Source organism: Aotus nancymaae, unplaced genomic scaffold (assembly GCF_030222135.1).
Source record: "Aotus nancymaae isolate 86718 unplaced genomic scaffold, 86718_ANA_hifiasm-v0.15.2.pri h1tg000004l, whole genome shotgun sequence".
Lineage (NCBI taxonomy): Eukaryota > Metazoa > Chordata > Mammalia > Primates > Aotidae > Aotus > Aotus nancymaae.
Genome location: NW_026988415.1, coordinates 43,097,701 through 43,169,789, shown reverse-complemented (window position 1 = coordinate 43,169,789; position 72,089 = coordinate 43,097,701).

Here is a 72,089-nt window from a genome sequence, read left to right as displayed (position 1 = left end):
CCCTCAAGTGGTCCTCGGGAGGGCCCGATGAAATGGTATTTAAAAGCATTTGGTTCAGACAGGGCATTGGTTCAGACAGCTCATGCCTGCAATCACAGCATTTTGGGAAATTTGGGAGGCTGAGGCAGGTGGATTACTTGAGGCCAGGCATTCGAGGCCAGCCTGGGCAACATGGTGCAACCCCATCTCTACCAAAAATACAAAAATTAGCTGGGTGTGGTGGCGTACACCTGTAGTCCCAGCTTCTCAGGAGACTGAGGTAGGAAAATCACTTGAACCCGGAAGGTGGAGGTTGCAGTGAGCCGAGATCATGCCACTGCACTCCGGCCTTGGTGACAGAGCAAGACTCTGTCTCAAAAAAAAAAAAAAAAAAAAAAAGCACTTGATCCAAAGTGCAGTGCTAGATGGGGGCTTGCTATTGCTATTGGTGTTATACCAGCAACAGTCCAATCCTGAGCCAGTCACCTACATGGCTGGAAGGGCAGGTATAGGAGGGTGGCATGGTGAAAACTGTTAAAATCACACTTACAGAATCTCATGCAGAATGTGGAATTTTGTCTGTCACACTCTGGCTAATCTAGCATTGCACACTTCCAGTTTGTCTGGGAAGGTAATAACGATCATACCAAGCACATACATAGTTCTGATTATATAACAGGCACGGTTCTAAGTGCTTTACAAATATTAACTCATTTAATTTTATTATTTATTTTTTATATTTTAATTTTTTAGAGATGATGTCTCACTATGTTGATCATGCTGGAGTGCAGTGGTGCTCTAAGTGTTCACTGCAGTCTCAAACTCCGAGGCTTAAGCAATCCTCCTGCCTCAGCCTTTAGAGTGGCTGGGACTACGGATGCTGAAGGATTGTGTCAGCATTGCACTCCTAGATTCCTCACCTTAGTGCCCCCTTCCCCATCAGTAACTAAGTCCCATTGATTCTACTTCCTGAATGTCTTTTCTTTTTTTTTTTTTTGAGATGGAATCTCACTCTGTTGCCTAGGCTGGAGTGCAATGGTGCAATCTCAGCTCACTGCAACCTCTGCCTCTCGGGTTCAAGCAATTCTCCTGCCTCAGCCTCCCAAATAGCTGGGATTACAGGCACCCACCACCATGCCCAGCTAATTTTTGTATTTTTAGTAGAGACGGGGTTTCATCATGTTGGCCAGGATGGTCTCGAACTCCTGACCTCAGGTGATCTGCCTGCCTTGGCCTCCTAAAGTACTGGGATTACAGGCATGAGCCACTGCACCTGGCCCCTAGATGTCTTTTCTATTTATTCTCTCCTCTCCCTCTGCCCTGCCTTCACTACTGCTTTTGTTCAGATTCACACCATCTCCCACCTGGAGGGTTGTAGCAGCATCCATCCTAGGCTTTGCTGGTACTATTCTTACCCCTTCACATCCCCGAGGCAATAAACGGCTTCTTTTTGTTGTTATTCTTGCTGTTTTGGTTCTTAGTCTCTCTGTTATTCTATTGCACTTAATAGAGCCATTACTCATTAAAAGAAAAAAAAAAACTTCTAGTCCAGTTTAATCTTTAAGACTTGGCTCTCTGTTGTTACTGATCAGATGGAAAGGTTTATTACTACTGTCTAGGAGGTAAGAATTTAGGTTGGAACTCCCAGTATGCCATGAATTATTTTCCCTGTGGTTACTCAGCAGTGATTCCTGGACTCTCCTCCCAAATAAGGCTCAGGCCTGCATTTAAGCACCCACAGGTGGGGGCCAGGACAGTTGCGGTGCTTGTCTGCACATTAGCTGGTTCCATCTGCTCTACAAAGGGGAGACGGGGCATGAGGAAATGATGCCTGCTTTGGATGAGGCTCAACTTTTTCTTCAGAAGAGCCCAGTGCGTAATGAATCAGGCCCTGAACATCCTGGAATGCTAAACCCGATGCCACTGTCAGCTCTCTCCAAATCACAGCCATTTCCATGTAATGGCACAGCCTAGGGCTGGTTCTCCAAATCATCCAAATAGAGTGGAGGAAACCATCCTCAACACCCAGAGTGCAATTTTACTGAGGAGATTTATTTTCATGTTGATCTGGAACATAAATACTGTAAATATCCTCCACCCTCTTGACTTTTCTTTTTTTTTTTCAGAGCTCTAGTTAATGGGGTAACTTTCTGGCTTGCCACTTTATCAAGTTGATAGAACTGTTTAATGAAACCCACGGAGATTGGACAATTTAGTCTAACGGTCAGTTGCAACCCTTGAAGTAAGTAATTTCCAGCAAGACTGTATGCATCAAATGTCCAACCTGCCAGTGGTTATCAATATCCATTATGCTTTTGGTTGGCTTGAACCATTAATAATCTGTCAGATTAAGCAATTAGGCTGTCTCTACTTGCCAGGGGAAATTGTTTTCCCCTAACTGATGATATTGGTTTTGTGGTTGTGCAGATAAGTGCTTGGTCAAAATGCTTGGTGCATTCCTAGCTGGGGAGTGAGTCTTTTTGATAGAAAAGGAGCAAGAACTAAAATTCAAGGGGCTGAGAGGAACCTGCAGACAATCTCTGAGAAAAAGCACCTCAGTCATTCCAGCACACTTTATAAAAGTAGCTTAATTATTACTGGTGCTCTCTAATGAGGGACTTCATTTGATGTGTCACCCAGATGGGACCACATTTCTCCACAGAGCTCCAGCTAAGTCCGAGCATTGAAGTTTCAATTTGGAATGTGAACTATCTCAGACTCTTTAGAAAGCATATCAAGGACACTCTTGGGGCTTTGCCATTTTACACACTTTGAAAAGCAAGACGAAGAAGGGAAGAGAGAGGGAAAAAGTTCAATGGAAGTCCATTATATAATCCTCACGTATGCTGTTTGTTTCTGGTCTTACCTGAATTTTTTTGGTTTTATGATTTTCCACTTTTATTTTCACGTAACAGTACAAGAGTACATGTTACTTTCTGCCTTCATGTCTTTGCACATCCTAAGGTGCACCTAGTGCACCCCTCCTGCTATGCTCTTCTTTTTCCCTTTACCAGTTTACACACAACCATCAGTTTCAAGACCTGGTCTGAAAACCACTTCCAAGGAGACCTTGCAGAGTAACTCCATGCATTCCAAGTTTTCTTATTCCGTTGTCGTCATTTCGTGTTTATTAATACATTGCTTTTATCCTATTTTAAAGATTTGCTGGTTGGGCATGGTGGCTTATGCCTATAATCCCAGCACTATGGGAGGCTGAGGTGGGTGGATCACTTGAGACCAGGAGTTCAAGACCACACTGGCAACCTAAGGAGTCCCCATCCTAAAAATAATAATAATAAAATTTAGCCAGGCATGGTAGCATGCACCTGTAGTCCCAGTACAGCCAAAAGGAGGCTGAGATGGGAGGATCGCTTGAACCCTGGAGCTTGATGCTGTAGTGAGCTGTGATTTTGTCACTTTACTCTAGCCTAGGCAACAGAGCAGGACCCTGTCTCAACAATCGGGGGGAAAAAAGGCACATTGTGCCATGAGAGTGCATGAGTGGGGGACCGATCCTGGTTTAGACCTTAAGAAGGTTTTTTGGAGGATGTGCAATTTGAGTTGAAATATGAGAGAGAGAAGATCCTTTCAAGCAGGGGTGATAACATGTGAGAAAGCAAAATGCCAGCAGTGCCTGCAAGTAATATGAAATGTTCTAGGACACGAGTGGGCACACTACTAGCATTTCTAAAAAGCGAATTAAATAATAGCAATAATAGTAAAAACATAACCTTATAATTTGTAGTTGCTATATAATAAATTTTGCTGTGTTGTGTGCTGTTTAATATAAAATCTAACCCCCAGCTCTGCTTAAAATTAACTCACTCCTATAAAACCTACCTTATCTATTCTTCCCACATACTCAGCAAAGTTCCCAGGCATCTCAAGATTCCTGTTTTTCTTGTTGACCAGCTTCAAGGTCACAGGGCAAAATAACAGCTAAAAAATGTACAATGCATTTCTCAAAATGCTATTTTTCAAATGTAAAGTACATCACAAAACATGTTACAAATTAATTAACTGTTCTCTGTTCTGGTTTCTGTAAACCTGTTAACTGCTACCTCATCCTAAATGTATGTGCAATACCCCATTTTCTTTCTCCTTTACTCAGCCTTGGGATGCTAATCCGCTGAGCCGGTGGCCACCTTAATAAAATCCTTCTGTTTCACCCATTGGTCTCTCTGGTCTCCTAAATATTCTGCAACACTTCCAGTTTTGTACGTTAAGTTTTATCTGAAGACAGTCATGCTCATTTATTTACCTATTTGTCTGTGGTTGGATATGTGCTACAAAGGCAGAGAGTTGAATAGTTTCCAGAGACCATGTGGCTCCTTTGCAATGCCTAAAGTATTTGCTATCTGTCCCTTCACAGAAGAAAATCTGCATACAAAAATTAGCTGAGTGTGGTGGTGGGTGTCTGTAACCCCAGCTACTCAGGAGGCTGAGGCAGGAGAATCACTTGAGTTCGAGAGGCAAAGGTTGCAATGAGATGAGCTCACGCCACTGCACTCCAGCCTGGGCGACAGAGCAAGATTCTGTCTCCAAAAAAAAAAAAAGTAAAGAAAGAAAGAAAGAAAGAAGGAAATAATGAAAGAAAGAAAAAGAAAGAAAATTTGCTAACTTCTGCTTTGGGATGTAAAAGAAAGCTAAGATGACAGGAAAAGAGGAATGTGGGGGATGATGAGGCTGAAGCTGAGACAGGGACCAGACAGATCATGCAGGTTAAAGGTTTTAAACTTCATTCTAAAAGGATGAAAAATAACTGAATGATTTTAAGCAGGGGCTTCAAAAGGGCTGTCCTTCTGGTATAATATATACTGGTTTTTAATCTTTTGTTTTTAATTTGGCAGTTCATCTTGTAACTAGTCTCATTCTTCAACCATATAACATTTAATTTTGTGACTACTCTTCCATCATAGGGTTGCATTATAATTCAGAAAGTTGCTCATCTTTTGAATTTAGATGTACTCAGTAGTGAACATCTTTGTGCATGTTGTTAATTCCATTACAGTTTCTTAGAAGTGGAATTGTTGGGTCAACAGGTATATGCATTTTGAAGACTTTGGTATCTCTTGCGTTTTCAGTCCTAAAGACGTGATGTTCACTACCACCATCAAGGGATGAGTGTATCTGATTCTCACACTCTTAGGAAAAAATTTTAAATGTATTTGCCAATTTTATGCAAGGAAATTATGTTTTCTTGTTGCTTTAATTTGCACTTCTGTAATTATTGGTAACATACTTACAGGTAACATTACTTTCCCATATGCATTTGTTCTTTTGTGAAATTCTTGCTCATATTCTTTGCTTATTTTTGGGCTATTTATCTTACATTGTTAATTTTTTATGAGTTTATTATAATATTGAGGATATTAACTCTTTGATATGCGATTTTTTTAATAAGTTTGATTTTTAGCTTTACATTTTACTTATGGCATGTTTTAACAGAATTTAAAAATACTTATTTAATAAATAGATCACTTTTTCCTTTTCTACCCTTGGGGTTATGCTTGGGAAGACTTTTACCACACAGAGATTATGTAACATGCACATATATTTTCTACTAGTTTTAAACCAGTTTTTCTTTATATTTTAATCTTTAATCCATCTGGTATTTATTTTGGTAGTGGCACGAGATAGAGATCTAACAGATTTTTTTCAAAGGGGAAAACTCTTTTTAGGGGAGAGGAAGAAATATCTCTTGGAAAAAGTGGGAACTCTTTGATCAGAAACCCCAAACACTGTGTCTGGAAGAAGAATGGCTCTTTGGGTGATGTGATATTGTGAAATATATATTTGGTCTTTGACCCAGTTTACTGATACAACTCTTAAAATACTTAGAATCTCCAAAGTGAAGTCTTTTTGTATGCTAATGATTGGCTTGATGGCTGGTAGCCTCTAGGCAGCCTTAGGATGGGGGATGGTCACTGGGATGACCAAAGCAGTATTAGAGGGCTGGGACTTTCAAGGGCTGAAGGTTAAATTGATCACCAGTGGCCAGTGGTTCAATCAATCATACCTACTAATGAAGCCTCCATTAAAAACCCCAAAGGCCTGTTCAGAAGCTTGGAGGTTCGTGGGGACGGTGTGCTCCCACAGAATGTAAGGTCTGTTTTCGCCAAGGATAAAACGAAGAAACTGAGGCCAGCACGAAAATAATCCAATGTGAAGGGTTTTATTCGGGCTCCCGGGTGAGGTTCTGCGGTCCGACAGGAAGGGCCGGATAAGTCGCGTGGAATCCTCTCAGACGTGGGGTTTTATAGGGAGTGGAGGCACTTGATTGGTTGTGCCCAAGGTGAGTGGGACAAAATGGCGGGGAGTGGGGCCCAGATGGAACAAAATGGCAGGGAGTGGGGCCTAGATAGGACAAAATGGTAGGCAGGAAGACAAAATGGCAGGCAGGGAGTGGGGCCTGGATTGGACAAAATGGTATCAGGTAGGTCCTGGCGGGGCTTTTTTTCCTGGGCTCCTGGGGGGGTGGGGTGTGTCCAAGCTCCCGGCGAGGGGAGGGGGTATGTCCGAGCTCCCCACAATGCTACCAGCCTTACACAGAGAACATGGAAACCCCATACCCCTTCTTGCGTGCCTTGCCTTACGCATCTCTTCATCTGATCCTTTGTAGTGTCCTTTATCATAAACTGTTAAGTGTTTCCTTGACTTCTGTGAGCTGCTCTAGCAAATTAATAGAACCCAAAGAAAAGATCTTAGTAACCCCAGCTGGAAGCCAATCGGTCAGAAGTTCTGCAGGCTTGGATTTGTGACTGGTGTCTGAAGGGAGGACAGTCTGGTGGGACTGAGCCCCTCAAGCTGTGGGATCTGACACTATCTCCAGGTAGACAGTGTCAGAATTGAATTGGAGGACACCCAACTGGCGTCCAATGCAGAATTGCCTGCTTGGTGTATGGGGAACCCCCTCCCCCGACACATTTGGTCTCTTCTGTGTTGATCCTTGTTGAATGAGAGAACAGAAAAAGCACATTGAATTTGTTTTTTCCACACGACTTCATGTCAGAGGAGTAAAATTTGCTAGACCGGCCCAGGCTCAGGGAAGCATGTGGTTTGGGGAAAGAAAGAATAAAAACAGATGAGAGATGAGGAGCTTTTGATTCCTGGGTGGCAATGTGGTCACCCACGATACAGAGCTGCAGTTGTGCTGTGCTCAGTTATTTTATTTATTTATTTATTTATTTGGAGATGAAGTCTCACTCTGTCGCCAGGCTTGAGTGCAGTGGTGCAATCTCAGCTCACTGCAGCCTCCATCTCCCGGGTTCAAGTGATTCTCCTGCCTCAGCCTCCTGAGTAGCTGAGACTACAGGCACCTGCCACCATGCCCAGCTAATTTTTGTATTTTTAGTACAGACGAGGTTTCACTATGTTGGCCAGTATGGTCTTGAACTCCTGACCTCATGATCCGCCTGCCTTGACCTCCCAAAGTGCTGGGATTACAGGTCTGAGCCACTGCACCTGGCTGCTGTGCTTGGTTATTAAATGTAAAGTTACCAGTGGAATCTAGAGATGTTTCTACCTCCTGGGGCGTTGGTTCACTGGATGCATAAGACAATGCAAACTAAGAAAAGAGTGAAACATTAATATTCTGTTCTTTGGTTATTGTTATCCATAATATGAAATTAAAAGACAGTGCTGTGTTGGACCAGGATGCTAGACCAAGCTCAGATTTTAGTGAGTCTGAACTTCCACCACTAGTCTCAAAGGGAAAAACTGCAGGGACAACAGAAAAGTACCTCTAATACCAAGAAGGTAGCCAGTGTGGGGGAAGGGCCAAACAAAGTAACTATTGAAACCAGGGGTCTAGTGTGAAGGAATTGTTTTTTTTTGTAGATCAATATCTCCCGTCTCCTGGGGAGCTTTCATTAAAACACATTATAAGAGTAATGAGTTAATTTAGAAAATAGCTTTTCTTTTGAATGTTTCAGAGGGGAAGGGCATGTTCTGGTTGGTGCAGGATCCACTGCTTGTTATGGTCACAGATGAATACATAATCCTGACACACAGGAGACTATTTCTGAGAGAACAACAAGCCTGGTGGACTGGATAAAAGCCACTGTAAAATGTTGCCCTGAGAAGGGAGACTGTCCAGCTACCCCTGACTGTCTGCTGCTTCCAACCACAGAGGAAGCAGCAGATAGGCCTCCTATGCAAGCTGTAAGGCTGGTTGCATCACCCAGAGCTCGGACACAGCCCCTCCCCTCGCGGGGAGCTCAGACACACTCCCTCCCCTCGCGGGGAGCTCGGACACGCCCCCCTCCCTCGCGGGGAGCTCGGACACGCCCCCTTCCCTCGCCGGGAGCTTGGACACGCCTCCTTCCCTTGCCGGGAGCTCGGACATACCTCCTCCCCACCCTCCCCGGGAGCCCAGGAAAAAAAAAGCCCCGTCAGGACCTACCTGATAGCATTTTGTCCCATCCAGGCCCCACTCCCTACCTACCATTTTGTCCTATCCAGGCCCCACTCCATGCCTGCCATTTTGTCCTATCCAAGCCCCACTCCATGCCTGCCATTTTGTCCTATCCAGGCCCCACTCCGTACCTGCCATTTTGTCTTCCTGCTTACCATTTTGTCCTATCTGGGCCCCACTCCCTGCCTACCATTTTGTCCTATCTGGGCCCCACTCCCTGCCATTTTGTTTCACCCAGGCCCCACTCACCACCATTTTGTCTCACTCATGGGCACAGCCAATCAAACACCTCCACTCCCTATAAAACCCGGTGCCTGGCCGGGCGCGGTGGCTCAAGCCTGTAATCCCAGCACTTTGGGAGGCCGAGGCGGGTGGATCACGAGGTCAAGAGATCGAGACCATCCTGGTCAACATGGTGAAACCCCGTCTCTACTAATACAAAAAATTAGCTGGGCACGGTGGTGCGTGCCTGTAATCCCAGCTACTCAGGAGGCTGAGGCAGGAGAATTGCCTGAACCCAGGAGGCGGAGATTGCGGTGAGCCGAGATCGCGCCATTGCGCTCCAGCCTGGGTATCAAGAGTGAAACTCCGTCTCAAAAAAAAAAAAAAACCCGGTGCCTGACAGGAGTCCGCGCGACTTCTCCAGCACCTCCTGTCGGACTGCAGAACCTCACCCGGGAGCCTGAATAAATTCCCTTGCATTGGATTATTTTCGTGCTGGCCTCAGTTTCTTCATTTTATCCTCGGCGAGAACAGGCATTACACAAGCCATGTGAATTTATGATGACTGGGATATTCACCAGGTCATTGTAAATGCTGTGTTTAAGGAGGTCCTTTTTGCATGGTCCCCTCTTGTAACTTTACTGCTACAAAATTGGAAAAGCCTTATTGAATTTGCTCTCTGATTCCTTTCACCAGTCTTATGGATACTAATAAAAACATTTAAGTTAATTAACAAGAGAATATGGAAACAGAGGGGAGAATCAAAAGCCTCATCTAAGGAAGGTGAAAAATTCTTTTTTTTTTTTTTTTGAGACGGAGTTTCACTCTTGTTACCCAGGCTGGAGTGCAATGGCGCGATCTCGGCTCACCGCAACCTCGGCCTCCTGGGTTCAGGCAATTCTCCTGCCTCAGCCTCCTGAGTAGCTGGGATTACAGGCATGCACCACCGTGCCCAGCTAATTTTTTTTTTGTATTTTTAGTAGAGACGGGATTTCACCGTGTTGACCAGGATGGTCTCGATCTCTTGACCTCGTGATCCACCCGCCTTGGCCTCCCAAAGTGCTGGGATTACAGGCTTGAGCCACCGTGCCCGGCCGGAAAATTCTTTTTCTTTTTCTTTTTTTTTTTTTGAGATGGAATCTCTCTTTGTCACCCAGGCTGGAGTGCAATGGTGCGAGCTCAGCTCACTGCAACCTCTACCTCCCCAGTTCAAGTGATTCTCCTGTCTCAGCCTCCAGAGTAGCTGGGACTACAGGCGCCCACCACCATGCCCAGGTAATTTTTTTGTATTTTTAGTAGACTCAGGGTTTCACCATGTTGGCCAAGCTGGTCTTGAACTCCTGACCTCAAGTGATCCGCCCGTCTTGGCCTTCCAAAGCGCTGAGATTACAGGCATGAGCCACCACACGTGGTCTGGAAGGTGGAAATTTTGAAACAGTTATTAAGCAATAAGGAGAATGAAGAAAACAATAATAAAGGTGAAACTGAGGAGAAAAAGAGAAGGGAGATTCATGGGACTTGTCCCAGCAGGATGGAAATCTTCAGACGGTTATTGAGAAATTTGGGGCTGGGTGCCCTGGCTCACGCCCGTAATCCCAACACTTTGGGAGACTGAGGCAGGAAGATCCCTTGAGCCCAGGAGGTTGAGACCAGCCCAGGCAATGTAGAGAAACCCTGTCTCTAAAAATAATACAGAAATTAGCCGGGCATGATGGTGCCAGCCCGTGGTCCCAGCTACTCAGGAGACTGAGGTGGGAGAGTCACCTGAGCCCGGGGAAGTTGAGGCTGCAGTGAGCAGAGACTGTGCCACTGCACTCCAGCCTGGACAACAGAATGAGACTCTGTCTCAAAAAAAAAAAAAAAAAAAAAGGATGGAAGTGCTCAGTGCTCATAAGAGTTCCATAATAAAGTGGAAATGGTTTATACAGGATCATGCTACCTGGGGAATGCAAGGAAGAGATACTCATGAGCAGTAATCCTCTTTTTCCTTGGGAGTGACTCTGGAACTGTCCGTGTTTGAAGAGCTGCTGGATTCTACAGTACCCTATAAGCAGCTCCCAATTGACTGTCAAAGAGCTGCTTGGTTTGTGGATGACAGCTCCACCGTGAATGGACAACATCCTATTTGTAAGGATGCCACTCTGATCAAAAAAGGTAAAAGCAAATCAGCCCACTGGGCTGAATTACTTGTTTTTTCCCTAGTAGTGATGGAAGAATTGAACAGTGGTGAAAGTCCTTGTGTTTAGATTTTTACTGACTTGTGGGCAGTGGCCAATGGCCTGGCTGTATGGTCAGACAGAGGGCAATGGAACCTGACCTTTTAAAGGGATGCTTATGTGGGAACAGCCCTATGGAAATTGGTCAGGCTGGTCTTGAACTCCTGATCTCAAGTGATCCAAAGTGCTGAGATTATAGGCGTGAGCCACTGCACGGAAATTGGGGTGCATTAAAGGGTGCATGTTGATTTGGAAGGGGACTGGAATTGACAAACAAGTATCCCCGTGTGCTTCTTTGAGGTGGCCACCTGGGTTCATGAAATGAGTGGATATGGGGAAGCTGCAGCAGTATAGACATGGGTTGAGTCTAGACATGTTCCTTTTGCACCCTCTCAGGAACATCATGCCAGTAAGAACTGTTCTGTCTGTCAGCAAGAGAGACAGACACTGCTGATGGCTATGGGGCCGATTCCCTGGTGGGAAGCCCCTGAAAACAGCTGGCAAGTGAGACTGATGCTGGTAGCCCTGGAGGGCCACAGATGAGTCTTGACAGGAATAGACACTGATTCTGGACTGGGCTTTGTTTACCAGATGGAAAATGAAAATGCTCAGAATGGCTGTGTGTGGTGGCTCACGCCTATAATCTCAGCACTTTGGATCACTTGAGGTTAGGAGTTCAAGACCAGCCTGACCAACATGCTGGAACCCATCTCTATTAAAAAAAAAAAAAGAGAAAAGAAAATTAGTCGAGCGTGGTGGTACATTCCTATAATCCCAGCTACTTGGGAGGCTGAGGCAGGAGAATCTCTCGAACACAGTAGGTGGAGGTTGCATTGAGCTGAGATCGAACCATTGCACTCCAGCCTGGGCAACGAGAGTGGAACTCCGTCTCAAAAAAAAAAAAAAAAAAATTCTCATAATGCCATTAAAAACGAAACAACCCAAAGATATTATATGGATTTGGCCATCCAAACCACCATTTCTTCAGACCAAGGTACCCACTGTATAGCCCCATAATGTCCAGCAATGGGTAAAGAGATATCCTCAGATTGACGGTTTGATAGAGAAATGGAATGGGCAATTAAAACATTGGTTGTCTAAAGCAGGGGGACATAAAAGCATGAAAGGCTGGTTTACATGCCTTTATGAGTGTGTGCTCACACTCAAGATGAGCGAGCCTAAAGTAGTGTCCCCACTAGATTTTCCTCCATTTTGCTGGTTGATCTGGTGAAGAGAGGATGGGGAAGGATGTTGGTATGACTATGCGATTCCTGCCAAGGGAAGAGTATGCTGACATAGTGACTATACTTTTTCCCTTTCTTCTTCACATCGCCTTAATTGTTTTTTTCTTTACCTAATGCAGGGGTCACAGGACTACAAGTGCTAAAAGTAGGAACGATTTCTAAGAAAGCTTCTGCCAGAATTCTTAAGGATCTGGTGGAGGTGGGGTGTGCAAAATTGGGACTAACAGTGAATGTCACTATATTCCCTGGTGGTAAAAATAGGCCACTAGTACTGCACTTATGTCACCTCACCCTATCTAAATGAGAGTGGTCCAAGGGAAGGTACTTCTTGTTAAAGACTAGTAATAGTGCCTGCAATCTAGACTATCACAGTGGTGATTTTAATGTCCCTTCCAAAGGTAAAAACAAGTTTGGACATTAATAGAGAGTAGGAAAAATAGTAGCAGAGGATAAATTAATGAAGAAATGGAGTACAAATTAAGGGAAATCTAATAAGAGATGACATTGTCTTAGCTGAATAATACCAGATACCTGAAAAGGTGATGACGTATGTTTGCTGAGACCACTCGTGCAAATGGAAGCCTGCCAACCTGAGTGACCTCACCCTGAGAGACATTCCTACAATATGATGGGCTGGACTCATTATTAATGATTGAATGAGATTCTAGTCATATGGTAGTATCTTTTGAGTCGTGTGTTCTTTTTTGACATAAATGACTGGGTTCAAAAACCAGGTGGACTGTTATATTGTGAAGTACATATTTGATCTTTGACCCAGTTTCCTGGCATACAACTCCTAAAATCCTTGGAATCGCCAAAGCTGTGTCTTTTTGAATGCTAACGACTGACTGATGGCTGGCAGCCCCTAGACAGCATCAGGATGTGGGCAGTTTACCAGAAAGAGCAGAGGAAAAACAGCTTGTGTTTATTTCCCCTCAGGTGAGGCACAAGCGTTTGAGACATTCAAGAAATTTCAAAACCAAATGTTTGCTTACTTTAGAACAAACTTTATATATATATAAACATATATTTATATATATAAAGTTTGTTCTAATATATATATAAATATATATATATTTAAATATATATATATATTTAAATCAGTCCTTCACCCCAAAGTTGATATCCCCGAAACACTTCTACCTCCAAACAGCCACTACTCCAAAGCCTCAAGCCTCATTATTCCACCCAGAAGGACACTTTAAAATTACTTTGCTCTCTTGTGTCCATATGAGGCAAACATTTCCAAATATAACTGTGTTTGTGACTTTAAATGTGTTTCCTTCACTTCTCTTTATTCTTTGTGTTGTCTTTGTAGAGGAGTCACTGTTTTCTTTATTTCACGAACATGTGTATAGTGTTTACTATGTAGTAGGAACTATTTTATTTTATTTTATTTTATTTTTTGAGATGGAGTTTCGCTCTTTTGCCCAGGCTGGTGTGAAGTGGCATGATCTTGGCTCACTGCAGCCTCCACCCCTCAGGTTCAAGCGATTCTGCCGTCTCAGCCTCCCAAGTAGCTGGGATTACAGGCATGTGTCACCATGCCTGGTTAATTTTTGTATTTTTAGTAGATACGGGGGTTCATCATGTTGGCCAGGCTGGTTTCAAACTCCTGACCTCAAGTGATCCACCCACCTCGGCTTCTCAAAGTGCTAGGATTACAGGGGTGAGAGGCCAGGAACTGTTCTTACTATTTTTATTCATTTCTTTTAATTTTCATAACAGCCCTATATTATAGGTAAAGCTATTATCCTCATTTTACAGCTGAGGACACTGAGAAACACCAAAGTTCAGTGACCTGTTTGAGGTCACACATGTAGCAGGCCATGACCACATTCTGTTCCCTTAAATGACAGAGTAGGGAAGGATTTTTCTTGCGGGGGGCGGATAGGGAGGTATGGAAAATTCCCTCTGTGGGCAGAAACAAATAGCACCACAGGAAGAAACTAAAGTCTGAACTCATAGACTCACAGAATTATTTCTTCTCGAAACATGAATCATGTGGTCTAGAGGCCACTGCCCTCACATAAACATTTTTGGTTCTGTTTTTATTTCTACTTTAATTGTCCTATCAGTGTTCGTGCCTAATATTGCCTTGTAATGTATATATACTCTTATTGTAAGCCATCTAGAATCTCTTTAGATATAGGCAGGTATAAACTATACTAGAAAGCCCGAAGTTTGCTCAAAACATTTAAATGGAAATAATCTGAAGACAAAAGAAATTGTTTTGTAACTTTAAAGGAAAGTAATTTGCACAAATGTTAATGAAGATTCCATCATAACCATTAAAAGCTGGAAGCAATGAAATATTCAGGAACAGGTGAGTGGTTAAACAAAACTACCACATCAGTGAAGTGGAATGTCCCACGGCCATTTTTTTCTTTTCTTTTTCCTTTTTTTTTTTTTTCCAAGACGGAGTCTCGTTCTGTCACCCAGGCTGGAGTGCAATGGCATGGTCTCAGCTTACTGCAACCTCTGCCTCCCGGGTTCAAGCGATTCTCCTGCCTCAGACTAACAAGAAGCTGGGACTACAGGCATGTGCCACCACACCTGGCTAATTTTTGTATTTTTAATAGAGATGGGGTTTCACTATGCCCAGGCTGGCCCATGGGCATTAAAAATCACAAATGTGGAGACTATATTGTTAGGGAAATTAATATTTGAGTTGATAGTAAATAAAAAAGGCAAAATAAAAATAATAGGTATACACTTATAAATATGTGACAAAATATGGCCGGGGCGATGGCTCATGCCTATAATCCTAGCAGTTTGGGAGGCAGAGGCGGGTGAATCAGCAGAGGTCAGGAGTTAGAGACCACTCTGGCCAACATGGCAAAACCCCATCTCTACCAAAAATACAAAAATTAGCCAGGCTTGGTGGTGCATGCCTGTAATCCCAGCTACTTGGGAGGCTGAGGCAGGAGAATCACTTGGACCTGGAAGGCAGAGGTTGCAGTGAGCCGAGATCGCGCCACTGCACTCCAGCTTGGGCGACAGAGCAAGACTCTGTCTCAAAAAAAAAGTGACAAAATATGAATATATATGCCACTAATGGGAATATATTTGGGACTGATATCAGTAGCTAAATTGAGTGCTATGGCTTTTGGTATAGAGAATTTAACATGATAATTAAAAATAATAAATTTAAGAGACCTTTTTTCAGGCATAAAGGAGTTGCCTCCCTGATAGTCCCTGTTACTCTTTCAGGCCTAGGAGGGGGTCTCAAGGCTATTTCTGGGTGGACAGGAAGGGGATCTATGCTTTGGCCTTTTTCCCTGGGGGCTTGCAATTTTTCTCTGTGTTCAGGAAGTGCAGATTGGGCTTTCATTAGGAAAGGATCTAGTTCAGCATTCTTGTCATCACCAGCTGGAGATGAAGAGGCCAAGTTAATAGGAATCTTGGCAAGAATGCTGGGGAAAGGCAGGGACAGCAGAAGTGGCTCCTAGGGGAGCTGTGCAGCTAAAATGAAGTCAAACTGAGGTGGGCCAACCCCATTCAGTTCCGGCAGGTGCACAGAATCTGCTCTGGTAGTGTCATAGTGTTCCTATTATAGAAGTGCAGGTAGAGCAACACCTCAGATGTGGATCAGGTAAATCCAGGGAACTCTCAGACCAAGGAGGCATAGGCAGAGCCAAGGCCTGGCCTATAGGAAATGGTACGGACGGCAAGGAAGGCAGGTAGCTGGAATCCACAAATTGGCTGGAATATAATTAAAGACCTTTCCCACAACTGGGCACCAAAGCTTGGAGGAGAATGGAGATGCCTTGAGTGTCTGACAGATGATGCGGGCAGAAGGGGGCCAAGAAATGCTTGTCTTCCCTTCTGGACGTGTTTGGTGTTTGTGGTAGTTTTAATGATATGTGTCCAAATTCTTTGCTACTCCTCCCTTTAAGAGATGAAGCCTCATTCCCTTCCCCTTGAATGTGGCCTGGTCTTAGTGATTTGTTTCTTTTTTCTTTTTTGAGACAGAGTCTTGCTTGGTCGCCCAGACTGGAGTGCAATGGGACGATCTCAGCTCACTGCAACCTCCACTTCCCGAGTTCAAGCGATTCTCCTGCCTCAGACTCCTGAGTAGCTGGGACTACAGGTGCCTGCCACCATGCCCGGCTAATTTTTGTATTTTTAGTAAAGAGGGGGGTTTCACCATGTTGGCCAGGCTGGTCTCAAACTCCTGACCTCAGGTGATCTGCACGTCTTGGCCTCCCAAAATGCTGTGATTACAGGCGTGAGCCACCACGACTGGCCAGTGACTTGTTTCTAATGAATAGAAGTGATGGAATGTCAGCCTCAAAATTAGGTTGTGAAAAGACTGTGGCTTCCACTTTGGAGACTTTCTCTTAGAGCACTCGCTTTGGGGGAACCCAGCTGCCATGTCATGTGAGCTGCTCTATGAAGTGGTCCATGTGGTGAAGAACTGAGCTTTCCTTCTAGCAGCCACAAGTGTGAGCTCCTCTTGGACCCTCAGATAACTGCAGCCTTAGCCTATAACCACAGTCTCTTGAGAGACCCTCAGTCAGAACCACCTAGCTATGTTTCTTGCAGATTCTTGATCCTCAGAAACTGTGATAGGTTTGTTGTGTAAGCTGCTAAGTGTTTGGATTATTTGTTATGCAGCAGTGCATCATTATTAATACAGTGGTGGCCTGGTGCCTGATTATATTGTGAAAATGCCTGGCACTTTGACATAGTGCTGGGGAACAGCCAAGATGGGATGGGACAGTGTAAAGATACCTGAATGCTTATTCCAGACAGTGGAGATGGGGTGGAGATGGGGCAGCCACTGGCAATCATGGATGGTAAGTGCTCAGTGGGATGTTGTTCTGTGCACACTAATGAGAGATGTCCAGTTCCTTTCTCTGTGTGGGGAAATGGTGCAGCCAATATCCAAACTTGTTGGTTCCACAGTACCAGGGCCCAGGGCTAGTAACCCCAAAGTGTGGTGCGTGATTTTCAAAGCCAAGGGAAGAACTGTGGTTGGGGCTGTAGGGTACACTGAGCCAGAATAGGAAGTCCAGAACAAGTTGTGAATTGAGGGGAGCCTAAGGAAGTTGAATCTGAAGGCAAAGCTGAGCTAAAGGACCAGCGATGCTAGTGTGAGGGTCAAAGTAGCCTAGGAAGAGGGAATAATCCAGGAAGACCGGGATTCCTTCCACAGATGTGGGAGCAGATGTCAGTGGCACATACCAGGAGAAAGGCTCTTACAATTTCTGACTCAAGCTTCTGTGGACACTGGATCCACTGCAGCTAGGACAGGTTGGGGAATGGAACCTGGTTTTTCTTTTAATGACTTGAAGAAGGTTAGGAGTGGTTGTTGAGTCTGCACTGATAATCCATTTTCATTTCTTCACTCTCCTTCAGACATTGTTGATTCACTGGCCTTAGGAGGGAGTGAGGATCTACAATGAGGTCTCTGTTGGTTGCATTATTTTCTGGAATCTTAAAATAGATCACATGTCTCTGGGCCAGTCTTGGCTCTGGCTGCTGTTGAGGGTCTGACGGTCCTTCCTGGGAGGCTTTCATCTGGATACAGTGAACATCTCTAGAGGGCCTAGCAGCTGGTGCTAAAATACGTGTTCAAGTGTCTGCTAATTTTCTATCGACTGAATGTTGCATGGCCCTCTCAGCAGAATGACATTTCACAGCTTTCAGCTGCCGTAAATCATTGACCTTAAGAGCCTCAGGATTCAGTATCTAATTCATCAGGCTAGCCAGGCACTTGAAGCACTTTAAGACTTTGAATAGAAATAGACCCAAAGACATGCTGTCCCCAAAAGCCATTCCATTCCAGCATGATTAAATGTCTGCACTCCCAGAGGTTTTCTATGATAGTTTAGAAGATTGGCATGAATATACACAAACAATTTGTGTGTGTGTGTGTGTGTGTGTGTGTGTGTTCAGGCAGCAAAATCCTGATGGAGATGAATTTGCGCTGTTGCAACTTTCTGGGGATATGTTTCAGATGCAAACTCTTTGTCTTAGCTAAGCTGCCATTTGGCCATTAGATCCCCCAGAGGAAGGATTTAGAGCTCTGAGGTCAAAGCCCACATTTGAAAATAACTGTACTTTGTGTTTTAGTCAAGTTTGCTAGCAACGAGATGCAGAGAAGACTAGGAGAGGTGAGCCAATTGGCACCTTTAGCTCATCTGGCTCTTGGTTCCATTCTGTGCTAAGCTCCCTAGAGACATTTTCTACTTAGAAAACAATCTCCTATCCCTTCTGGTACAGTTGAACAGTGCAGCCAATCTCTGAAATGAAAATTATTTTGTAAGTGGCCTCTAAGATTAAAGTTCAATTAACTATACTGCCTAAGTGGATTTGCAGAGTCAGCTTACCAGCTTATGTGGTGTGGCAAAAAAGATGGCTAATTAATCACCAAGAAATTAATATTTCCCATCTCTATGGAGTTGTCACTGGGATTACATTTCTGAGCTCTCCTTACACCTAGGTGGTGCCATGTGACTAACAGTTGCTGATTGAACATGAGCAGAAGCGGTTTGTGTCACTTTTAAAAGCAGGTGTTCATTTTATACCCTCCCGTTTGATTTCTTGATGCAGATAACAACAGTAACCTTGGAATTCAGTGTGTTGAAGATGGAAGAGCTACAAGAGGTGAGGAACCTGGGTTCTTATATTTCCATCTGAAAAGTTATCTGCTGACCAGGAGTGCCCACACTGGACTGTTATGTGAACAAGAAGTGCATTTCTATTGTGTTAAGTCACTAGGTTTCTTTGTTATAGCAGCTAGCATTACCCTAACCAACATACATGGAATTTTGAGATTCTTGAGTAAAACGGGCTTTGAAAGGGGTATGACTGGATAAGTGATACCCTTGGCTAAACTGAAGTTTTGAACTGAATGGCAAGCAGGTATATAAAATTTATCCTGAATATTTTACTGCTCCCTCCTCTCCTTAGTTAATTAATGCATTCCACAAAAAGGTACTGGGGTCTTACAATATGCCAGGTACTACGCTGAGTGTGCACCGGAGATACAGTAGTGAGCACAACAGATTTGGTCCCTGTTCTTGTGAACCTTAAAATCTATAGGGGAGAGATGATGAGTTCCCAAATTTAGGCGAGGGACTAACGAGGCGGGGGATGGAGTAGAATACTGATTCTCTAACCTGGTCATTGGACCATCAGCTATCTGATTACCTGGAAAGCTTATAAAAAATAAAAGATTTCATGTCCTGTCCCTACAAAGCCTGATTCAAGAAGATTGTGGTGGAGTCCAAGCAGCCAACCAACCAAGCATTGGTTGAGATTTAGAAGGTAGAGTTGAGAGGACTTTAATGACTGCTTGGAATTGGTAGGCAAAGGAGAAGGAATATTTGGTATTGGAAGACGAATTTCTGGCTTGAAACGCTGATTTGGAGGTCAGGGGTATGTACTTGAGATAGGCCACACAGGAAGAAGAGCAGTTTTCTCTTGAGGTGGAATAATAAGTTGAGCCTTGGAGGTAATAACTTTGAAGTGCCCATGCACTGTCAGGGTTAGAGATGTATATTTGTTGTGTATGGTGGGAGTAGAGAGTGAGACTGTTGGGAGGAAAGGAGAGCAGCAGAACCGATCCTGGTAGTATGAGATCAGAGGCAGTCCTTTCTCTCAAGAGGCTCATAGTTGAGTGATGCTGCATAAGGCTGATCTCAAGAAGTACTGGGTGGTGCACTGCTATGCTGTCTCTCTACACACATTTTGGGATGCTGAAAGCAATGGAAACAGTAGGGGAGTATTTAACAAAAAGTATTTGTCCTGGGCCTTTTAAACTCAGCCAGGAAAATGGCACTTCTCCTATTCATTTGTCTAGGTCCAGTCTCTCCTTTCCATTGTTATTCCTGACACCTCACTTTCATTGTGACTGGCCATCTAATTCCTGGCATTGTTTCTGTTTTTATAAATATCTACAATCATCCTCACAAGTTTTCATGATCTCTTCTGGATTCTTTTCTTGGCTTTAGACCCAGCTTCCAACCTAATTCTCAGTGCTGCTTTCTCACTGGAGTGTGGCGATAAGAGGGTCTACCAGCAAAGGTTTCTCTGGACTCTTACAAGGCGAATGGAGTTGAATGGAGCTGATGTATGCGAAAGCACTACCGATATGTATGCTATCATTCTGATTTGTTTCAGAAGCAAATCAAGGTTCCCAGTGATGCTGCAAAGGGACTTATAAGGTCCAAAGTGGGCCCAATCCTCTTCTTTCAGGTCTTTATGTCTTTGTGTTATCTGTGGGTAAATTTTCTTGAAAAGCAAGTAGCTTCTATCTTGTGTTAGTTAACTCACATAAGACTATGAAAACGTCTGATGAAAACCAACAGAGAAAGCTTCAAAGAGAAGGGCAATTCATTGACCTCCTATTCAGAGCCAAGCTCAAATTTGAAAATTTTCTCTATCTGGCCTCACCTTCAGCTAAAAGCACTTCATACCTAATATAACTGAGCATAATTATCTGGACTGATACAAATTTGCTGTATCCAGGACTGTAAGCATTGATGCTGTCAGCTTGAAAGCACCTACTCAGAGTTCTGAGTGGTTTCTGTTTGCGTTCAACTTTGAGATCCAATGAGTGATTTATGTGAAAGAGCACTACTAGGCTGAAAAAGAAGGGAAATAACTTTTTTTGACCTCTTAGCTTATAAGAGGTCAAAAAAAGAGTTTTTGGGCTGTATGTGTGTTATTTTCTTTAGGGCCCTCTCAACAATTTTGTTATCTCTAACTTAAAGATGACAAAACTGAGGATCAGAGAAATGAAGAAACATGAAAGGACACACAGTTTATAAGTAGCAAGCTAGGTATTAAATCCTAGTCTATTGGTTTCAGAGCCTTTGTGTACTTTCCATTAGATTAGCGAGGTCAAAATTCAGTCATTTGTAATTTAGGTACTACCTCTAATATCCTATGTAATGTTTTTCTTTTAATCATCTGTCAAATTAAAAAAATTAGCCTTTCCTAAGCAAAGATGTGTTGAAAATCATGGGTGTGTGTGTGTATGTGTGTGTGTGTGTGTGTGTGAGTGAGAGAGAGAGAGAGTGTGTGTGTGTGTACATTATTTATCTGGGTGTCATTTCAAATCAACTCATGTACCACTAATGGAACACATGCTGTTCTTTGGAAATGCTGCAGTTTACCATTAGCAGAAGGGAAAAGGGAAGGCAGGCAGGGAAAAGGGAAGACACAAATCAACCACAAGTTTAAAAAAAATCCATGCATGCAAAGAAAATATCAGCTTAGAATGTGCATAAAACCATCAAGCCGATAGTAACATAATTTGTAGGAAAGAAGAAAATGAATACATACCATTATTCAGTGCTTCCTTACTTATTTAATGTCATGGGACACAAAGAAAATGTTATTTGCAGGGCACAGTCAGGTGAATGCGTGAGGCTGCTTCCAGCCCCAGGTTCCATCCAGCTGCCCTGAGAGCCGATGGGATCAATATCTTAGCATAACTGAAGCACTTGTTGGGTATACCAAGTCTCCACAGCTCACAGGGTTGGGAAGCTCTGCTATATTCTACCATTGGACTGGCTTTTAGGAAGGAAAACAATCCACTTTGATAAAATCCACTTAAGTACTCTACATGTGTCTCTGTGTGTGTGTGCATGTGTGTGTACGTGTGTGTGCGTGTGTGTGCGCCTGTGTGTGTGTGATGCTAACTATGTCCTTGTTTTAATTTGATTTCTGGCGATAAGTTCTTGTCAGTTGATGATATCACTCAGCACTTAGGTAAATGCAACCTTAGGACACATCTTCGAGTCCTCCGTTTTTACTTATATTCTTTTATTATATTAATTATGTAGTTGCTGTGCTATCCCATTCAGGGTCTTAAGATTATTCATGTAAGTGTATGCATGACAATGCAACATAAAACAGTTTTAATAGTTAAAATAAATTACTAGCAAAGAGTGTTTGAAACTAGCATACACTGATACCTGAGACATTCCCTAACTAGGCTCTGCTCTCACCCCATTCCCTAAGTGTCCCTGTTGAAGCCCAAACGCTACCAGCAGTGTATATCCTCATTCAGAGTCTACTTGTACCTTCCTCCTGACTTTGGGTCCCTGGAGATCAGCTTTAGCTTCAGAATTCAAGGTATGTAGGCATACATTTCCCACTCTGGGCTGCAGGTTGACTTCTGTTTGGAATCTCTTTCCTGTATGTATGGCACATTAACCATCACCTACTACCCTAACTCATTTTGCTCTGTCTTGTAGCTGTCTATGATCTGGACACATCTAATGGGCACAATATTACAACTCAGGACACCACTGGCCGTAGCTCAGTTAACTGTTGCTGCAGTGCCAGTCTGGCAGGGGCCGAGACCTGGAACTATATCTAAACACTGGTGGCTACACTGGAAGAGTGCGGTTGAGAGGGGGAAGCAAGTGCAGTTAGCAGGCCTAGGTTATGGTTCAGGCAAACAGCTGGTGGTGAGAATGAATGTGTCACAAACCTACCTTCAGTTCAGGCCTCTTTTCTGAGCTCCATCCACTTCCCCAGGTCTTTTCAATTTTACCTTCTATATGACCTCTCAAATTTTTCCTTGTTTTTTCTGTCCTCACTGCTGTCAGTTTAGACCCAGACACCAGCAGTGTTACTTGGATGACTGCAGTAGACACCTAAATAGTTCCTCTACCTCCATTCTTGCCTCTCCTCAGTCCATTTTCCTTATAGTAGCCCAAGTCCATCAAATAATGTTTTCACCATCTCCATCTCCCCTTCAGATTAAAATCCTGCAGATGCGTCCATTGCCCTTAGGATAAAGTTGGTCCGTCCTATGGTCTGCAAGGGCCTGAATGGTCAGCTTCATTCTCTGCCTACATCTTTGTGTGTGTGTGTGTGTGTGTGTGTGTGTGTGTGTGTGTGTGTGTGACAGAGTTCAGCTCTTGTCATCCAGGCTGCAGTGTAATTGTGCAATCTTGGCTCACTGCAACCTCTGCCTCCCCAGTTCAAGTGATTCTCATGGCTCAGCTTCCCAAGTAGCTGGGATTACAGGCACCCACCACCATGCTTGGCTAATTTGTATATATATATATATATATATATATTTTTTTTTTTTTTTTTGAGATAGAGTCTCACTCTTTTACCAGGCTGGAGTGCAGTGGCATGATCTCGGCTCACTGCAACCTCCGCCTCCTGGGTTTAAGCGATTCTTCTGCTTCAGCCTCCCCTAGTAGCTGGGATTAGAGACCTGCGCCACCACATGCAGCTAATTTTTTTGTATTTTTAGTAGAAACGGGGTTTCACCATGTTAGCCAGGCTGGTCTCGAACTCCTGACCTCAGATGATCCACCCATCTCGGCCTCCTAAAGTGCTGGGATTATAGCTGTGAGCCACCGCACATGGGAATTTTTGTATTTTTAGTAGAGATGGGGTTTTGCCATGTTGACCAGGCTGGTCTCAAATTCCTGACCTCAGGTAGTCCACCTGCCTTGGCCTTGCAAGGTGCTGGGATTACAGGAGTGAGCCACCACACCCTGCCCCCTTGCCTGTCTTTAGCCTCATTTCACAGCACTTTTTCCACCACTTGGGCTGATCCGTTTTCAGTAAATGAAACTGGAGTTCTAGTTTAATTAGGTTTTTAATTAAGAATTCTATGAAATGCAGCATAGGATGACTTGCAAGCTAATACAGAAACCTGTCATCTTAAGATGATTGATAGAGATAACAGGGGATGGTACTGACTAATGCTGAGTTGACTGTTTTATTAAATTGTTTGTCATGAGAATAATGATTGCTAGAACCCATGCAACAGTGCTACCTACTACTTGACATTTAGATTGGGCTTTTATCTTTATTTTTTCCAAAGCATATGCACAGTTAGTTTTGTTCTTACTACATCCTAGTAAGGTGTGTAGTATAGACATTTGTATTCCTTGCTTACAGATAGAGCAACTGAAACCCAGAGTAGTAAGATGAATGCCACCTAGCAAGTCAGGGGCCCATCTCAGTCCAGAAGCATGGAGAAATAATAATACATAATAGTAATAGCATTAGTAGATACCACGTATAAAGCCCTTACAGTGTGTGAGACACTGTCACATAGGTTACTATGCCTACTTCAAAGATGAGGAAACTGAAGCTTAGAGATGTCACTTAGCTAGTCAGTGCTACTTTCACAACATATCTAAAATCCATCTGTTTTTTTTTCTTTTTCTTTTTTTTTTAATTTTTGAGATGGAGTCATGCTCTGTCGCCCAGGATGGAGTGCAGTGGTGCGATCTCGGCTCACTGCAACCTCTGCCTGCCGGGTCCAAGCGATTCTCCTGTCTCAGCATACCAAGTAGCTGGGACTAAAGTCATGTGCCACCACACCTGTCTAGTTTTTTTCTTTAATTTTTCTTTATTTTTTTTGAGATGGTGTCTCGCTCTGTTGCCCAGGCTGAAGTGCCATGGCACAGTCTCGGCTCACTGCAACCTCTGCCTCCCAGGTTCAAGCAATTCTCCTCGCCTCAGCCTCCCGAGTAGCTGGGATTAAAGGTGCCCGCCAGCATGCCTGGCTGGTTTTTGTATTTTTAGTAGACAGTGTTTCACTGTGTTGGCCTGGCTGGTCTCAAACTCCAGACCTCAAGTGACTGACCCACCTCGACCTCCCAAAGAGCTGGGATTACAGGCTTGAGCCACTGTGCCCAGCCATTTTCTTTTGTTTTTTTAGACAGGGTCTCACTCTATTGCCCAGGCTGGAGTGTAGTGATCCAATCATGGCTCACTGCACCCTCATCCTTCCTGGGCTCAAGCAATTTTTTCACCTCGGCTTTCTGAGCAGCTGGTACTACAAGCACGTGCCACCACATCTGGCTACCATCTGGTTTTCAAGTCATTTCTATTGCTTTTGTTCTGCCAGGGCCCTAAGTGTTAGAAAACACAGAGAGGACACCACTAGCAAAGGCAGGGTCTTCACTAATTGTTTTGGTTCCCAAACTCCTGTACTGTATGACTCTGGGAGGGCTGGCCTCAACCATTGATTTGCCTTGAGAGCTCTTGTTTTGCTTTAGCATAGAGCCCCTACTGGAGACAGGCTACTCTAGGCCTTTTTTTTTTTTTTTTTTTTGAAACGGAGTTTCGCTGTTGTTACCCAGGCTGGAGTGCAATGGTGTGATCTCCGCTCACTGCAACGGCGTGATCTCTGCTCACTGCAACCTCCGCCTCCTGGGTTCAAGCAATTCTCCTGCTTCAGCCTCCTTCTAGGCCTCTTTTTCTCTCCAGTGTCCTCCTGATCCCATTTGTTTATGCTTTGATTCCTACTATTCTAAAATGGCAGAAGCAAAGTGAGACAATGAGAGAGAGAGAGAGAGAGCGAGAGAGAGAGTGAGAGAGAGAGAGAGAGAGAGAGAGTGTCCCGAAGATTTAGAGAAGAGCAAATGTAAGTCACTCATACTTTGCCTCCTTGAACTCTACACTCTTCTTCCTATCCTTCCAACGGCCTCCAGTAGAAAGATTGCCTAAGCCCAATCTTCTATAACAACCATATGGGGATACTACTAACATAGTCGCATTTTGTGGTGCTCAGGACACCTTGATCAATATGAGGAATTCTCCTTGGTGTGGGAAAAAGTAGCCTCAAGTGTCCCTAGAAGTTAGAGTGTTTGACCCACAGTCGACACCGGGCATGCCATACAACAGGTAGCAACGCATCAGTTACTGAGCTGGAAATCAGGCAAAAGCCCCATCCTTGGATGGGTCTGCAATCAGTCAAGCAGGACTTCTTTTATAGATGATCAGGATGTTAGATTCTAAGAAACAGGAGTTGAGGCTAAGGCGGAAACTGATTTCTCAGTGCAGCTTGCTTTGCAAATACCCAGGCTATTTATGAGGAAAGCTCTTTAAGTCCTTGCTTTTAGTCAGGATTGATCCTTTAAATAGAAGTAGGACTGAGCCTACAAGTGTAAAATAGACTGAGAAGCACGTAGGGCCCAGTACATGATGTTGGATAAACTCTGAGCTGGCTTTGTCTCCTACCCAGAATCTCATCTGTGATTCCTAAAGTGAATCTCTAAGGGTGGTCCCAGGACCTTTAGCATCAGCATCACCTGGGAACTGGTCAGAAATGCGAATTCTCTGGGATAGGGACACAGCAACCTGTACTGTGCCGTGGCCTTCAGGGGATGCTGAGGCCCACTCGATTTTGAGAACCACTGCTGTATGGTATCCTCATGGCCAGGGCATGCCTTCACACCACTGTCAGTTTATCTGAACCAGAATTTATGTGCTGCAAGCTTTTGATTTTTAGTGACTGCATAGCTCTTGTTTATTTTGGTCCCCTGTCTGCTGACCCTGGCTCTGCAGCTGTCCAGAGTGACAAAAATCATACTCAGACTCTCTTGCCTGATGCTAGTACAATCATTTTAGAGTGAAAACATGAACTCAGATCTCCTATACCTGTACAGACTCAAATCTTGAGGATGGCATAGTGCTGAAATGTGCTAGTTTTGGGGGCAGGCCTATCTGGGTTCATATTCAGGCTCTATCTCTGAACTAGCTCTGTCTCATGGATGCTGTGAACCTCCATTTCTTCATCTGAAAAGTGGAGACAATAACATCAACCTCGCAGCATTGTTGTAGGGACTAAAAGAGGCAGTGTATGTGAGGTGCAGAATATCTGGCATTTTACAAGTGCTCTGTAATGGCAGTGGGATTGGATGGCTTATTTTCCCTTTTCAGTTCTCATGGCATTGTGTAGTTGTACTGTAACTTCAGAGGATTGATTGTTCTCATTTGTTTTACCATGAAAAATATTTTGTTTTCCCCTTTGGAGAAGAGAGGTGGCACACACAGCACTGAGGATCACTGTGAAGGTGGAGAGCGCTGTAGAAGAATGGTTAAAAGTCCGGGCTCTGGGGCCAGATTGCATGAGATAACAACCTTATTTTTTTATTTTTTTATTTTTTAGATGGATTCTTGCTCTGTCGCCCAGGCTGGAGTGCAGTGGCACAATCTCTGCTCACTGCAACCTCCGCTTCCCAGGTTCAAGTGATTTTCCTGCCTCAGCCTCCTGAGTAGCTGGGATCACAGGCATGCACCACCAGCAATTTTTTTTATTTTTAGTAGAGATGGGATTTCACCATGTTGGCCAGGCTGTTCTTGTACTCCTGACCTCAAGTGATCCGCCTGCCTCAGCCTCCCAAAGTGCTGGGATTACAGGCGTGAACCACCATACCCAGCCCAGAATACATGAGATTGAATCCTCATTTCAGATTCAAAATCAGGATCACACATTTACTAGCTGTGTGATCCTGCATAGGTTTCCACTCTGAGCTTGTTTTCCCATTTGGAAAATGTAGATAATAGTAATACTTACCTTAGTATAAAGATTTAATATATGTAAAACGCTTGAAGTAGTGCCTGACACATTCGGTTTTGAAACTGTTGAAAAGCATTGTATGGGCAGAGTTTCCAGAAGAAAAGAATTTTATGGGAGTTTGGGGGAACTTCTACTAACACTGCTAAAACCCAGCCCCAGTATCTAAGGATCATCCTGAATGAGTGCCTGAATGAATCATGTATGTTTTGGCGTTGTGTATGTCCAGCTGTTTGTTTAGCATGGTTCAGAATACTCTGCTCTAATAAAACATAGTAAAACTGATAAAAACCAGTAAAGAAATAAGGAACGTCTACCAATAAACACTCAGCTTAATGCTAGAGTCTGTAGTGCTACAGACGAAGAGGAAATTCTCCCTACCCTTGGGGAATCTACATTCTGGCTGGACAGATGAGATTAACAGCATGAAACATTACAAAAGAATACAAGAGAGTATTAAGTGCTAAATGATGTGGCAGGGATGATAAGTGCTGCAATAATTCAGAGAAGAAGGGAGGAGAGTGAGACTGAAGAGAGGAAAGACTTCTTAGAGGTGATGTTTTGAGCTGGGCTTTTGAGGATGGGGAAGATCTGGCAGGTTAGAGGGAAGGGTAAGTGAAAGGTGCTTATCATGTTCCAAAATGACTCATTAAGGAGTTTTAAAAAAATAATTGACACTCCTAGGATGCTTAATATCAGATTCACTTTATACAGCTCTGTTTATTTGGCAACATTTTAAATCACACTGGACTGGGTGAGAATGATCTGGGCTTTTTGTTTCATCCTACCACTAAGCGGTTGTGTCCCCTCATTCAAATTTTCTTCTATTTTCTAGGCCTCTGTTTCCTCATCTATAAAGTGAGAGGCCTGAACTCAGTGACCTCTAAGATCCTTTTCTACTCTGAGTAGAGCTATACTAATAGCTAATGTTTACTGGCTGCTTACTCTGGGCCAGGCACTATTAAGCTCTGTATGTAGTTGACCCTTGAACGACATGGGTTTGAACTGCACAGATTGACATAGATTTTCTTTCACCTCTTTCACCCCTGAGACCACAAGATAAACCCTTCCTCCTTCTCAGCTTACTTAGCATGAAGACAGTGAGGTTAAAGATCTTTATGATGATTCCCTTCTTAATGAATAGTAAATGTATTTTTTCTTCCTTATGATTTTCTTTTTCTTTTTCTTTTTTTTGCTTTGAGGCAGGATTTTGCTCTGTCGTCACCCAGGCTAGAGTGCAGTGCCATCACAGCTCACTGTAGCCTCCATCTCCTGGGTTCAAGTGATCCCACCACCTCAGTCTCCTGAGTAGCTCAGACTATAGGCACCTGCCACCACGCCTGGCTGATTTTTTTTTTTTTTTTAATTTTTAGTAGAGATGAAGTCTTGCTGTGTTGCCAGGCTAGTCTTGAACTCCTGAGCTCACGAAATCCTCCCCCGTTGGCCTCCCAAAGTTCTAGGATTACAGGCATGAGCAACCATGCCCAGCCATGATTTTCTTGGTAACATTGTCTTTTCCCTAGCTTACTTTATTATTAGAATATAGTATAGGCCAGGTGCAGTGGCTCACTCCTGTAATCCCAGCACTTTGGGAGGCTGAGGCAGGTGGATCACTTGAGTTTAGGAGTTCGAGACCAGCCTGGCCAACATGGTGAAACCCCATCTCTACTAAAAATACAAAAATTAGCTAGGCGTGGTGGTGGATGCCTGCAATCCCAGCTACTTGGGAGGTTGAAGCATGAGAATCATTTGAACCCTGGAGGCAGAGGCTGCAATTAGCCAAGATGGTGACACTTCACTCCAGCCTGGGCGACAGAGGGAGACTCTGTCTCGAAAAGAAAAATACAGTATATAATGTAACATGTAAAATATATGTTAATCAGCTTTATGTTATCAGTAAGGCTTCTGTTCAATAGTAGACTATTCATTAAGTTTTGGGAGAGTCAAAACTTATACATGGATATTTGACTTTTGGGGGCAGGCACTCCTAACCCCTACATGGTTCAAGGATCAACTGTAATGTGTCCAAGATTTGTCATGCAAGGGGGCCATGGACACAAACCATTAGTAGCACAAAGTGCAGATAGAGCATGAGGTTTCTATATGGGTGGTATTTACAAACACAGAAACAGCAGAGTGCATGCAGTCCCTGGGACGCTATTCCACAGCACACGCCAGACAGAGATATTCTGTGTTCCCTGTAACCAAGGTTCCAGCAGGGGTAGGGTCTGCCCGGGCCAGCACACTAGATTTGGGAGAGAGCACTCCGTGAGCGAGATTGAACCCTATCCCTAACTTGTATTATATATTTAGGTTAGCCTAAGAGGGGCTAGAAGACATTTATTTTTTTTTTTAAGGGACAGGAGCTGTATCAAGGGATCTCCCATCCCAGGGACCTCTAGGGAACAGGCCTCCGGAGGTCCAGGATCTGCATAACTTAAGGCCGTAGGAACAGCCTTGCCTACCAGGAATAGTGATGTTAGCCAAAGGCCTTTTCTATATTGAAGACAGGCTTAGTGCAGCTGAGCCAGCTCTCTGCGAAACTACCAAGAAGGAGGAGGAAATGAGCCAACGGGGTCATCTGGATATGTCTCCTGTCAAGGATAGCCAGCAGAGCGGTAATCAAGCTCAAGCAGTGTGGCGCCAGAGCCCACACTCTTAACCAATGACCTGGCAGTGCCAGTTCTCACACTCCTGCCAAGCATATTGATAATATTATAACACAAAGAGAGTAGGTTAATTTTCAAGCCAATAAAGCCCGAATTTGAATCCTGGCTTTTCCACTTATTAGATGTGAGGCTTTGGGTGAATAATTTATCTCCCAAAGCTTCAGTTTCCTTATCTGTGTAACTGGCGAAAACAACCCCTACTTCCCAGGTTCACTCTGAGGATCAGGGAGATAATCAATGTAAAGTAGTTAGTGTTGTGCCTGGGATATAGGGATTGCTTGAACAAAACGGAGGCTGCTGTCATGGGTGGTACTGTTCCTATTACCGGCCTACCTTCCAGAAATGCTGAATTCTCAGATTATCCACAAGATGTCCCCCTTTCAATAGTAAGTTCCACAGCACTGTTATGTGTATAAATATGTATATCTGAGAATCTGAGCTCTTGAAAAATGACTTTCACGTCCATGCCTGCCTGTGCAAAAACATATATTGAACCATGTGCCCAGGAGGAAATCATAGTTGGCTTCGCAGCCGATGCACATATGGCTTGCGAGGCAGTTCTAAGGCGAGCCGGTTGCTTTCCAGGCTGTGTGTGGGCGGCGACTACATCCCTACAGTATAGCCAAAGCATGATGCAGTGGAAGGAGTTTCAGGATCTGTAATTATGTTCCCTTCTCAAGTCCTGAGGGAAGTATATAGCTCTTGAGGAGTGCGCGTGTGTGAGACAGAGTGTGTGTGCAGAGGTCCTTGTGCCTATGTGCATAGTGGGGGCAGAGCCTCCCTTCTGAAAATTTTGCACTAGACATGAAAGCATCCTTTCACTTCCTGCTATTCTGTGGATTTTATTTTTGGCAGGTCCTTGTGGTATAGGACAAAAGTTCAGAAAGATACTCAGCTGTTTGTGCAGAACAGATAATACCAGACCTAGAATAATTACGTGTATTTAGGACGATGGAACAATAAGAAATCTAAGTGTGGAGGTTGCCTTTGCAGCAGGAGCAATATAGCCATAGAGCCTTTTTTTTTTTCTGTAACCACTTGAAAAATCGTTTTCTCCTGGTCAACACAGGGAGAAGGAAAACAGAACAGCTGTTTTCGATTCTTTCTTCCCTTCGATTCAGCTCATTTGCATACTGAGTAAAGGGCCTACAGCCTGGCAACTGTTTTGCCTATTAGTCTATTGTACATGGGTTTGTGTCTCCTAAGGATAATTTCCTTTGTTGTTTCTGAATGAAGGACGAGAGTGTCTCAGCTGCTATTGCTGCATCACATTGCTTTGTTCAGGGAACAGAAAATGGCCTTTTTTGTTGCAAACTCCCTGGTATTCTAGATATTTTAGGCAAAGTTCTTGCCCCTATTTGGAGCAGAGCAGGTCTGGGGTGGGACTGCTGAAAAATCTTTCTGCCCCAGAGAAACTCAGAAATTGGAACTCACAAGAAAGGTCTTTGGTAGCCTCAAAGCACTCCTCTCTTCCCAGGGCCCATTGCCCTTACACAGCCTCCACACTGCCCCTGTTGCTTTTTATCTACATTAGACCTTTCTGGACAATGCTTCAAGATCTAGATTTTTCTCAGATCACCTTCTTTTGCCTGATTTCTGTTCCTCAGTGTCTCTTCTCTCTTTCCAAAGGTTGTTCTTGGCTTCTTTTTTTTTTTTTTTTTTTTTTTTTGAGACAGAGTCTTGCTCTGTCACCCAGGCTGGAGTGCAGTGGCACAATCTCAGCTCACTGCAGCCTCCACTTCCTGGGTTTAAGCGATTCTCGTGCCTCAGCCTCTGGAATAGCTGGGGTTGCAGTCGTGCGCCACCACACCTGGCTAATTTTTGTATTTTTAATGGAGACAAGGTTTCACCATGTTGGCCATGCTGGTCTTGAACTCTTCGCCTCAGGTGATTCACGTGCCTCAGCCTTCCAAAGTGCTGAGATTACAGGCGTGAGCCACTGCACACAGCCTGGCTTTATTTCTGTTTGTTTTTGCTTTTTCTGAGACAGAGTCATGATGTGACACCCAGGCTGGAGTTCAATGGCGTGATCTTAGCTCACTGCAGCCTCCGCTTCCCAGGTTCAAGCGATTCTCCTGCCTCAGCTTCCTGAGTACCTGGGATTAGAGGTGCAAGCCACCATGCCCGGCTAATTTTTGTATTTTTAGTAGAGATGGGGTTTCACTATATTGGCCAGGCTGGTCTCGAACTCCTGACCTCAGGTAATCCACTCACCTTGGCCTCCCAAAGTGCTGGGATTATAGGTGTGAGCCACTGCTCCAGGTCATGGCTTCATTTCTGAATGCACAATGTGTGGCAGGGCATTTGTATTGCCTCTTCGTGGACTGTCACTTTTTCTTGGTGGCGACTAATGTGAACATACTCTGGAGCAGAATGCAAAATGCCCTCAAACCTCTAAGATAAAATAATAGCTAACACCCACCAAGTGCTTAGTATGTAGCAGGTTCTATTTGAAGAGCTTACTACATAGTAATTAGTTTAATCTTCTCAACAAACCTAAGAGCTGGCTTACTACTTTCATCCCCATTTTGTAGATGGAAAACTAAGGCACAGCAAGGTTAAATGACTTGGCCAAGGGCAAAGAGTTGAGTACATGGCAGTCCACACTGTTAGCTACAACGCTCCATTTTCTGTCCAGGACACATTGGGCTGGGCCTCCAGACCTCCCAGGGCATTTCCTCTGCTATTCGGGGAAGGATAGCTCTTCTCTTTAATGAATTTATACTTTGACCTGGACTTCTGAGCTCAGTAACCTTCTATTAAAGGAATAATTTTGATATTGGGTTTGGGGGCCAGTGACACAGGTCAGTGGAGTAGCTAACTTGAGATAAGGGTTCCTTTTTGTGTCCTCAGGTCAAATCAGACCAGAAGTTAGTCACCTTCTCTATTTACCAATTAGATCAGGAATATAAATGGTCATAGCAGGTATGAGTTTTTAGTCCACATCATCAAGTGAAATGCTATGGACTGAATTATGTCCCTGCCCACCCCTAAGCCCCATTCATATGTTGAAGCCATAACCTCCAATGTGACTATGTTTGGAGATAAAATCTTTAAGAATGGAATTATGGTTAAATGAAGTAATGTTTCAACCCCTGATCCAATATGATTAATGTCCTTATAACAAGAGGCACCAGAGAGCATGGAAGCACTTTTCTCTTTGTCTTCCTTCCTCCCTCTCTCTGCCTCCCTCCTTCATTTCCTCCCCAGCTCCACTTTCTCCTCCTTTTCCTTTCTCTTTGTCCCTCTTTTCTCACCCTCCCTCCTCTTCTTTCTTTCTTTCTCCCCCTCTTTCTTTCTCTGTGCACAAAGAAGAGGTCATGTGAGCACATAGCGAGATGGTGGCTGCCCGCAAGCCAAGAGAAGCCTCAGAATGAAACCCACCTTGCCAGCATCTTGATCTTGGTTGGACTTCTCAGCCTCTAGAATTGTGAGAAATAAATTGAAGTGGCTCAAACGATCCTCCCACCTCAGCCTCCCGAGTAGCTAGGACTAGAGGCGCGCACCACCACACCCAGCTAATTCTTAAAATTCTTCGCAGAGACTGGGCCTCTCTATGTTGTCTGTGCTGATCTTGAACTCCAAGACTCAAGCCATCCTCCTGCCTCGCCCTCCCAAAGTTCTGGGATTACAGGCATGAGCCACTGTGCCCAGCCTCTGTCTCACTCTGTCAGCCAGTGGTGCAATCTCAGCTGACTGCAACCTCTGCCTCCTGAGGCCAGGTGATTCTCCCACCTTAGCCTCCCGAGTAGCTGAGACTACAGGCATACGCCAGCCACCACGCACAGCTAATTTTTTTTTTTTTTTTTTTCCGAGATCGAGTCTTGGTCTGTGGCAATCTTGGGTCACTGCACCCTCCGCCTTCTAGATTCAAGCAATTCTTCTGCCCCAGCCTCCTGAATAAATACGCTGGGACTACAGGTGCCTGCCACCATGCCCAACTAATTTTTTATATTTTTAGTAGAGACGGGGTTTCACCATGTTGGCCAGGCTGGTCTTGAACTCCTGACCTTAGGTGATCCGCCTGCCGTGGCCTCCCAAAGTTCTGGGATTACAGGCTTGAGCCACCGAGCCTGGCATATATATATATGTTTTTTGTAGAGACTGGGTTTTGCCATGTTACCCAAGCTGGTCTTGAACTCCTGGACTCAAATGATCTGCCTACCTTGGTCTTCCAAAGTGTTGGGATTGTAGGCGTGAGCCACAATACCCTGCATGTTTCTTTCTTTCTTTTCTTTTCCTTTTTTTTTTTTTTGAGATGGAGTCTCGCTCTGTCACCCAGGCTGGAGTGCAGTGGCACCATCTCGGTTCGCTGCAACCTCTGCCTCTCAGGTTTAAGCGATTCTCCTGCCTCAGCATCCCAAGTAGCTGGTGTAAGGCTGGTTGCGTCTCCGAGAGCTCGGACACACCCCCTCCCTCGCGGGGACCTCGGACACGCCCCCCTCCCTCGCGGGGACCTCGGACACGCCCCCCTCCCTCGCGGGGAGCTCGGACACGCCCCCCACCCTCGCTGGGCACTCGGACACCCCTCCTTCCCTTGCCGGGAGCTTGGACACACCTCCCCCGGCCTCTGGGAGCCCAGGAAAAAAAGCCCCGTCAGGACCTACCTCATAGCATTTTGTCCCATCCAGGCCCCACTCCCTACCTACCATTTTGTCCTATCCAGGCCCCACTCCGTGCCTGCCATTTTGTCCTATCCAGGCCCCACTCCATACCTGCCATTTTGTCTTCCTGCTTACCATTTTGTCCTATCTGGGCCCCACTCCCTGCCTACCATTTTGTCCTATCTGGGCCCCACTCCCTGCCATTTTGTTTCATCCAGGCCCCACTCACCACCATTTTGTCTCACTCATGGGTACAGCCAATCAAACACCTCCGCTCCCTATAAAACCCGTGCCTGACAGGAGTCCACGCGACTTCTCCGGCACCTCCTGTCGGACTGCAGAACCTCACCCGGGAGCCTGAATAAATTCCCTTGCATTGGATTATTTTTGTGCTGGCCTCAGTTTCTTCATTTTATCCTCGGCGAGAACAGGCATTACAGCTGGGATTACCGGCGCCGGTCACCATGCCTGGCTAATTTTGTGTTTTCAGTAGAGGCAGGGTTTTGCCATGTTGGCCAGGCTGGTTTTGAACTCCTGACCTCAGGTGATCCACCTGCATCCACTTCCCAAAGTGCTGGGATTACAGGTGTGAGCCACAGTGCCTGGCCCTGTTTCTTTATTTCTATAAATGAAGTGGAATCTTCTCAGAGCCCCCAGCGTGTCATATGGACAGGGAATTATATCTCGGTTGTTTGGAGGGTTTACTATAATCCCCCAGAAGATCACTAAGGAGTCCTGGAGTTTTTTGTGCCAGAAAAATCAAGAGAGGGCCAGATCCTTAGTTCTTAGTGGTTTCATCTTTTGTTGCTCCTTGGTCTCCCAGAGGTGACCGTCATGTGCAGGTCCTTATCAGTTGTCTTTGACACTGCTGCTCTGAGTGTATCAACAGATACCTCTCACTGAGGTCTTCCCTTTTGATTGTTGACCTGTCAGGGTGCTGTACCTGCATGGGGTGAACCGGCTTTGCTGCTCAGTTCTCCGACCCCTCCCAGTCTCAGCGGAAGGAAGGGCAAGCTGTCTCAAGCCCTTCTCTCTATGTAATGACGCTCAAAGCCCTTCTCTCTGTGTAAATACAGTATAATCCCCTTCATTAACACTTTAGACCAAGGGTTGATGAGCTTTTTTTCTGGAAAGGTCTCCAGCTATTTTAGGTTTGTGGACTATATGGTCTCTGTTGCAAATATTCACCTCAGGTAGAAATGAGCCATAGAATATATGTAAATGAACAGGTATGTCTGCGTACCAGGAAGAAACTTCATTTGTGGACATTGAAATTTGAATTTAATACAATTTTCATGTGTCATGAAATATTTTGGTTTATTTTCCCAACCATTGAAAAAAGTGTAAAAACCATTCTTAGCTCACAGGTTGTACAAAGACAGGCCTCTGAGCCATAGGTTGCTGACCCCTGCTTTAGACTCTTGCTATTGAAAGCGTGGATGCATGAACCGGAGGTGTCAGCAGCATCTGGGGTCTTGTTAGAAATGCAGAACCTCAGGTTTCACTGCAGACCTACTCAATAGGAATCTGAATTTTAATAAGATCCCCAGGTGATCTGTATGCACATTAAAATTTGAGAAGTACTGATTTAGAAATCCAGTGCTGGCTTCTCTTTTCTGGACACTGGGAAGGGCAGAGGAGATGCTAACACCAGTTATGACTTTTTTTCTGAATACAATCCATTGCTATCTCAACACTGACCATCCAGCCTGTTTTGGCTGTTGCCCTTTCCTGAATGGCACAGCACTTCATAAATGTGGGTTACCGCCAGCTTTCCATTAGTCATGCTAATCCACAGATCATTAGCACTTGACCTCAGAATGAATCATTAAATGTTTTTGGCAGATCTACTTTTCTAGTTCTAGTTTACCTCTTTCCCACTTGCTGAGTTGAGCACCAGCTGAGTATTATGGAAGAGAGGAGGCTTTGGGGCATCCTTGGAAACAAGGTCAAAACAACTTGGACTTACAATTTTGCTGTGGCTAATTCCCACAGCATATGCAAATTTAGTACTACAGTGCGTGGACCACGACTATGGAAAATTTCAGCAAAACCGGAAGAACATTTTTTTAGAATTTCACATACTTTTAGATACCACATTAGTTTTTGTTTTGTAGCCTTTTTTTTTTTGAGACTTTGAGACGGAGGCTCACTCTCTCTCTCAGGGTGGAGGGCAGTGGCACAATCCCGGTTCACTGCAACCTCCGCCTCTCGGGTTCAAGAGAGTCTCCTGCCTCAGCCTTCCAAGTAGCTGAGATTACAAGTGGTTGCCACAACACCCAGCTAATTTTTATATTTTTAGTAGAGACGGGGTTTCATCATGTTGTCCAGGCTGATCTCGAACTTCTGACCTCAGGTGATCTGTCCACCTTGGCCTCCCAAAGTACTGGGATTACAGACGTGAGGCATCATGCCTGGCCTTTTTTATTTTTATTATTTATTTTTATACAGAGTCTCACTCTGTTGCCCAGGCTGAAGTGCAGTAGCGCAATCTTGACTCGCTGCAACCTCTGACTCCTGGCTTCAGGCGATTCTCCTGCCTCAGATGCCCTAGAAGTTGGGATTACAGGTGCCGGCCATCAAGCCTGGCTAGTTTTTTTTTGTAGAGTCAGGGTTTCACCATGTTGGCCAGGCTGGTCTCAAACTTCTGACCTCAGGTGATCTGCCTGCCTCAGCCTCCCAAAGTGTTATGATTACAGGCGTGAGCCACTGTGCCCGGACTGTAGGCTTTTTCTTATTGTTTTTCCTAGGCTAATATTAAAATGAATTTGTATTCCAAGAACACACATCTGAGGACAAAGGGGATTCAAAGGCATGGGGGGAAGCCTCACTGAGATTATAATTTTCCTTTAGATAATTTGTGGGTTGATGTGCAACAGCGTTGTGAGACGAGAATGTATAGGTAATTAAGATGTGAGTTTTATCTGCTTTGGGCTCTTTATGATCATACTTGTCTCCCAGGTATCCTTGGTGAATTGGATATCAACCCTCTCATCATAAATTATCAGTGATTCCTGCCCAGGATTCTGAGGATGCCAAAAGTGGGGAAGCAGGAGAAAGACTTCTGCTTTTCTCTTTCCAAGTCTTGTGGTCGTTAAAGTTTGATATCCATTAATGCATGAATGTCACTACCCCGCTGAAAATGCAGCTCTTCTGCATGTGTTTTGATTATCTTGTCAGAGGCCAGGCAAAGAGAGGTTGAACAGCAGTGCTGCTCCTGCACTGTTATTTTTGCTTCCATTACTTGTCCCATCTGTCAGTTTCAGGAACATTCATATCTACGGAGCCATTATTTTTAGTGCTTTAATTATCTTGGATGTCTAAGGACACAGTGTATCATGTTGGTCACATCATGCGTTGTAAAGAAGGTAGGTAGCCTTGCAAGGGGTGTAGGTTTATGGAATAGGTTCCCAACACACTTGAGTGTGTGGCAGATTAAATGGGTACATTTTCTTGGCTTTTAAGAGTCAGCCTCTGAAGCAAGTCCCTAATGTTTGCTCTGGCCTTAAAGTGTGCTTTATTTTTTATTTTTATTTCTTTGAGACAGAGTCTCACTCTGTCACCCAGGCTGGAGTGCAGTGGCGTGATATTGACTCACTGCAGCTTCTGCCTACCGGGTTCAAGCAAGTCTTGTGCCTCGGCCTCACAAGTAGCTGGGATTACAGGCACGTGCCACAATGCCCAGCTAATTTTTGTATTTTTAGTAGAGACAGGGTTTCACCGTGTTGGCCAGGCTGGTCTCCATCTCCTGACCTCAAGCAATCTGCCCTCCTCGACTTCCCAAAGTGTTGGGATTACAGGTGTGAGCCACTGTGCTCAGTCCAAATGTGCGTTAAAACTTTCTCTCATCATTTCCTAATCCTCATAGTCTTTTGAGTTTATCCACCACTCAACCTGCCTCTCAATTTGATTTTCCTGGCCCGTGTCCTATGTGCTAATCTCATCTTCCCCATGGATAGGAATCACTGTAATAGGTAACCTGTATTGAGTACTCTGTGCAAACATTATCTTATTTAGTCCTTTCACAGCAACCCTACAAGGTAGATTGCTGTCCCTATTTAACAGAGGAGGAAACTGAAGAATAGTAAGTAACTTGCTCTAAGGCTACACAGCTAGTACTTTCTAGAGCTGGGATTTTGGCGCTGACTCAGGTGCACATGCTCTTTTTGTTTGTTTTTGATGGGTTTCTTTTGATTTTTTTTTTTTTTTTTGAGACGGAGTTTCGCTCTTGTTACCCAGGCTGGAGTGCAATGGCACAATCTCGGCTCACCGCAACCTCCGCCTCCTGGGTTCAGGCAATTCTCCTGCCTCAGCCTCCTGGGTAGCTGGGATTACAGGCACGCGCCACCGTGCCCAGCTAATTTTTTGTATTAGTAGAGACGGGGTTTCACCATGTTGACCAGGATGGTCTCGATCTCTTGACCTCGTGATCCACCCGCCTCGGCCTCCCAAAGTGCTGGGATTACAGGCTTGAGCCACCGCGTCCGGCCTTGATTTTTTAATTTTTGTTTTATAAATTATTTGTATACAATGATGGGATACACAATGACGTTATGATATATCTATGCTGCGTTAGTCCATTTGCATTGCTATAATGGAATACCTGCTGCTGGGTAATTTTATAAACAAAAGAGTTTTATTTTGGCTCATGGTTCTGTAGGCTGTCCAAGCAACATGACACTGGCAGACCTCAGAAAACTTAAAAGGAGGAACCTGCCATATCACGTGGTGAGGACAAGCAAGAGAGAGAAGGGGGAAGTCCAAGACTCTTAAACAACCATCTTGTGTGTGAACTAACTGAGCTAGAACTCACTCATCACCATGGATGGCTCTAAGCCATTCATGAGGGATCTGCCTTCAAGACTGAAATACTTCAACTAGGCCTCACCTCTGACACTGGGGATTACACTGCACCATGAGATTTAGAGGGGACAAACATCAAACCATATCACATACAGGGTGGAATGATGGAATCAATCCAGTTGGCATACCCATCACCTTAAATACTTATGTATTCCTCTCGTCTTACTGCAGCTTTGTAACCTTTGATTAACATCTCCTTATTCCCCTATATCCCAGCCTCTGATAACTCCTCTCTGCTTCTGTGAGTTCCATTGTTGTAGACTCCACATATAAGTAAGAACATGTGGTTTTTGTCTTTCTGCCGGTGCACATGCTCTTACTACTGCTGCACTGCATTCAAATAACAATGCCTAACATTTACTGAGTGCCGACCTTTTGGCTAAGCACTGGGCTGAACTCTTCGTATGTATTAGCTCACTTCTTAATCCTCTTAATAATCCTGTAAAGTAGGTTTTCTTATGAGCCCCGATTTTCAGAAAAAGATACTGGGGCACAGAGATGTTAAATAACTTAACTGAGTCACACCATTCAACAGTGACAGACGGAAGTAACCTTTGGACACAGAGCAGTCTGGCTCTAGAGTCTACACTGCTGGCCACTCTCTTATACTGCCTTCCGGATATCTGCTGGGGCAAGGCAGAGGCTGTGTGGTGTGCTTCTTTGGGGAGACAGTGGGGAGGGAGAGGTAACAACTGCTGTTCACTTCCTGCCAATTGTTACCTCGTGAGAATCAAAGCTACCAGTTATTAAGAGAGGCCCCAAATCTGGATCTTTATATAAAATTTCCTTATTTTAAATATTGGGAACACATTTCAATTTTTAAAAAGCAGGGCTGGCTGCGGTGGCTCACGCCTGTAATTCCAGCACTTTGGGAGGCCGAGGTGGGTGGATCACGAGGTCAAGACATCGAGACCATCCTGGTCAACATGGTGAAATCCCGTCTCTACTAAAAATACAAAAAAAAAATTAGCTGGGCATGGTGGCGCGTGCCTGTAATCCCAGCTACCCGGGAGGCTGAGGCAGGAGAATTGCCTGAACCCAGGAGGCGGAGGTTGCGGTGAGCCGAGATTGCGCCATTGCACTCCAGCCTGGGTAACGAGAGTGAAACTCCGTATCAAAAAAAAAAAAAAAAAAAAAAAGCAGTATGCCCAATTAAAAACAATCTGTTGACAGGAAGCATTAAATTATGATTAAGGATATTTATTAAGTGCTACTTATGAATACTGCACTAATTCTAGATAATATTTTTCAGTGTAAGCCTATAGACTCCCCATTTTACATGTTAATTCTCAGCGTTGTTAAAAAGAAACTGGGCCAGCCACGGTGGCCATACCTGTGATCCCAGCATTTTGGGAGGCCAAGGCAGGCAGATCACCTGAGGTTAGGAGTTTGAGACCAGCCTGACCAACATGGAGAAACCCTGTCTCTACTAAAAAATACAAAATTAACTGGGCGTGGTGGCACATGTCTGTAATCCCAGTTACTCGGAAGGCTGAGGTAGGAGAAACGTTTGAACCTGGGTGGTGGAGGTTGCAGTGAACCGAGATTATGCCATTGTAATCCCAGCACGTTGGAAGGCCAAGGCAGGCAGATTGCTTGAGACCAGCCTGGGCAACATAGCAAAACCCCATCTCTACAAAAAAAAAAAAAAAAATACAAAAATTAGCCAGGCATGGTGGTGGGTGCCTGTGGTCCAAGCTACTCAGGAGGCTGAAGTAGGAAGTTCACTGGAGCCTGGGAAATCAAGACTGCAGTGAACTGTGATTGTGCCACTGCACTCCAGCCTGGGCATCAGAATGAGACCTTGTCTCAAAAAAAAAAAAAAGGAAAGAAAAAAGAAAGGAATGGATTATCTCCCTGATTTCAGCCATAGCAAATAAGTTTAAATGATAGTTTATATCTATTTTCTTTTATTTATTGTTATGCATATTTTAGAGTTTAATTTCTCAGTGATGTTATAAGACTGTTGGAAGAAAAATGTAAACTTTCAGAATTTAATATACCAAGAATGTGTGTTAAATTCTCTTACCTTTATTCCAGATGTGAATAATTTGTAGGTAGAAATATTTATTTATGTAAACCTTGACTGCAGTGAACAAAACACACATGCTACACATACCTACACATGTGCACACACACGTGCAGACAACACTTTTGTGAGCCACATCTGACCCATGGGCTGTCAGTTTGCAACATCTGTTTCGGGGGACATATCTTTCATTCCTTTCTTCTGCCTACCATTCCTAACCCATTACCAGGTTGCTAGCATGCAGTGACCGAAACATATTGACTTTGTGTGCTCTTGTTCTAGCCTAGATATGTCTTGGACCTGATACCCTCTCTCAGGCTACCTCCATCAGCTTCCGCTAAAAGACTTTCCTGCTGTTTTTCAAACCTGGCATCCAATTCTCTCTCATTCACTGGGCATTCCCAAATCAGGTGGAAGAGGCTTCCAACCTATCCTAAGCAGTAGCTATTTCCATATAACAGTTGTGAAAAAAAGGACAGGGCCAGCCCAAGGATTTTGAATCCTAACTGTGCATTAGAATCACCTCGAGATCTTAATTCTGGCCGGGCATGGTGGCTCATGCCTGTAATTCCAGCACTTTGGGAGGCTGAGGCAGGCAGATCATGAGATCAGGCGTTTGAGACCAGCCTGACCAACACGGTGAAACCCTGTCTCTACTAAAATACAAAAATTAGCCCAGTGTGGTGGTTTGTGCCTGAAATCCCGGCTACTCAGGAGGCTAAAGCAGGAGAATTGCTTGAACCTGGGAGGCAAAGGTTGTAGTAAGTCGAGATCGCACCACTGCACTCCAGCCTGGGCAGCAGAGTGAGACTCTGTCTTGAGATATATATATATACACATATATATATATATGTGTGTGTGTGTGTGTGTGTGTGTGTATACACACACACACACACACATATTTAAGGGACAAGGTCTCACTTTGTCACCCAGGCAAGGCATAAGACATTAAAATAAATATATATATTTCTTTATTTTTATTTAAAATATACATATATATTTTTTAAGAGGCAGGGTCTCACTCTGTTGCCCAGGCTGAAGTGCAGTGGTATAATCATAGCTCACTGCAGCCTCAAACTCCAAACTTCTGAGCTCAAGAGATCCTCCTGCCTCAGCCTCCTAAGTAGCTAAGAGTACAGGTATGTGCCACCACGCCTTTCTAATTAATTTTTTTTTTCTGCAGAGGGAATCTTGCTAGTTTGCCTAGGTTGGTCTCAAACCCCTGGCCTTAAGCGATCCTCCTACCTCAGCCTCCCAAAGTGCTGGAATTATAGTCATGAGCCACTGTATCCTACCAGCATGAGATATTTTAAAGGAAATTTTGAGAAGGACTTGATGAATGACTTTATAGGCAGGAACTGAATAAGAGACATAGATATTACAAGCCCTAGTGATTAGAAGCCTGTAGTGCCATTGGTAGAGCTGAGAAGTTGGTGGGGAATGGGGTGGGAGGAGTTGGTTTGAAGGATATAGCTCTCCCAGAAGAATGTAGTGCTCAGTTAATTTCAGTAAATCAGGTCTAGACTGGGAAGCTGAGGTGATTGCAAAGAGTGCACGTGGAGGCAAAATTCTAATACAGAGCAGTGGTCCTCAAAGTGTGATCCCAGACCAGTCCCATCAGTATCACTTGAGAACTTACTAGATGTCCTAATACTGCTCAGGTTTATAGCCTGACTTGACTTAAAGATCTATATGCTTAGAGACCTTGGAATAGACCATCCCTGAGCATGGGAAGGACCCTGCACAGGTAGAGGTAGAGGTGACTCTGCCCACTGATGGAATAAATATCACCTGCTGGTGATTGGATACTGGCTCAGATGTAGCCCCACTCTTCCTTGATTTTGGAGTCTAGTCCTAAGCTGAGGCAGCATTCTGGGGACCTGGCACTCCTCTATTCTTCAGCCAGGCCACAGAGCTGCTCCAAGCTGGTGTAGCTTGGATGGACAACATTGACAAAGGACAACGACTCAGGGAGGGAAGAATAATGGTGAGCTTCTCTTGCTGTGAGCACTTTCCTATGCAGATGAGGCTGGAGATCATGTGGGGTGGATTAATTTCTTATTTTTACACTGTACATATTTCCCACTTGTCCCTGTTCTTACAGAACTGGCCTGGTGAATGAGAGGGAGCTGAGATTGAGGAAGGATTTATATCAGTATTCCTGTAAGGTGTTATAGACAGACAAAATTGGATTTAAATTACACTGCAAAAAAGCACAGACATAAATTGCTGCTGCAGCTGTCAAACATTAAGTTGGGTGAGGCCTGAGGAGCTGCACACCACAGGTCACCAGCACTGTCCCACTGTGTCAGCCTCAAGGAGACTGCTGCCCCAGGTGCAGTGGCCCTTTCAGCATACGAATCCTGATTGAGTGGCCCTCAGACTGCTTCATGTGGGCCAAAAATGTGGCCAAGGCAGAGATGAAGACTATCATTGAATGAAATATTCTGCACCTCAGTTCTAAAGGGAACGGACTGCCCTCCTCCAAGACACTGTCAGAATGAATCCCATTGTGCCTCACCTCCCAAGCCTTCCTGACCCCTGATCACCCTTCATACTGCTCTATTTATTTTCTAATCTGACAAAAGCCACTTCCTCTATGTCCTTACTGTGCCCTCTACAAATGCCTGTCTGTGATGGCCAAAGTCCCTATACCCTTATGTCCCGTACCTCCTGTCATAACTGATACGGTGGCTGCTTCTTAGATAAATGTTGCTTGGAGGAGACTTTGAGAATTATTGTTCCCCCCAAATCCCTTTAGGATCATTTTTCTTTTTCCCGCAAATGCTCCACCCCTCTACCCTCCTCATTGCTGTCACCCACCAACCTCCTGGTTACACCCCCTCATTTATTAAAAACCTAATTCATGGGTTACTCACTTCCCGTTGATTCCTCTTCTCATTCTAGATGACTTCTACATATTTGTGTCAAGAATGTCAGAAACTTTACTTGCCCCAGGAGGCTATTGTTTTTAAAATTCTCAGTTCCTGGAAATTTAGAGAGGAGTTGTCTGAAAGTGGAAGATTTTCAGGGTGGGAGGAGATGAGAGTGGACCAGCTATGAGGTGTATTGGATCCCCTGAACCTGGGCTCAAGACAGGAAGGGAAGGCAGGATCACAGAGTGGCCGGGATCTCTGTCCTAGTTCTCCTAACTCATGCCCCAGCAGCCTGAGGGATTTATAGAAATTTGTAGGGGAGAGTCTTTCTCTCTAGACTTTGTTATCCTTTCCACCCTGATTCTGGTCATCATTCTTGGTGACTTTAACATTGACATGGTTGACTTTTCATTTCCTTGACACCTTCATTTCAATGATCTTTTTCTCCACCCACCTCAACTACACATTCATTTGGTCATACATTAGCCCCCCCTTTTTTTTTATCACCAGAAACCACATTATTTTAGAAATCTTGACCTCCACTGCTGACGTCTCTAAACTTTATCAGGTTAGACCTCCAATCCATTGACTCTCACCACATTTTCTTTCTTCATCGGCTCACCATTGTATCGATTTACTTTTTCCCCAGCTTTCAGTCCACAGTATTGTTGTAGTCGCTTTCATTTTTCCTCTATTTTTCACAGCCACTGAGCTGTCATACCTTAACGCTTAGCTATCCGATCCTCGTTCCCTCTAACCTCCATTTCCTTGCAGCTGAGACTTTCACAACTGGGCTGTTTTCATTCATTACTAACTTCAGATGGACATCTGACACTGTCCATTACTTTTCTCATCCTTAGTGAGGGTTTTCTGAAGACAGTTTCTGAGATGACCTCTTTCTTCTCTCTGCTCAAATCTCCCTCTCCCACCCCTTCTTTCTTATGCTCACTGATGATCTCACCTCATGTGGCACTGAGTAAACCGAATCCAGAAAATGGGAACGTTCTCATCTTGCCACTGTGAAATCTATCCTCCTAACTACACCTGAAACCATTGTCTTTCCCCTGTTTACAATGGACAATGTGTGCATTCTCTTGCTAGGAAAATGTGTTCTTCTCACAGCCTAGACCCTTCTCGATTCTGTCCAATCTTGCCTCCAGAGAGACTTAGATTCTTCAATTACTTCTGCCCTCTCCAGCATTATTAGTATCTCCTCCTTTTCTTGATTTTACCTAAACAATGACCATGTTATATGACTTTTCTTTTTTTTGTTTTTTGGGAGTCTCACTCTATCGCCCAAGCTGAACTGCATTGGTACAATCTTGGCTCACTGCAACCTCCACCTCCTGGGCTCAAGCAATTCTGGTGCCTCATCCTCCTGAGTAGCTGGGATTACAGGCATGCACCACCATGTCTGGCTAATTTTTTTTTTTCTTTTTGTGATAGAGTTTCTCTCTTTTGCCCAGGCTGGAGTGAAGTGGCATGATCTTGGCTCACAGCAACCTCCATTCTCCAGGTTCAAGCAATTCTCCTGCTTCAGTCTCCTGAGTAGCTGGGATTACAGGCACACACCACCACACCTGGCTAATTTTTGTATTTTTAGTAGAGACTGGGTTTTGCCATGTTGGCCAGGCTGGTCTCGAACTCCTGACCCCAAGTGGTCTGCCTGCCTTGGCCTTCCAAAGTGCTGAGATTACAGGCATGAGCCACTGTGCCCAGCCAATTTTTGTATTTTTAGTAGAGACTGAGTTTCACTGTGTTGGCCAGTCTGGTCTCGAACTCCTGTCCTCAAGTGATTTGCCCACCTTGGCCTCCCAAAGTGCTGGGATTTCAGGCATGAGCCACTGCGCCCAACTGTATGACTTTTATTAAAAAACTTCTTCCTTGACTCTACTTCTTTTCCTAGATACTATCCCATTTCCCTCTTCCCTGTCACAGTCAACCTTTTAAAACTTGTCTGCATAGTCTTTTCCCTCACATCTTATTCCCCATGAATCTTCTCCAATTGGCTTTAGTTCCCAACTGACTATATTTTTCCTGTGTGGAGGTTTGAGAATCAAGCCCCTAGGTAGCTCACACTGTAGCAGCAGAGTCTATTATGCGAGAACACACAAGGAAACCAAGGCTCAGAGAGGTTAAGTGATTTGCCTAAGGTTATACAGCTAGTAAGTAGCTAAATTGGGATACAGTCTGGGTGCATCTAATTCAACGGGCCCGAGCACCAGCATTGTTATTATTAATTGGGCCCTTTCTGTGCTTTGTATATCTACTGCAGGGATTATCACATTTAATTGTGATTTTTTTGTTGGCATTTTTCTTTCCCCCACTGGATTATTATTTCAAGGACAAGAACAAACCCTAGGACAAATAGTAGGTGTTCAATAAATGCTATTTGGGTGAATGAAGGAACACTGTTCTCTGAGAGCTTATTTGTTCTTTTTTTGCATCTCAGTAGCAATGGATCACTGCTGGTCACCACCTTCCCTTTAATATAATCATAGACTCTTGCAATTTTAGAGCTGCACTGGGGACTTAGAGATAGGAAATTAAGATTCGTAGAGGTGAAGTAACAGCCCAAGGTCACCCGGCGGGTTAGTTGCAGTCCAGTGCTCTTCCCAAGCCATCTTAGGTAGGTGTTAATGCTCCCTTTTTCCACATTCTCTTTTCCAACCTAAATAACTTCAGTGCCAAGCAGCATGTAGACAGCAGAAAGTCAGTAGAAGGACATGTTGTGAATATGATGAGCAGCGAGTGCAGTGCTTTTAGTGTTAATGAACACTTTCCTCCTTGGTTCAAGCCATGTGCCTGCTAGCTTCTTCAGTTCCAGTTTAAAATACCCTTTTTCATGAGCTGCTGTTTTATATTCCTCTTAGTGCTTTGGTTATTTTAATGAGTTTTTCTTATCTCCTATGTATAAAACCAGACCTACTTTCCAATGTTTTGTTGTTGTTGTGTTTTCTTTTGAATAACTCACATTCCCAAGTCTTCTTCCATCTCCATTGCTCTTTCTCTTTTATACTTTTGTGTTTGTATGTATAGAGTTGTGTGGTGCATTTTTAAATGCAAGCTTGTTGGTTGCTAATACAGTGCTAGAGCAATCAGTTCTTCTATGTCGGGGGCCGGTGAGAGTGGCACGTCTGCCGGGGTCTCTTGGCCTGCAAGAGGGTCCCAATACCTGGAAGAGAGAGTGCGCGGAAGAAAAGAAAAGACAGGACAGCTGGAGTCTCGAGGTTTTATTTATTTACTGAGTTAGTACTTTATTGTACACTGAGTTAGTATATATATCTTTTCCTACCTCATTTTACAGGAACATTCTTTGCCCCACCTCATTTACATAAGCATTCTTAGTCCCATCTCAATTATCAGAACAGATGCCATTATCTTAATAAAGGGAAGAGAGAGCCATCCAGCTACAAGCTTAGGCAGCGGAAAACACACAATGGGTACAATCAAGTCACACAATGGGTACAATCAAGTCATGGAGGTGGGTCTCATTATCAGGGTGAGGAAACCTATAGTTAAAATGTTAATGATCTATGCAAGTCATCAGAGAGGCGATAGACCCATTAACTTTGCAAATAGCAGTCACAGGAACAAGCATGGGACCCATCAATAGAGGGTAAACAAAGTCATAAAACTAGCCCAGAGCAGGTACTTCAAGAAACAATGCCTAGTAAAACCACACAGCCTTCACCCAGCCCTTTAGGTCAGTGGACCAGAAATAGGCTTCTGCAAAACTCAAACTTCTATTAAATCTCTCTTTCACTGGTCTCGACTGCTTCCAGGGGGTGAGAAACATGTCCGGGCTCAAGCTCCATTATGGCGGGGACACCGAGTGGTCTCAACGCTGGAGCGATCCCCACATCTCCCACTCCTTTATTTTCTTAAATGCAGTTCAAATATTTTGAGCTGCAAACGCTGGAGGGAGGAGAACACAAGATGAAAGAGAAACGGCAGAAGAATGACAAGCAGAAGAACACAGCCACCAATGGCCAGAATGCTGGAAAAAGACGGCAGGTGATAACTGTGGGTCCAGGAAAACAAAGTGTTAACAATATCACGGGCGACAGTATCATCCTGTGAAAGATCCTGGCGCGAAAAATCAATGGCATGAATTTGTTGTTGAAGCCTGAAAACATCAAGGGACAAGTTATTATGACTCCAGATACCTTGCAAATGGGCCTTGACCAGAGGCCAACTCCATTCAGTGTCATTGTAAGGTGTATTGGTAACACAAATATATTTAAAATCAACATGACAGCGTAGTAGCATGCGAGATTGCATATTGTACACTTTATCCCCCAAAAGGGTAACAGTTTGTTCCAAAACATTAAGTTTAGCTTCCAATTTTTTATCAATATCAATTTGAGTACCCATAGAGACAGAAATATTTTGAGCCAAATGATTAACATAGGTAGCAGTTTGCACACTGTGAGCTAGACTAACAGCAGCTGTAGCAGCAGTAGCTACCACAGAAACAATGGCCAAAATACTAGCAACAAGCAAACCAATAAAGCGTTTAGGACGGACTATGAGGTCTCGAATTTGATGAAGAATTTGCATACTGTGTTCATCATACCAAGAACCTGTAAGATTAACGGGAAGCATAACATAAGGAGGCTGATGAACAACAAGAATAGTAGGAGTTGGAAATACAGAGGAATCTAAACAGTTAGTAAGGGTACAGGAAGAACAAGAAATAAAATATTGTGTATCAGTATAAGTAATATTAATATCACCATACAAAAGAGCACTTCTACAGGCAAGAATCAGCTAACTGGAACCCTCAACTAACCACAACCGACAGGCTGAAGTTGGCAAGTAGTACAAGCTCTGAAATCAGAGATAGTTGGATTTTAAAAAATATGTATAATCACCTTTATTAATGTTGAAAATACATTTAAATAAAAGTTCTATACTCATTGCTGATAAATCTCTGTCTTAGTCACCTTAGGCTGTTATAAGAATATATCATAGGCTGGGTGGCTTAAACAACAGACAGCCATTTTCTCACAGTTCTAGAGGCTGGAAGTCTGAAATCAAGGTGCCCCAACATGGTCAGGTTCTGGTGGGGGTCCTCTTCTTGGCTTGCAAATGGCTGACTTCTCACCGTATGCTCACTTGGCCTTTCTTTAGTGTGCGCTCATGAAGAGAGAGCTCTCTTTTCCTCTTCTTATTAGGACACTAATCCACTGTGAGGCCTCCACTCTCATGGCCTGATCTAAACCCAATTACCTTCCAAAGGCTCCACCTCCAAATACCATCACATTGGAGGTTAGAGTTTCAGGATATGAATTTTGAGGTGACACAAACCTTCAGTCCATAACAACCTCTTAATATATAGGGGTAGTTCTTTATCGTTCTCTTTTATTTTTAGTTATTTAGACAGAGTCTCTCTCTGTCACCCAGCTGAGAGTGTAATGGTGTGATCTCGGCTCACTCGGCCTGCGCCTCCTGGGTTTAAACGATTCTCCCACCTCAGCCTCCTGAGTACCTGGGAATACTGGCTTGTGCCACCATGCCCAGCTAATTTTTGTATTTTTAGTGGAGATGGGCATCATGTTGGCTAGGCTGGTCTTGAACTCCAGGACTCAGGTGATCCACCTGCCTTGGCCTTCCAAAGTGCTGAGATTACAAGCGTGAGCCACTGCACCCGGCCAGTTTTTATTATGTTGCCCAGGCTGGTTTTGAACTCCTGGGCTCAAGTCTGCCAGCCTTAGCCTCCCAAAGTGCTGGGATTGCAGGTTTGAGCCACTGTGCCAGACTACTTCCATTCTCTTTTTACCTCTAACTAAAAGTGAATAAAAGTGGCTGCATGCTGGTCCATACCTATAATCTGCAGCACTTTGGGAGGCTGAGGTGGACAGATTGTTTGAGTCCAGGAGTTCGAGACCAGCCTAGGCAACACAGTGAGACTCCATCTCTACCAAACATACAAAAATTAGCCAGGTGTGGTGGCACACACCTGTAGCCCCAGCTACTTGGGAGGCTGAGGTGGGAGGATCACTTGTGTCCAGGAGGTGGAAGCTGCAGTGAGCTGAGGTTGCACCATTGCACTCCAGCCTGGGCACAAGAGCCAGACCCTGTCTCAAAATAAAAAAAGAATTGATCTGTATTTTTAATTTAATTAAAATAAAAAGAATTGGCTTGTATCTTTTTTTATGGAGTCTTATTTTTCCCCTTAAATTTTAACTACTTTCATCACCTTGCTGATATGTCTTCTCATTTAATTCCATTTTTATAACTTTATGAAACAAATGTACAAATCAGACAGGCTCTCTCTTAGCTCTGGAGCAACCACCTAAACATTTAAAAACTAGAAACTGAATGAACCACTATAGGTATACCTTTTATGAGGACCTAGCATGGCAGGTTCAAATTCAGAACTCTCAGACACCTCAGAGTTCCATCATGGAATATGAAAACCAGAGGAGAGCTGTTTATGACCCACAACACACCCCCTTCTCTTTCTACCCCCTGCCTATTCTCACATTTGGAGGGTTTTTGTACATACAGGAGTGGAAGTTCAGACCTATCCACACCTCCCCCGTGGAGCCATACTCAAATAGTCACCCCTGGGCTACCCTGAGGACTCAGAGATGCCCACATCAGCTGTCTATCTTCAGGAGGTTAGGTTGATAATAGGTGTTGGAAAGCCCTAGAAGTGGCTTCCAAACTGCTTGGCCAGGAAGTTCTGGGAACTTCGATAGTTGGATTTAAATCCTGGCTTTACCATTTATTAACTGCGTGACCTTAAGCAGATTGCTTAACCTGTCTGTACAAGTTTCCTCATCTTTAAAATGAGAGCATTAATAGTATGCTTTTCATACAGTAGATAAAAAGATTACATGAAGTAATACTATGTGGGTCTGGGTTTAAAATTCTCATCCTGCCACATACTGGTTATAGAATGATCTCAGTACAGATCTCCACTTCTTGGAGCCTTAGTCTCCTTCTTTGTAAAATGGGCATTATTCTCAGCATTTGCTGCATAACATACCACCTCAAAACTTAGTGGTTTAAAACAACAGCTATTTATTTGCTCATAATTCTTCGGGTTGGCAGTTTGGGTGGACTCAGCTGGAATGTCTGTTCCATATATGTCAGCCTCATTTACTCATTAATTTACATCAACTGGTAGTCCATGGCCTCACTCATGCGTCTGTTGGTTGACTGGTGGTTGGTAGCGGTGATGGATGTAACTAGGCCATGTGTCATTTGTAACCCAGTAGGCTGGCCTGGGCTCATTCACCTGGTGGTGGTTGCAGTGTTACAGAGAGGGTCTCTGCTTGCTCATATTTGCTGTTATCCCATTGGCCAAAGCAAGTCTTATGGCCCAGCCCAGAGAAGACGTGGGAAGGGATTACCAAAAGGCACGGATGTCAGGAAGGTAGTTATTACAGGCATTTTTTTTCAGTTAGTTTATCACACACTTGATAAAACTCTTTTCCAGGATCATTGTGAGAATTGGAGATAGTGCATATCAAGCACTGAGTGATGTAACCAGTATAGTAGATCCTTGGCAAATGACAGCTAAAGCATACTATATTGTATCTGACATATAGTAGGTGTTTAGTTAAGAAAAATTCTCTTCTCTAACTATTCTTTCTGACTATTCTCCTTTTCTCATTACCTATTAGAAGAAAACTGTGACTCAAAAAAAACCCAAAAAGCTAAAAAGTCAGAAAATCCCAAACAAAAACAAAACTAAAATAAAACAAAAATAGGAAAACAAGCAAATGAATCCACATTTGTGATTAAAAAATTAATATATATATATACATACATTAAACCAACATCCACAATAAAACACCAAGTAAAATAATCTGCAGACTAAAATTAACAGGATGTTGAGAATGAGCACGCTTTATGATTGCAATTTCTTCATCCCTGTTCATAGAGTCTGACGACCCTGAGGTTATACAGGATGCTGGGTCTCCAAAGAAAAATTCCATTATAGTGACCAAGGCAGTGAAGAGGACACAGACATTTAACAAAGAATTGCCACACCTGGGAGTCTAACCAGTACAGGATTTAACGTGGTGGTTAACTCTGTTTCCTAAACAATTCCATTGAAATCCTCAGATCTTTGAGTTTGAAGGGACTTCAGAGGCCTTTGACGTGTAGACCCTGCATTCCTCTTCAGCAGTGGTTCTCAAAACTTTTTGATCTCAGGACCACCTTAACACTCTTCAAAATTATTGAGGAGCCCAGAGTGCTTTTGTTTTTGTGGCTTATATCTATCAATAGTTACCATATGAAAAACTTATCCTGAGAAAAATTAAAAACAAAAGAATATATGAGCATACATTTTGTTATCTATCATAGTAGTAAGTCATCATATGTCATACAGCTTCTGGAAAACTCCACTGTATATTCATGAGAAAATGAGAGTGAAGAAAACCATTAGTGTTTTGGTAATGTTAATAAATAGTTTTGACTTTATTAAACACCTGCAAGAGTTTTAGGGACTTCAAGGGGTCTGTGGACCACACTTGAAAATTACTGCTGTACAGTCTGCCTGTCAAAAAGGAGTTGCCCTTCAGAATCATTTGGAGGCAGTGAAAAAGCTCCATCTCAGACTTGTGAGGTTAGTTTCCTCATCTATAAAATAAGGTAAATAATCACATTTACCTCATATGGTTGTGTTGATTAAATAAAATCAGGAATGTACCTCACCCGTATTAAGGGCCTTATACAAAACCTGCCATTCAGTAGGCTGCCAGTAAACATTGGTCCTCTCGTCACTGAAATAAATAACCTAATAGTTCCCTGCCTCATAAGGCAGCTTATTTGGGCTTTGATTTTTAGAAATTTCCTTCTCCTGCCTTTGTGTAACTACTGCCCCTTAGCTTTAGGGCTTATTCTTCTGCTCAGAAGAAGGTAACACCCTTTGAGTTTTAGATCAAACTGTGGGACTGTTACATCTTCTTTCTTATAAGTTATGCTATGGTTTCCAGATTATCCTGATCATTTTTTTCTCTGGATGCGGGCATTCATTCAACAAATATTTACTGAGCACCTAAATACTATATACCAATATGAAAAAAACAGAAAATACCCTTGCCCTTCTGGAACTTACATTCTAAATGTAGGAGACAGACCAAAAGCAAATACTCAGATAAAACAATAACAGATGTGATAGAACCTACAGTGGAAAATGAAGCAAGACTAAGAGACAGAAAGTGATGGGGGTTGGTGCTATTTGAGGCAGAGTGATCACATAAATGCCTCTCTGAGGAGGTGATGTGTAAGTAGAGACCTTTCTAAACTAAGGGAGCAAGCCACACTAAGGGAAAAGTCAGTGCAAAATTTGAATTCTATTCTAATTGTGATTGCAATCCTTTGGAAGGTTTAGGTGGGATACTGATGTACTATAAATTATGTTTTGAAAAGATCACTCTTGCCATTTTGTGGAGAATAGACTAGGGGACAAGAATAGAAGTGGGGAGAACAGTTAAGCAGCTCTTGAAATAGTCCAGGCAAGAGATGGTGGTGCCTTGGAGGTGGTGAGAAGCTAGATTGGGATAGAAGGCAGATCCAACAGGATTTACAGATGGATTAATGTGTTATGTAAGGAATCAGGAGGAAGCAAGGATGTTACCCTGGGTTTTGGCCTGAACTTGGGAGGTGTTCAGGAGGGATAGGATGAAGAGTTCTGTTTTGGATATATGTTAAATCTAAGGTTCTGTTTAGATACCCATATAGAAATGGGGAGTGAAAAATCTGGAGCTCAGGCTGAGTGTGGTGGCTCATGCCTGTAATCCCAACACTTTAGGAGGCTGAGGTGGGTCGATCACCTGAGGTCGGGAGTTCGAGACCAGCCTAGCCAACATGGTGAAACCACATTTTAACCAAAAAAACAAAAAAATATTTGTCAGGCGTTGGGGAGCATGCCTGTAATCGCAGCTACACAGGAGGCTGAAGCACAAGAATCACTTGAACCCGGGAGGCAGAGGTTGTAGTGAGCCAAGATCGTGCCACTGCATTCCAGCCTGGGCGACAGAGTGAGACTCCATCTCAATTAAAAAATAAAATCTGGAGTTCAGGAGAGAGTCAGGGCTGGAGGTCGCCATTTGGGAGTCCTTAGTAGATAACATTCAATAATTGAGTCCTGGAGCACTCCATTGGTTAAAGCTTGAGAAGATGAGGATGACCCAGCAAGAGACACTGAGAAAAAGTGACTGACAGGTAGTAGAAAAAACAGGAAACTGTGTGGTCAGAGAAGCCATATGTTTCAAAATGAAGGCATAATTAAGTAAGCCAAATGTTGCTGAGACGTTTAATAAAATGAGAAATAAGAGTTTACCTTTGGGTTTGGCATGATGGAGGTTGTTGGCAACCTTGATAAGAGTGCTTTCAGCACAGAGGCAAAAGCAAGCCTGTTTTGGGTGGCTTGAAGAGAGAACGAGAAGCCAAGAAATGGAGAGAGCATTATACACACCTATTTTGAAGAGTTTTGATATAAAGAGCAGAAAAGAAATTGTGAGGAAAAAGTGGAGGTGGATATGTGGTCAAGGAAGATTTTTTTTGTCTGTTTAAGACGGGAGATTTTGTAGCATGTTTATATGCCGATGGAAATCACCCATCAGCACACTGATAGAAAGAAAAATCGGTGACACCAGAGAGAGAGGGGTTAATTGCTAGAACAAAATGCTTGAATAGCTGAGAGTGGAAAGGATCCTGTGCATAGGTGGAAGGAGTGGTCTTAGATGGGACATGGAAGGTTCTTCCATAGTAACAGGGGAGAAGGCAGGGTATGTGAGCCAAGATGCAGGTAAGTTGGTAGACTTGTTGGTCTGAAGATAAGGTACGCTTCTTTCAATTGTTTCTTTTCCTTCCCTGTGGAATAACAAGTGAGGTCATCAGCTGAGAGAATTATAAGGGGGATTTATATCATTTGAGGTTTCATAAGGGTGTTGTGTGAGGGAGAAAGACAGCGACTTGACTACGCAAATTTAGGATTGTCAGTCATTGTTGAAGGCCCACTTAAGAGATTTCTCAAATATTTAAAGTGGGACCATCCTGCTTTGGAGATGGAGTTATTCTTATCTGGGGATAAGTTCAGTATGATCGAAGAAGGGAGGTACAAGGACACTTCTTCCATTTGCAGATTTATACAAGGCAGTTGATATAATTTTAGACCATGGAATTTAAGCTGGGTTGTGAAGAAAGTGAAGAAATTAAAGGACAGAGGGACCACAAGGATAGTAGGTTCCATGGATTGTGGGTTGAGATTATGTGGGAGACAGGGAGATGTGACATTGACATTATATAGGTCATGCAGTTATTGGTGATGACATGCAGAATATGACCATAGGATTGTGTCTGAGCTAGGATGATGGGAAACAAAAGGTTAGAAGTGACTTCAAGGAATGGTGGGGCAAGGGGCTTGGCAATATCCTCAAAAGGAATGGAAGTCACAGGGGGAAGTGTTTGGGGGAAAAGACTGAACCAAACGCTGTGATTTCCAATGAACGAATGAATGAGATGAAGTAACTGGGAGGTTGGTGGAGGGCAGCCATTAAGAGGGGGCAGCAATTGGCATAGACTGATGTTGTGCGTTGTAAGTGGGCTGGAGTGTTAGAGGAAGGAGAAATAGTCTGGAAGTGGCAGAGGAGGGAAGAGGCCACTTTTCTATCCCTGTGTCCTCTAAGTGATGGGTGTGGGAAAGAAAACACCAACCATCTGAAAGGGCTACATGGAAGCAGGGACCTCGGGGAAGAGTCAGACTTCCTTTAGAATAAGAAACTGAACGAAATGTTGAGGATATAGACATATTTGCCGATGATGGGCTTTGAGCTTCAGAGGGTATGTCAAGCAGGCTTCGGGATTCATTGAAAATAAGCTATTGCATCAGATTGGGGACTAAATGGAACCTTAAGAAGTTAGGAATTCCGATAATGATGTAGGTTGGGAGGTTGGAACTTTGTGGAGGTGGCTAGGGTAAACAGGCATGTAAGATATATTGGGATTAGTCCTGTAGGACTCTTAGGGTGAAGTGGATGAAAAGTGATAATTAGAGTCTCCTTCTGGGGTTGGTCTCTTAGTCACTTTATTTGATGAAGCTGGCAGAGAGGATCAGCTAGGGGAGGGGAGCTTGCACCAGGAGAACCTAAAACTTCCTGGCCTCCCCTAAAATTTTCTGTGGTCATTTTCAAGCCTGGAGTAAGGAACTTATTGAAAGCTTTAACTTACACTCTCCAAATCTGCATTAGTCCCTACCAAAGCTACTTCAAATATATACGAGACGTGATCTAAGTGAAAAATGTGTCCTTGCTATGTAAATAACTTCAGGACAAGTCCCCTAGCTGCCCCAACCACCACCTTTCAACCAGATTGCTTCACTGAAGCTCCTCTCTTTTATCATTTATTATGAAAAATTCCAAGCATACGTAAAAATAGATTTTGCATAATGAGCTCCCATATACCCCATCACCTAGATTTAACAGTTGTTAACATTTTGCCATACTTGCTTCATCTATTTTTTCCTTTTGCTGAAATATCTTCAGGGAAATTACAGACATTATGACATCTCATTCCTAAATACCTCACTATCCTAATTCCTTTGCATAGGGAAATTCTGAAGCTGCCAGTGCCTTTCAGAATGTAGTGCTCAGGACTAGACAATAGTGTTCCAGATATGGACTGACCAGCCAAGTTCACAGAAAGAATAACTAGACCCTATGTTTGTGAAAGCAGATTACAATCTCTAAAATTAGTCATTTTAGAAACCACAGCACACTATTGACTCAAATGCACTTGTGGTCAGCTACATTTTCCAAGTTCTTTGCACATTAACTGCTGCTGTCAAGTCAGGCTTCCCCCATCTTGTATTTGTGTAATTGAATTTTTGTTGGTTTTAGCCTATTGAAAATATTTTGAATTGGAAGTCTGCCCTCCGGTGAATTAGTTAATCTTTTTTCGCTTTGGTTCATCAGCAAAGTTGATAAGTAAACTTTTATATATTCATGTAAATATATAGTAGCTACTTTCTAAATTGAAACTTATGCTGCCTCAGGATTGTGGAGACTGCAGTACGATCATTTCAAGCCTTAGGAGTGGACTGTAGGACTAGTGATTTAAGTTGAATGTTCCTGATTAATGATGGGAATCCATCCTTCTTGGCTCTTCAAACCTTGTGACTTAACAGGCTGGCATCTGAGTACAGTTTTCTAAGATATTCTAAATCATTCTACAATGAGTATTTAATACAAACAATCACCAAACAGTTTCTTAGCACAGCCTTGGAAACTATTCAAGACAGCTAAATACAGGGGTTGGACTGGTTTTCTGAGAAGTCCATGGGTTAGCGTGAGTTGTTCCTCAGTTGACTGTTTTTACAATTACACAGGGATCACTTTTTAAAGCTAAACTGTGAGGATGAGAGTGAGCTGAATGTACACCCCCCTGGCTCTGCTCATACTTCGAAAATGAGACTGCACCAGGAGTGTATCAACTCCTAGACAAGTGATATTTTTATAAAATTTCAAACTGGATATATGATATGACTCAGCGGGAGGCATAATCTTGATAATAATATACAAGGCTTAAAATAGAAAATCAGTATTACAGAACTCTACATTCTTCAATATTGTTCCCAATTCTTAGGTATTTCAGAATGAGAGCTCTCTGACATTAGCCTTCATGGGGTGACACCACAGCACAGAAGTTAAGTCTAGGTCTAAAGCCTGTCTCTACCATTTATTGACTATGGGACTTGAATTATTTTTTAACCTCTGTGAAGAGTAATTTCCTCATCTGTCAATGACGAGAATAACACCAGCACCACTGTCATTTAGCAGTCACGGGGATTAACTGTATTAATGTAAGCAAGGTGTCAAGCATTTAGTAAGTGTTATCTATTATTATTTATCATAGTTCCGTCAGTTCTCCCCAGGACCCAAGATATTAGATACCATTTGGTGTCATATTCATGAAGTTTTAAATCTAGATTTAAATATGTCTAGTCTGGGAATGCTCTGGGCTGCCATGTAACCTTCTGCATTTCCTTATCCTCATTTCCACTGTAGTGCCTCCAGAAGCCTGGGAAGAACAATTTGAAGAGACTTGGGGAGAAATGTCAGGTATAGGTGATGAGGGGATGGAGGCAGCAAACCACCCTGCTGTGAATGTACCTATGCAACAATCTTGCATGATCTGCACATGTACCCCAGAATCTAAAGTACAATTTAAAAAAAAAGAAGAAGAAGAAAAAAAAAGAGGCATGGACAGGCTGGGCGTGGTGGCTCACACCTGTAATCCCAGCACTTTGGGAGGCTGAGGCGGGAGAATCACTTGAGCCTAGGAGTTTGAGACCAGCCTGGGCAGTATAGTGAGATCCCGTCTCTACACAAAATCAAAAATTAGCTGGGTGTTGTGGTGCACTCCTGTAGTCCAAGCTACTCCAGATGCTGAGTTGGGAAGATTGCTTGAGCCTGGGAGGTGGAGGTTGCAATTAGTTGAGACCGTGCCACTACACTCCAGCCTGGGTCACAGACAGAGCGAGATCCTGTCTCAGTGCTTATGCCCTGACTTTGAGCAAGCCAAGGTAGTTCTGGCCTATTGTTTGTTTGTTCTAAGTATTCAGATTAGCTCCCATGGTGGCTGACTATCACACCAACTTTCCAGGGAAGAAATTTTGGAAATGCTGTTTTTCTTTGTACGTGAATCTATAGATGCCTTTCTTTTAGCATCCCACTAATCACGTAGGTGACAATAGTGATTTCCCCTGTATGTCCGCTTAAATAGTTAGAAAAGTTCTTAAAAACACAGATGAAAATTGACACAAATAACTTTGATAGGTATTAGCTGGAGAAAGAATTGACACGTGCCCTTTTCTTGTTGTTGTGACGTTCCTTTCCACTGATTATGTGTGAGGAGTAACTATTCTCTTCGCCAATAGGAGTGTATGTCTGGTACTTTTCATTAGTTAGCTTTCCACTGTGGTTTTCCTGGAAAAGGTAACTCATTTTAGGACCCTTTATTTTTAGATAATTTTAGACTAATTGTAGAAATACTACAGATTATTTCTGTATACGCTTTGTCCAGCTGACATCTTACATAACCATAGTACAATTATCAAAAGAAAACAACCTTGGTATAATACTATCGACTAACACACAGAATTTATTAATATTTTACCAGCTTTTCTACTAATGTCCTTTTTCTGTTTCAGAATCTAATTCAGCAACTCACATTGCAGGTAGTTGTCATTCTCCTTCAACTAGTGACAGTTCTTCAGTCTTTCCTTGTCTTTTGAGACCTTGCCACTTTTAGAGTACTGACCAGTTTTTGTAGAATATCCCTCCATTAGGGCTTTTCCAATGACTTCCCATGATTGGATTGCATTTACGTATTATTGGAAAGAATAACGCAGTGGTGATGTGCTTTTTTCTGTGCATCTATCAAGGGATTCATGATGTCGCTATGTATCATGGGTGATGCTAACCTTGGTTACTTGGATAAGGTGGTGTCTCAGAATCCTTCCACTGTAAACATACTATTTTTACTTTCTAATTGCTAAATATTTTGGCAGAGATCCCTAGAAATTATGGAAATTCCCTCCTATGAATATTAGCATCAGTTGATCTTGCCATAGAAATTATTAATGTGATGTTGTAATGGTGATTTTCTATGTTCCTCTTTCCTTCTACATTTATTAATTGGAATTCTTCTGTAAGGAGGAGTTGTCACCACTCCCCATTTACTTATTTTTTTCACCTATTTATTCGGATCAGCGTGTATCAATTGACATTTATTTTATTCTTTGGGTTATACTCCTAGATTATCTTTAGTTTCTTGGTCAAATTGTTTTGACTTTGGCCATTGGAAATTCTTTCAGGTTGGTTCCTGTGTCCTTTCAACAAGCCCTCTCATCTTTTCTTTTTTATCACTCCCTTATTTTCCTCACCACAAGATGTGCCAGGCCCACTGTCTATTTTCCCTTCAAAATCATCATCTGTGCCTTATAATGTGCTTGCTCTTAGGATATCACTGCTTCTAGTCCCCCTTGATGAATATAGCTAGGAAATGTATGTATGTACTAACTTATGTATACACACACCTATGTTTATTTCTGTATCTATCTGAATTACATTAAGAAAAAAACCTCTTGAGTTCATATTGATACCTACAATTCCAACCCAGCACCGAAAGGTTCATGTTAGCCTTGCTCCTCTCCTTGTTTATACCTTTTTACTGGAGAAACCTAGTTCTCATTATCTACAAATATATATATACACACACACACATATATATATATACATTTGTAGATATGTGTATATATATGTGTGTTTATATATGTGTGTGTGTATATATATGTGTGTGTATATATATATATACACACACATATATATACTTTTCAACTCCAGTATACTGATAAAGTAGTTTCAAAATCCCTAAGTCATATACGCTTATGAGAAACAAATCTATGAACTAGAGTACAATGTTTGTGTATAGCTTTTTGTCCTTAGGCCTGTAATATCTCATCCAAACCCAGTTTTCCAAAGTGATTTAGGTCAATTTCGTTCTTCTGCATACCCTTCATCATGTGACTCATTTGTAATACAGCTAGATTCATTTGTCACAGTTTGTAGTCTCTCCCCTTTCCCCCAAAATCTTGGTTGCAGTTTAAAAAATTTACATGCACTAAAACCCACTTATGGTGTATAGTTCTGTGGGTTTGATAAATATATGTAGTGTGTGTCCACCAATACCATACAGGACACCATCAATCCCCCCAATTCCCTCATATTGCCCCATTAGAGTCAAACTTTTTCCCCCACACCTAACCCTTGACCTATATTCCATTCACATGGTTTGAGTAGTAGGATGTACCATATTTTGTTTAATTATTAACTTGCTGAAAGGCCTTTGAATTGGTTTCACTTCTGGTCTATTATGAATAAACTGCTTTAAGCATTCATTTGTAGGTTTTTGTGAGAACATAAGTTTTTATTTCTCGGAGGTAGATACCTACTGGTGCCATGAGTAAGTTTTAAAAAGCATTTGTTCAAATATCCAGAAAAGGAAAGGAAAAACATGTATTTAGAAATATTGGGCCAGGCACAGTGGCTCACGCCTGTAATCCCAGCACTTTGGGAGGCCAAGGCAGGTGGATTGCTTGAGGTCAGAGATTTGAGATCAGCCCAGCCAACATGGTTGAAACCCTGTCTGTAATAAAAATACAAAAATTAGCCATGTGTGGTGGTGGTCACCTGTAAAATCAGCTACATGGGAGGCTGAGGCAGGAGAATCTCTTGAACCTGGGAGGTGGAAGTTGTAGTGAGTCAAGATCATGCCACTGCACTCCAGCCTGAGCGACAGAGCAAGACTCCATCGCTAAAAACAAACAAACAAAAAAAGGAAATATATTTCAGAACTACCACTGTTAATCCAATATCATTTCAGTGTAGTTTGATAACTTTTTTTTTTAATTAAAGGAAGGAACGGAGATATCAGATTTGAACTGGAGTGTTTTGTAACTTTGACCTTCATATCTCTATCACCATATACTTTCAGAATCTTTTGATTTTGGTCACACTGGGTACATTTGCATTCTCCCAGAATTTCTGTCGTGTAATCTTACTCATGATCTAACATGATATATTGGAGCTTATTGTTACATGGATTTGGTTAGGCCATGGTTCACACCTTCCTTGAAGTAAGTGTATACGGGTACAGCATGGGTAGCCTTTAAGCCAGCTACTGGCCCAGTTTCCTAGCCCCTAAAAAAATCACCTTTATGATGATGAAGATGCCCTTTGTGTAGTCAGAATGAGCAATGACCTACCTGATGTTAATTGAGGGATTGAGGGTCTTCCTGAAGAACCCCTGTCTTCACAGATCAAACCTATTAGCTTGCTGCAGAACCTGGAGTTGCTGTCATTGGCATCACCCTACTGGGCCAAGGCTCAATCATTGTCTTGAGAAGGTTTCTGCTGAAAACACACATTTGTAAGCTGTGAGGGAAGATGTTAAGCACATTAGCTAGCTGTTATCTCAGTGAGATCGTGGCTCTGATCTCCGAGATCCCTCTCTACTGCTACCTTCTGTCAGTCATCACTCATCTCCATTTCACTAAATTGTGAGCTTTTAGATTGAGGGCAGAGTTCATCCCTATTTCCAGTGCCTGTCACATACTAAGAAGTTTATATATATATACATTTCTTGCATGAATGAATAAATGCTTAATGGGTATATGATGCTTGAGGATAGAGGGTGGGGCATAGAGGGTAGGGACAGGCTTCTCATATGTGGCATAGCCAGGAGAAGGCAAGCCTAGGTGGAAGGGCACAGCAGGGTTCTGGAGTACTAGCCAGCAGCAAGATGGTACAGGTCTGCGGTGGGAGCAATGGACAAAGATGGGAGCTAACTGAATGAAGCTTCAAAGTTCAAAGCTTTTGAGAAGCCGTGGATAAGGGACTACGCTATGGAAACAGATAGAATGGGTTAAACTCCCAGTGTAGCTACTTCATATTGGAACGTGGCTTTTTCAAGTGAGCTGAGGACCAACTTGGAATGGGGTGTTTGAGTAGAAGAATGACATGATCTAACTTATTTTAATAGGATCACTTTGGTTGCAGCGTTGGGAGGATGGGAGGGCAAGGATAGCACCGGGGCATCAATAAAGAGGCTATTACACTGCTCCAAGCTACACATGAGTGTGCTTGGACCAGGCTAAATGCATTGGAGGTGGTGATAAGTGGTCACACTTAGCATATATAGTGAAGGTGGAACTCTCAAGATTTAATGATGGATAATACTAGATCTCTTTCCTCTATGCCTAACAAAACAAAACAAAACACTTTTTGATGGCTATAAATTAGAAAATAGAAATTGTTGCTAGCGATTTAAGCAGAGCTTATTTCCCAGTAAAGCAGAGCTTCCTTGAAATGGAGGCAACCTTGGGTTCCGTAACATTTCAATTTCATGTTTTCCAGCTGCCTTCCATAAGGAGCTTCAACAGAGCGGTATTTACATTACCTATATTCCTGTCGATGGAATCTGTAGCAAACAGAGCAGTGTGTATAAATTTATCTCACTTGAGAGCGTTTCTGACCATGGATCTGTCATTCCTTACATAGGGAATAGAGTTATTTCAGGATGTACTTCTTGCAGGGAAGGCCTTTACCCAGTGAGGTAAATATACTATGAAAACAACCTGATCAGATAAGGGTTCAGGGACCTTGCTCTATTCACCCATGTAAGCATGCTCAGCTTCATTTATTTTAAGTGCAATTTTCTGGCCCAAATAAGACAAGACAGGCTTGATTAACATAACAATTGATATTCTATTTCCTGGATAAGATTTTCATTGTTGAACTTCTATTGATTTTATAGGATGATTTTAGAGGATTGTGTAACAGTTGCACTGAGATGATATTTAGGAATCAGGAAGCCTCTGAGCAAAGTATCCTTATGCTACTCAAATGAGAAACTTCTTAATTCATTAGCACCTCTAAGAATAGTGCCTCATCCACTGCCCACTCTGACTTAACTAGGCATACAGGCAGCAAGGGGAGTGTTGGCAAGAGGACTTGAATCCCCCAGAAGATGTATAGTCTCATGATTGAGTCTAGCTGTGGTTGAAAAACATAATCGATCTTCAACCCTGGGTTAGTGTTAGCATCTGAGAGCAATCTCTCGGACATCCGTGTCTGGGGAGGTCACCAGGGACAGTGGACAGATGCAAACGGCTTTGGGCAATTTGGTTAAAACCTCTCCTTTGCAGGGATGATATTTGATTCATTGGGCGTTTCTTTGAGGCAAGTGACAAAGAAGTCCTGATTTCTGTCAGCGTGCCTACCCACAGGGTAGTAGCCAGAGGCTGAAGCTGGCAGGCAAGAGGGTGCCTGTCACTGAAATAGTTATATCTCAGTTTGAAAACTCAAAGGGAGTTCCATTTTGATGGGCTCCTCTTTACACAGAAGTAAAATTTCCAGAAGTGGAAAAGTGTTGAAGATTTAAGTGATATTTCTGGATCTTTATGTCTTTTATTGTGCTTCAATGTTTCTGAAAATTATAACTGAAGGTTTTCTCTTCCATCATTATTCAAATAGATTAGAATTCTAGTACATTCATAGGGCATATTACTAATTCCTGGAAAATCTATTTTTACAGAGTAAATTTTACATATTTTATTGAATGAATGTCTAATATATTCAAAGCCAGTTTATGAACCAAATAAGAAAATCAGCCAGGCACAGTGGCTCACACCTGTAATCCCAGCACTTTGGGAGGCTGAGGCAGGAGAGTCACCTGAGGCCAGAAGTTCAAAACTAGCTTGGGCAACCCCTTCTACACCAAAACAAACGAACAAAAATAGCCAGGCATGGTGGCATGCACCTGTAGTCCCAGTGATGCAGAACAGGCAAGTGCCAATATTGGGGCTTAGCTCAGAGTTCTTGGCTTTGCTCCGGAAAGAATTCAAGGGTGAGCCAGTGTATTAGACAACAATCTTTTACTGTTGTTCCATGTTCCTTGTGGGCATTGCACCCAGAATCAGCAACTATATTTATACTCACTTACACCCAGTTTCAATTACATGCAAATTAAGGGGCAGGTTAATGAAAATTGAGGGATGGGTTATTTATAACTTTCTAGGAAAGAGGCAGTGACTTCTGCTTTGTTGCCATGGAAAGGGGCTGTAACTTCTGATTTGTTGCCATGGCATTTGTAAACTGTCATGAGGCTGGTGGGAGTGTCTTGTGTTAATGAACAATGAGGGCAGCTAGGGATTGTGTTTATCGCCATCTGCTGGTTTCTTCTGGTTTTTCCACTTTATCCTGTGTGGACCACATCCTGTTTTGGTCAGCAAGGTTGTGACCAGAAAACAAGTTTGGCCAGCCTCCTACCTTACCAGCTACTAGGGAGGCTGAGTGGGGAGGATCACTTGAGCCCAGGAGGTCAAGGCTATGATCGCTTCACTGGACTCCAGTTTGGGTGACAAAGTCAGACATTGTCTTGGAAAAAAAAAAAAAAAACAGAAAGAAAGAAAATCAGTCTTGTGACTTTATGCTATCTTGATATACAGAGAATAAAACAATATAGTACAGAAACAGGCAGTGAGAAACACAAGGCCTCTGGATGATAAAAATACTTTCATTCATTGTATGTTTAAGTATTTACTGAGCACTTATTAGGTACTAAAAATGTAAATATAAATGTGAACAAAACATAAAAATTCCTGCCTTTTTTTGTGTTCCAATGTGTGCGTTGGGGTGGGGATGTGAAACGGACAATTAATAATAAATGAGGCAACCGACAAGATGACTTTTATAAAGAGAAAAATGCTATGAAGAAAGATGGGATTTCGTGACAGAGTGAGTTGTTTTCTTGTGTGATAAAGACAGGCGGAATCAACAAGGTAGTCAAGGAAGGTTTTCTAAGAATAAGATATTCGAGTTGAGACTTAAACAAGAAAAAGGAGTGGAGGGCCAGGAGAAAGAACTTCCAGACAGAAGGACTAGCAAATTCAGAGGCCTTAAATTGGGAACCACCTTGGCTTGTTTGGGCAAGAGTAGAGGTAGCTTGGCCAATTAGGCTGTTTTTGCAGTGGACTAGGCGAATGATGATGATGTCTTGGAGTAGGTAGGAGCAATGGAAATGAAGTGAATGAATGTAGGGTGTATATTTGGATGTGGATTAGATATGGAAGGTAAGGGAGAAAGACTTAAAGAATAACTTCTAGGCTTTTGGATTGAGCAGCTGTGTGGGCAGTGGTGTGCCATTAGCTGAGGTGCAGAAGACTGGAAGAGATATATGCCGGGGTCTGAGTGGAAATTAGAACCTGCTTTGTACATGTTACATTTGAGAGGCTGATTAGACACACAAAGGTGGCTGCCAAAAAGTCCTCAGGTCCTCTGTCACAACAATTTTTCTTATTTTATTCACAGATTAAATGAACTTGGTTCTCTTGTTTTTTTTAACCCACAAGATTAAAAGCTTGGCATCTCTTTCTCTCTTGCACACCAGATTCCATATATCAAATTGCCTACTGAAAATATCCACCCAAACCTAACATGTTCAAAGCTAAAGCTGCTATCTCGTTCTTCACACTTGTTCTTTCTGTATTTCTTATTCTGCTCAGTGATTCCTTTGTTCGCCCTATGACCCAAGCTTATTTCTAGACTCTATCCCTCCCTCACCCCAACTTTCAATGCATTACTAAGTTGTGTTGAACAATGTCTCCCAAACATCTCTCTAATCTGTCTCCTACTCTCCATCTGAGCTGCTACTACCATTCCAGACCACGTTACCTCTTGCCTGGATTACCATATCAGCATATGCTGCCGAACCATTTTAGAAAATCACCTTTAACCTCCTACATTTTGAGTAACTTCTGCTTTTTCTTCAAAACTCAGTTCAGTGATAACTTCCTGCAGGAAGACTTCACTGACATTCCAACTTATCCCCCATCCTATCTAGATTAGGTAACCCCTCTTAGATGTCCCTACAGTGCTCTGTGTTTACTTTCATCACAGCACATATCACACAGTATTATAATTGCCTCTTTACTTATCTGACTATTCAACTATACTGTGAGCTCCCAGATGTCAGACTGTATCTCTTATTGTCATATCTCCCATGTCCAACATGGTGCCTGGCACATGATTGGCACTCAGTAAATGTTTTTCAATGAATGATTGCTTGAAGCTAATTAGAAGGAAAATCTGCTTAAAGGCAAACTGACAACAGTAAGAGATGGTGGTTTATAGTTCAGTAGGTGAGGATGTAAACAGCAAAATAAGCCATAGAATCTCAAGAAGTACCATAGTCTAGGGGCACTTAGCATAGGAACAATTAGTATTATATTGTATTCTAGTTTTGTATTATAGATGCATAGGATAATGCAATCATTACCATTCATTGTAAAGTCAATGGTGCACCCAGAAAAGACTAAATTGTATTTAGTTAATCTTTGGTTAAGAAAGTTTGGGGATATGCACTACATAATCAGACTTAGGAGTTAAGACTGACCCAGTACGTATATCAAACCAGGTTGGAGATAAATGATTATATAGTACATCAACAGTTTTAACACAACTAGTTCCAGAACTTATGTGTTTCCCTGCAAATTGATTTATAGTTTTAGATATATATAGAAAATGTTAGAACTGAAGCCCAAGTCATCATTCTATTTTTCTAGAAATGTAGTATTGAGTTGACTTTCTGAAAGCATCCAAAAAATCTCTCACATACTAGACAATTAAAGACAATGCTTCTCTAAATAGAAATGTCTGAAAAGTGTTTATGACCTGTGTAAAGTTTATTATCAATACTTTTATGTAAAGCAGCATGAAATTGATGACTCATGCCGACACTCTTTGCCTAATTGCCCCATACCACTATACTCTTTGACCTCATTTTCCTATCCCTGATGATTGCCCTAAAACTCTTCTCTCCAGTTGACTGGCTAAGCAAATTGCTAAAGTGTAGAAAATATAGGTAATAAAGATCTGGGCAACTCTGAATCCATATTAAGTGGTCAGTAACCTTATAAACATTTGTTTAGGAGTGATTGATGACTGTTGCTGAAAGGCAGCAGTACCAGGATGAATGGTTTGGATACAGTCCACTGACTGCTTACATCTTCATAGGATGATCATAGCATGCAAGGACAGGTATTTGGGTTGGGTAAGAAGAGCAGATTGGGAGAAGAGGCAGTGTTGCAAACCAATTAAAAAAGGAGATAGCAGTGGCCATTCACACATCATTTCTGTCCGTGCGATGTAAGTAATTATTTTTTTCTCTCTAAGAAGATAAATATCTCATTAGGTCAAGATAGAATTGTGTGGTTTCAGAATGGATGATCAGCCTGAGATGTCTGTTATTCTTGTTTCAGTCTGACCTAGAAAAGTGATGTGTTGTGTAGGACTGGAAACAGATAGACAGAAAACTCTTTTCAAGGGGACATCAAGATTCATCCCTATCTTTTTAAGGTCAATATTTTGCTGAAAAGCAAAATAAACACAGGTAGTTTATATGCAAAAAAAATCCATTCCCCACTCTATATTGCCCAGTACTGGAGGGACTATACAGACACAGAATGGTCTGGCAAATGCTAATGCTTGACATAGAAACCGAAGAAACCTACAAATCATGGAGAAAAACTAATATTTATTCAGTGCCTACTATATGCTATGCTTTGTGTGTGATTTTCTCCCTTTTAAATTCAATCCTCACAACAAGCCTGTGAGGTACTATTATTATTACCCTATTTTCCAGATGGGAAAACTGAGGACTCCAGAAGGTGGGGTTAATTGCCCAAGATAACATAGCAAGTAAGTGATGGAGCTGTCATTCAGACACATGTATCTGGAATTCTAGAGGCCATGCAGTTTCTGTTAAAATATATTATCTTGTTCACCGGCAAGCACCATTTTTCTTTCCCTTCACTCTTTCTCCTCCCGTGTTTCTGGGTAGAGAAATAAATGTGGTATATTGGCTTTGCTAAAGCCAAGGTGTGCATGTGGAAACACCTGGTCACCAGCCTGTAACTCCAGAAATGCCTGGAGTGTTTGCACAAGTGCCTCATAGCAGCAGTGGCTCTAATATGATTTGAGGACTGCATAACCTGAGGAGGTTGGCGGTCTCTCACCAGCATGCCATGTGGGCCAACTGGGCCCATATTTTTGAGTACTAGATAGAAATGAGAGCTCTGTGGGAGTGAGGGAATAGTCCTGCTGAGTCCTCAGCAGTACTCAGACACCTGTAAGATGCTCACCTGGAATGGGCTTTGAGGATGAAGTTACATTAAAGTTCCAACATAGAATTATGTGGCTCATAAATATATTTGTTTCAGCCAAGTATGTCACCGCTGATGGTTACTAATGGATATGCTAATTCTAATCAGAACAGGATTTTTAAAAGAACTATCAGAATGCATTTCATGTTTTGCACTGGAGAAATGACAATATTTCTTTCAACTGAGATAGAAACCAAAATATTTCAGTAGCTCCTGTGACACTAATGAATCACAGACATGGGGAGCTTGCCAAAGACACAGAAGCAAAATATATTCTTTGTTCTGCCTGAAGCATGTCAGGATAGTAGTAGATTTTTGTTCTGGCTTCAACTTTCAATGAGTGAATGAGTAAGAAGTGTTTCAGAAGTTTTTTGGTAAGATGTCTTCTGCTCTCTCCTGAGATTCTGACAACATTTTCTCACAGAAACAGTGTTAGAAATCGTGTTATTTGCTGGGCACGGTGGCTCACACCTGTAATCCCAGCACTTTGGGAAGCGGGCAGATTGCTTGAGTGCAGGAATTCAAGACCAGCCTGGGCAATACGGTGTAAACCTGTCTCTACAAAAATAGAAAAATTAGCTAGGCATAGTGGTGCACATCTGTAGTCCCAGCTACTTGAGAGGCTGAGGCAGGAGGATCTCTTGAGTCTAGGAGGTGGACGTTGTAGTGAGCCAAGATTTTGCCACTCCTGCAGCCTGGGAGCCAGAACCAGACTGTCTCAAATTAAAAAAAGAAAGAAATAGTGTCATTTCTGTCAGTCTGAAAAATCCAGTAAAATCTATCTGCATATAAATTGTATCAACTATTTGTTGAGCACGTACTATATTCTAAGCACTTTTTCATGCAGTACACACAAAAACCATATGATAGGGGGTACTATTAGGTTGGTGCTAAAGTAATTTATGTTTTGCCATTAAAAGGGAAAATTGCAATTGCTTTTGCACCAACCTATATTAATGATATAATTGAACCTCAGAGAGGTTACATTTCTTGACCCAGGTCACACAACTAGAGATTGGTGATTTTATTTGACTCCACAACTCGTATGCATATGCATAGAGTACCCTTAAATAACTCGTCCAAGGCAAAGAACACAGGTAGTGGTAGAGATAAAGAATTGAACTCAGGCAGTCATAACTGAGGAACTGAACATTTAACCACTACCTTAAAATATCTCAGAAGTGCCTAACTAACATTAGTGAGTAAATGGCGCAAAGTTTTGTCTATAGATAGACATAACTCATGTGATGTAACTCCTGTCATTGATTGGTACAGGGTGGGAGTGAAAGGGCAAGACAGTCAGTGTGTTCATCAGTCTTGGGTGTGCCTGGGACAGATGTGGTTTATGCCTGTTGTTATGGTGTAATTATTACTGGTGTACCCTTTTACTCTCAAGAGTGTGTCTGGGTTTGAGCAATAAATGACATGGTCACCCTAACCACAAGAGAAGAGAAAACACTTGGTCAGTTAATTCTGAGGTGGCTGAAGCCATACCCATTTTATGGTCAAGGATAATCTGAAAAGGCTTTATAAAGAAGTGGTTTTTGAAAAGAGAGTACTTAAAGATGAATACAATTTCTACAGGTGGTAATAGTCAAGGGGCCAGAGGAAGAAGGAGCAGGGCTCAGGAGAAACAGGGAAATCACCTTCAAAGGTCAGCAGGGAGTGGGGTCAACTTAAGCAAAAGTGCAAAGCCTGCAGGTAGGCACATAGCATATTCAAAGAGTAAGTAATGCAGCTCATTTGGGGCATTTGCAAATAGCCTCAAATGAAACTGGCAAGTTAGGTTGTGGCCAACTTGTGGCAGATTGTGAGTACTAAGATAAGGAATCAGACCTTGATTTTTCAGTCAATAGGGTGACACTAAAGGTTTTTAAGCAGGAGAATGGAGCACTTTTTGCATGGTTATAATGTAGAGAAGTAACTGCCTTGCCCTTTCACTGCCACCCTGTACCAACCAATGATGGGAGTTACATTACATGGGTTATGTCTATCTATTAATGTATGTACAAACTTTGGGCTAGTTTCCTACTAATGTTAGTTAAGCACTTCTGAAACATTTTAAGGCAAATAATAACTTATTTTAAGGTAAACAAGGCATGGCTTATTTTATCCATATTCTAGCTATTTCCAAACTTAAGGATTTTGTCACTCCTTGGTATCTTCTCTTTATTATCTGAAATTTATAACAGTATTTGAAATGTACACAGAAGCCCTCTTATTTTTTATTTCTTTTCTTTTTTTAAGCTATTTTTAAATTTTTATTTTTTATTATACTTTAAGTTCTGGGGTACATGTGCAGAACTTGCAGGATTGTTACATATGTATACACATGCCATGGTAGTTTGCTGCCTCCATCCCTCTGTCACCTACATTAGCTATTTCTTCTAATGTTATCCCTCCTCAATCTCCCCACCCGCTGCTATCCTTCCCCTAGCCCCCCACGCCCCAACAGACCCCAGTGAGTGATGTTCCCCTCCATGTGTCCATGTGTTTTCATTGTTCAACATCCACTTATGAGTGAGAACATGCGATGTTTAGTTTTCTGTTCTTGTGTCAGTTTGCCGAGAATGATGGTTTCCAGATTCATCCACGTCCTTGCAAAGAACAGGAACTCATCCTTTTTTATGGCTGCATAGTATTCCATGGGGTATATGTGCCACATTTTCTTTATTCAGTCTATCATTGATGGGCATTTAGGTTGGTTCCAAGTCTTTGCTATTGTAAACAGTGCCGCAGTGAACATATGTGTGCATGTGTCTTTTTAATAGAACAATTTATAATCCTTTGGGTATAAACCCAGTAATGGGATTGCTGTGTCAAATGGTATTTCTATTTCTAGATCCTTGATGAATTGCCACAGTTTTCCACAATGGTTGAACTGATTTACACTCCCACCAACAGTGTAAAAGTGTTCCT